General features: G+C 53.5%; 2 protein-coding genes across 4 annotated transcripts; one reads left to right on the forward strand and one right to left on the reverse strand.

The window, feature by feature from the left end:
- Positions 1-21843: 21843 nt before the first annotated feature.
- SFXN1 (sideroflexin 1) lies at positions 21844-39945 on the reverse strand. Of its 2 annotated transcripts, none has more exons than XM_037127893.2 (11): positions 39809-39945; positions 33474-33641; positions 32474-32644; positions 31682-31780; positions 30682-30757; positions 30056-30141; positions 28997-29124; positions 28350-28399; positions 25723-25772; positions 25287-25334; positions 21844-24378 (listed from the first exon to the last, which is right to left on the reverse strand). In XM_037127893.2, exons 2-11 carry the CDS (start codon positions 33635-33637, stop codon positions 24282-24284), a joined length of 969 nt encoding a protein of 322 aa, XP_036983788.2. In that variant the 5' UTR covers positions 33638-33641; positions 39809-39945; the 3' UTR covers positions 21844-24281. The 2 variants fall into 2 exon arrangements, with proteins under 2 accessions (XP_036983788.2, XP_053512959.1); XM_053656984.1 differs by lacking the exon at positions 39809-39945 and adding an exon at positions 36201-36451.
- A 7554-nt stretch (positions 39946-47499) lies between these two features.
- DRD1 (dopamine receptor D1) lies at positions 47500-52126 on the forward strand. 2 transcript variants are annotated; one of them, XM_037127936.2, is made up of 2 exons: positions 47500-47595; positions 48576-52126. In XM_037127936.2, exon 2 carries the CDS (start codon positions 49053-49055, stop codon positions 50391-50393), a length of 1341 nt encoding a protein of 446 aa, XP_036983831.2. In that variant the 5' UTR covers positions 47500-47595; positions 48576-49052; the 3' UTR covers positions 50394-52126. The 2 variants fall into 2 exon arrangements, with proteins under 2 accessions (XP_036983831.2, XP_036983830.2); XM_037127935.2 differs by lacking the exon at positions 47500-47595 and adding an exon at positions 47931-48491.
- Positions 52127-69477: the final 17351 nt, after the last annotated feature.

The following is a 69477-nucleotide window of genomic DNA, read 5'->3' on the forward strand; positions in this document are numbered from 1 at the left end:
TGGAGCTGAGAATCACACCGTCTGGGCATGGGGCCGAGGACTCTGCATTCAGCAGACCGCCCCGGGGGTTTGACGCTGCGGCTTGGGAGTGATGGCCTCTGGTCAGGCCCGCAGTCAGAAACAGGGACCCGGGATCTGGCCCCGCAGCTGTGCAGGGGAGGCAGGCAGGTCTCCACAGAAGTACAAGCTCTTCATTCAGGGCCAGCCAGGGGCACCTTCTGCCCACGGGACTGACCCTGGGCTGTGGGGAGGGTTCCTCCTTAACTTTTCTGTAGGTGGGAGAGGCAGGCATGTTACAGAACAGACCCGGTGGGCAGGGGGGCAGACAGTATACTATTACCAAAAGGACCCCCCTTTTTCTCTTGGGGTCCCCCCATACTAGGATTGTTTTGCCTGCTGCCAGAGGAAAGACATCTCTCAATGCCAGAGATTGGTGAAAAGGAAAGGAATTATTTATGTAAAAGTTATATAGGCTTGGGGTAATGACTTAATGTCTTCACTAAAATACTAGAGTCCTTTAGAATACCCGCAGATGCACACAGTCCTTCCTTCTCCCTCGGCCCAGTCTGGGCACCGTATCTCAGGAAAAGAAGTGGAAGTCCGTGATTCGGGCTCCTGGCACCATCAGCTGTGTCGCCGCCATGATCTCCAGTTAATCCAGAGCCATGTGGCACCTTCTCACGGCCCAGCAGCAAGAGTCCTTTCACCCCTTTTCTTCCAGGAAAAGTCTCTCCTGCTGCCAAAGCCATGTGGCAAAAGGGAGCACCCCAAAGCCGCCTTGTCCTTACTCTCGCCAAAGCCTCGTGGTCCCAACCTGGCATGGCTACCATGCCTGGGTTTAAATCCCAGCACCAGTCTTCCTCTGCCACACCATTTCCGACTCCTCCCACAGTTGGCCACAGCTGCCAGCTTTCCCACATTCTTCCAGCTTTACTGGGCTGCCATAGTAAGTCTGGGCAGGTGTGGCCCCATGGCGTGGAGCCAATCATCTCCAAGCTCTCACGCAGGCACTGTAACCAGGGGGAGCTGCCTCCCAGTTACATCTTGGGCGGAAGTCACTTCTGTTCCCCTGGCTCAAAGCATGGCCACAGCTATTTAACCTATCCATGAAACCAGTTAAAGGCTGAAGATACGTTAAATGACCATGCCAGAGGTTAGCTGCAAAGCTATTACTGTACAAAATAGCTCTCAGTGGCCCTGCTCCATGTGTCCCTTCCCCCAGCTCAGCCTTGTGGGGGTGAGGACATCTTATATATATACATATATGATGCGTGTATATATACATATATATGAGTTATTTATTTATTTATTTATTTATTTCTACTATTTCCTGAACACCCTGAGTTCTGGACCCTATTTGGGGCCCCCCTATTGGGCCCCAAATCCCTATAGTTACAAATTCCTATTTGGGGCCCCCCTACTGGCTGCGCCCTGTGACAGGCAGGGAGAGGAGGAGGCACTGTGCCGGCCGCCACCCCTCACTCCAGCCGGGCCCAGCTGCTTTAGTCCTTGAGGCTCCGCTTCCTCCCCTATGCAGTGATGGACGTGGCTGTTTTAATGTTATCTACATGCTATCAGCTTCTGTTTCCCCCTTTGCTCTCATCACTTCCCCTTTCTGGGGGCGCCAGGCAGAGGGGGCTTCCCCAGTGCAGCACTCGTGACGGTGTGGGCCCCCCCAGCCTCAGCACCAGTACAGGCCAGTGAGGACCAGAACCAGGATCTCAGCTGAACCGCTGGGAAGAAACGCTTACTCCTTCTTTCCTGGGAGCTGCGGGCATGTAGGCTGGTGGCCAGCTCGTCCCCACCAAGGGCCGTTCTGCCTGGAAAGGAGGCCAGTGCAGGGGAAAGCAGGGCTGACTGAAGGGAGGCCAAGAAAACATCAGATGAGGTCCTGGACGTCCCTGGATCCAGTGGGGCCTCAAAGCCACACCCACTCCTGTGGTCACTGCCAGCGGGTTCCCTTTCTTTGCTGAGTTAACCTGTGCTGGTTTCTTACCACTGAAGGAGCGACAGAGGCCCGATTCAGTGGGCAGCTGCCACCTCTGCAGCCGGGATTCGCTGCTGAGCCCTGCATCCTCTGCTCCTCCATCAGTGGCCGAGAAGCCACCGTGGTGACTCTTTGGCTCCTTGTCATCTGTGCTGGACGGCTGCTCTTTCCCCTTTATCATTTCACCCCTCACCCCTTGACCCACGGCGACGGCTGGCAGCCGATGCACGTTGAGGAAAGGACACGCCTCTTCTCTGATCGGCTGCCAGGAGTGCGGGGAGAAGGCATCAGGGGAGACAATGCAGGGCTTGATTGGCGATGTCTGCCGCATGAGCCAGATGTGGGGCTGGACGTGACCGAGGCGCCTGTGCTGAAGGGGACTTTTCACAAAGGACAAGGGGTGTGTGGCCAGAGGACACACATTTGGCCTCTGCCACTTGCAGGGTGATTCTGAGAAAATCACTTCCCCTTCCCAGGTAGCAGTGACTGAATCTGAAACAAAGGGGGGTTGAACTTGGAGGACGCGAGAGCCAGAGCCTATGCTGTTCTCTCCTGCACTGAAGGCTCTGGTGACAGCAACCTGCTTGTCATGCCTGAAACACATGGCTTTGCCTCTGTGCCTTCGAGGATATTTGGCCCCCCGTGAGTCCCCTCCCTGATGCACTCCTCGTCATTCCTCAGTGGCCTGCTCAGATGTCCTCTCCTCCTCCTCAGACAGAGGGCTCAGAGCTCAGCCTGTGACCTGCTACAGAGCACGCGTTCGGTCAAGGTTTGTTGAGTGAATTAGTAAATGACCCCTTTTCAGAGGCACGAGGCTGCTGAAAAATTGAGGGAAAGAGCAAAATCTCAAGCAGTGTCCTCTTAACTCCTCACTCTCTCCCCTCCTCCTCCCCTCCCTTCTCTCTTATGGGCACTGCCTTAGGAGGTAAAACCTGGGCTGGCTGGGTGGGTGTGGGGGTTAGGGGTAGGCCCCCAGGGCTCCCGATCTGCCCTCCCCTCCCAGGAATCCCCAGAGGCAATCAGAGGCCCCGTTTGCATGCTGAAGCCTGTTTTCCTCCGAACTTCCTGCAAATTGGACTGAATGTGCTAAATGCATAATGAATCTGCTGCTTGCAGTACTTATTGATTTCCTCTTTGATTACATGTAATTTGCTGAACTGATTGGGCTCTGTGAGTTGGAAGGCACTGGGGAGAGATCTCTAATTTGTCACTCAAGTCACTCTGGACTTTAAGCGAATGCAGAATGATGCATTAAAAAAAGTTCCAGGGTCATGGTCCAGATTATCTTCGGCTGATGGCTCCACATTTGATGCAGCTGGGTTTTTTACTGCGTTCCAATCAACAAGCTAGGCCTTCTGTGAGCCACTGGGGTTTCACTGATGAATAGGAGTGCATTCCTGACCATGTATGCTCAGTGTAATGGGGGGGGAGGCAGACACACAGGCCCCCAGTGCTTACAATTCAGGGAGTGGGAGCATGGAGAGGAGTGTGTAATTCATTCTGAAGGTCAAAGGAATCTTCAGAGGGAATTTGGCCTTTGAGCTGATTATGAAAGATGAGTGGGAGCATCCGGGCTGGCCGGGTCCCTGGTGTCTGCTGCTTGTCTGCCCAGTTCGCTGCTCCCTTCTTTGATAGCGATACCTGGATTTTCTTTGAGAACACCCCTCCCCACTCATCTCACAAGAACATTCTGGTGGAACCAGGTATGCCTCCACCCCCACCCCACAGCCAAGATGTGGGTCCTCCAGATGGTCCTTGAACTTCGTCTGTTGAGAGCCAAGCCCTCCCTGGGTTCTCTCTTTCTCAAACCTCAGCCTCTGAGCCGCTCTGCTTTCTGTGCCCAGAATTGAAAGTCCCAGAGTGGGAATGGCCTTTCTCTCCTCTGCCCCTTCCTCCCTGGGAAGACCAGGATCCCGTGACCAGTCCTCTGTCGGGGCCACATGCCCGTGATTCCGCATCTATCTCTCTATTCCTGAGTTCTCCACTCAGCTCGGAACTTGCAATCCAACTGCCTCACTAACACAGTCACTCAGATGCATAAAACACTCCAAAACATGTACCTCGAGTCCCACACCCCTGCCCTGCCCCAACATCAACCACTTCCTCCCGATCCCGGTCAGCAGCAGCACCAGGCACCCCCGGGCTCAAGTGTGTTGTTGTCTGTCTACTCGGTTCTCCCTCTATCCGTCCAACCCCGTCCACCTGCCAGTCCAGTTGGTCCTCCTTCCTCTGGCCCCAGTTCCATTTTGAACCCGTCCTTTCCATATTGACTTCATCAACTTAGATCAAGGCATCTCTCACCAGGACCCTATAGTGGCTTCTTAAATCCAGCCTTAGACCCCACAGCCCAATGTGCCCATCTGCTTGAAACCCTTCCAAGACCCCTACTGCACTGAGATGCAATTCAAGTTCCCATTGTGGTCTGCTCCATTAGGCCCCGCCCTGCTCCATTAGGCCCCACCCCACTCCATTAGGCCCCACCCACGCCATTAGGCCCCGCCCCACTTCCTTGTCCTTACCTCCTGCTCTGCTTCCCTCTGGTCCAGCCCTCAGCTGGACTGACCTTCCTGGTTTTGGAGCCCACGGAGCCCCTCAGGGCCTTTGCACAGGCGGGTCCTTCTGCCTCAGGTGTGCTCCCCCCCACCTTTACCTGGCTGCTCCTTCTCAGCATTCTGGATCAGGGTGTCAGCGCAAAGGTCATCTCCAGGTGAAGCCCATCTGGATCACGCCAGGTACCTCTCTCCCCTCATCCAGGCAGCTCTCTCACATTATCCAGTTTTTTTCTCATGACGTATATTGCTGTCAGATATCATCAGCTTCGTTTCTTCACTGGCTTGGCATCTGACTTCCCCAGTAGAATCGGGGCTCCAGCAGCACAAGCTCTTGTCTGTTTCTCCAACGCCGCATCGCTGCCACCGGCACACGGTGTGTGCTCGAATATTTCTGTCATGCACACGAGTAAGGGAGTGAACAGACAAATTGATAGCATGTACCTAAGCGTTTTGCATTTGCCAGATTATTTTATGCAACCCTCTGTCCTACGGACTGCGCTCCTGCAAGACACGTACTGGGTCCGTTTTCAGTCACGGTGTCCCCAGCACCCAGCCGGTAGCTGGCACACAGTAGGTGTTCAGTGCGTATGTGTTAAAAAGAACGCAGAAGGAAATGGCATTCGTGGCAGGGGGAATGTGGAGGCTTGGTCTGTGTTAAGCAGTCACACACCCATCGCTGCACACAGGTACAGTATTTCTGGGAATGGGTGGGGCTACAGAGCTCCATCCAATGACATCTTGGCAGCGCATTCTCCCTTCTCACCCAAAGCAGCACAACAGCAATGGTTTCCAAGGATCCGTCTATAGGAGAACAGGACGAAAGTCCGGAATTTCCACGCAGGAAGAAGTGGTGGGAGGGGAAGCAGGGGCTTTAATACACATCCAGGCTTCGTCAGACTGCAGGGCTGAAGGGACCTGGCATTCTTCTGGGCCACAGGTCCTCAAACAGCAGTGAGGTTGAACATCATCTGGAGATTGCAATAAAGCGGGAGGGTCCAGGGGCCTGCTCCCAGGGACCCTGATTCTGTAGGTCTGGGCTGACGTTTAGATCTGTGAATCCATGTTTTGAAAATGAGCCCCCGGTGATTCTGACACAGGTGGTCACACTCGCCCCCAGTTCAGAGAGACCCTGAGCTGAACCAAAGCTGATTGGACGCCTTGGGTTCTCTCTGTCACATCCCCTCTGAAGGCCTGTTGTTCTGCCACTCATATCTCCTGTGATGGGAACTCACTTTGGACATCTAAGACTGCGAGAAAGTTTTATTACTGTTGCGTGGGGGAGAGAAAGCCTTTTGAGGCAGAAAGGACACGTTCATAAGAGCTTCTAAAGGGAAAATTGCTGGTTTGCTACTGAAGGGAGAGTGATGGCAAGCAGATGGAACATTGGATTATAGGAGGATGTGCAGAGTCTGGAAGCCAGATCAGGGAGGCCTTCGATGCCAAAAGGTGAAGTCTGTACGTTATTACCAGACACCGGGGTCTTGCTGAAGATTCTTCATTGGAGAACATCTTACCTACACCAGCACTGGTGTGGTATGATTACCATTTGGCCCAGGTTCATCTGGGACCCAGTTTCTTTCTCTCCCCTTCTCTTGGCTCTGCTTCTCCAGTGTCGACTCCATTACCAGTCCTCAGGTGACAAGATGGCTGCAGCAGCGCGGGTTCTTCCACCTTCACTCTCATTTTTCTCCAGCTGTAAAGAGCCATAGTATATTTCTTAAATTTATGGAAAGGGTATAAAGGCATCTCATTGGCTCTAATTGGATCAGGTGCCCATATCTGACCCAATCACCCTCACCAAGGGACTGTGACATTTTGATTGGCCAGGCTGAAGTCATGTGTCTGTGGAAGGAGTAGAATCAACTCTACTAGAAATAAAGGGGCTGCTGTAGAGGAAGGAGGTTTGATGAGTCAGTTTAGAACGATCTACTCAGTATGTACAGAGAACTGCTCTGCTCTTTGCTGTGTGTGTTGGGAAGAGGCAGAAGCCCCCTCTGTGCCAGGGGAACAAGGAGCTGATGGGGAGGGTGCAGATTTAGACAGCGGAGTGGCAGAGGAGGACAGCGTCGGAGGAGACAGATCCAAGCACCTGATGCTTAGAGGGCCAAGCCCTGGCTCTGCCATTCACTTCCTGAGTGGCTTTGGGCAGCTCACGCCCTTCTCGGAGCCTCACACTTCATCACGGAAGTAGTACATGACAATTCTCCTTTAGAGGCTGCACAGGAAGTTGATGACCTCAGGTACAGCCCCTGGCACGTAGTAACTGCTTAATAAAAAGCAGCAGCTGCAACATTTCCTTGATTCTGTGACAGCATTGATTGTAGGCGGATCATTGATTTAATCAGCTACTGGAAAGGAAAAATATGAACATATCAATTGTACTTAGATTTCAGAAATGGTAGAACATGGGAGGAGAAGGTGTCTCCGAACTGAGCAAATGAACATTGATAATAAAGATGCTGGTGATGCTTTGATATGGTGATACCTGGGGGCAGGTGGTGGGTCAGTGGCTGAGGGCACAGACTGCAGTCCACAGGCCTGCGCGTATGCCCTGGCGGGGGCTCCCACCGGCTGCCCAGCGTTGAGACGCACGAACCGTGCAGGACACAACAGCTTGTGGCTTCCTCTTATTGCCTTCCCTGTACCTCAGTTTCCCTTTGGACCCTTCTGTCCTATGAAGCCAACTTCATGATTTTTGACTTCCTTAGATATATGTATATTCACCCACTTTTAACTGTTCGGACAACTTGAGAAAATTCCGAGGACCGCATCATCCCTGTCCTCTTCCCCTCCTCGGATTCTTCCCCTCGCCCACATTCTTGGTGGGCGAGGTTTCGTGGTTGCCGCAGTTGGGACCGTCCTGTAATCTCACTTCCGTGCCCCGTTTTCCTCCTGATTATTACTGCCTCTCCCTAAATAGAGTTCTAATGACTGTAACGTATTTCATTATGTGTCGGGAATTGGCTTCCTCATTAATTTTCTATTTCCGAACACTGAGTAGTTCCCCACATTTCACTGGTGTGGAGCACACGGGAGCGTTTTCTGCGTAAATTTATTTCAGGTTTCTGATAACGTCACGAGGACACGATGTTGGATGTAGAACTATTGGGGTAAGACTTGGGGCATGTTTTTAGTTCTCGGTTGCCAGTTTGTTTTTTAAAATAGTGTAAACACTGTGATCTTGTAGATACCGGACAGGCCTGTTTGAGATGTTTGGTGTGTACACAGATGTGTGCGCACAAACACACATGTGTCTGCACACTTGGCGTTGGCCGTGAGTCTCCCCCAGGACCAGGGAGACTGGGTCTGTGTGACCAGGGACACGGATCTTCGAAACCCCGTCTTCCCCAGCTGAGTGTTCAAAGAACCCAAAGAGGCTGACATAGGAGTGTATCGGCAAGAGGTGCCACCTCTCTTTCCGACACTGGCCCAGACACTAAATCCTGGCTTTCACTTTGGGACTGCCTCCTTAGGTAAGATGTGGCCCCCAAGCCTCAGGCCCGATGTCCTCTCTCCCCGAAGTGCAGAGTCCCCTGAGCAATTTCCATAGGCTCTACATGACTGTGTCCCTCCAGGGGACTCTCCACGGGGTCCTCGCCGGGTCCCCCACCAGGGAAATTTGCTCCTGAAATATCTCTCACAGTCTGCAGGAAAACCCACTGGGATGTGAGAATAAACATTAGACGTTCTCATATTTTAAAAAGCTCTTCTTCGTAAAAAAATATACATGGAGGAAAATATACGCAGTATAAATGTACAGCCCTATAACATCTCGGCAAGTTCCCACAGCTGGTCCTAGAGGTCCCATTCAACAGGCCAGGAAACAGAGGCTCAGGGCAGGGAGGCTGCTTTCCGACAAGGGCGCCCCGGTGAGTGGCAGGTGCCCGGTGAGTGGCAGCTGCCCGGTGACGTGTTGATAGCACATGCTACAGAGACCCTGCTGCAGGCCGAGCTCCACGCTGGATTCCCCAGGAGCTTAGATTCTACAGGTGGAGAGAGGTGCGTAGCCAGCACGCAAGCAGGTGAGCAGGTGACAGTGCCAGGAAGGAGGTGGACAGCGCCAGGAAGTCCGCTCCGGACAGGCTGGGCAGGGTGGGGGTCTCTAAGGAGGTGACTGGGAGCTGAAGCTTGAGTGAGGAGGGGTCAGCTGCAAGGAGCTCCATGGCACCAGGAATCTTGGCAGAGAGACCAACAAGAAAAGGCCCCTGGGAACAAGCTGGGGCGCTAAAGGGAGAGAGAAGACCAGCACGGCTGGTCCACAGTCAGGGTGGGAGTGGAATGCAGGTGAGGTCAGGTGAGGTCAAGGCAGGCACAAACCACACAGGGCCAAGTGCAAAGGGAAGCCCCTTGAACGGGTGCTTTATCTAGGGGAGGGACATGAGGTGAGGTGATTTGCATTTTTTAAAAGTTATTTATTAGAGATAAGGAGAGAGGGAGAGAAACATTAATGTGTGAGAGACACATCAGTTGATTGCCTCTCAAGCACCCCCTACTGGGGACCTGGCCTGCAACCCAGCATGTGCCCTGTCTGGGAATTGAACCAGCAGGCCTTTGGTTCACAGGCCTGTGCTCAGTCCACTGAGCTACACCAGCCAGGACTGATTTACATTTTAAAAGGAGCACTCTTAGTGCTCTGTGGGGCCCAGAGAGTAGCCAGGGCTGCCCATGGCCATGGCCTCAGTTGGACTGCAGGGGGGCAGTGAAAGTGGAGGCGGGCTCGGCAGAGAGCGCATTCCTGCACCAAAGTTCTTTTCTCCCTGAGCTTTAGTAGAGTCATAGGATGCGCAACCGTCATCACAGATTCCAGCAAGTTCCCATTCTTCCCGAAAGAGACATCAGACCCACTGGCAGTCACTTCCTGTTCCCTCCTTCCCCTCTTCCTGGTAGTCAGTGATCTCCAGGGACCCATCTATTCTGGACATTTCGTATAAAGGAAGTCAGATAATGTACGGCCTTTTGTGTCTGGCTTCTTTCACGGAGCATGTTTTCAGTCCATCCATGTTGCGGCATAACCAAGAACTTGGCCTTGTCTCACTGCCGGGGGGTATTCCAGCAGGGGATGGGCCACACTGGGCCAACCTCTCTGCCAGCCGGTGGACTTCTGGATCACCTCCACTTCTTGACACTTACAAATAAGACCGCTACGAACTATCAAGTTCACATTGTTCACATGTGGCCATGTGTTTTCAGTCCTCCGGCGGGTATTCATGGGAGGGGGATTGCTGCTTTGTGTGGGGACTATATTTAACTTTTGGGGAAATGGCCAGAGTGTTTCCCGCCAATGGCAGCTGTACCATTTCACACTCCCGCCCATGCTGCCTGAGGGTTCCAAGTTCCCACGCCCTCACAGCCAACACTCATTGTTCGTCTTCCTCACTCAGGTCGCCCTGGCAGGCGGGAAGCGGCATTTTGCTGTGGTTTGAGTTTGGGGTTGGGTTGCTCTGATGACTAATGATGTCGAAGGCCCTTCCATGGGTTCACAGGCCAGTGTGCATGTTCCCAGCAGAAGTGTCTACTCGAGTCCTTTGCCCATTTTAAAAATAAGGTTATTCGTATTTTTATTATTGAGTTGTAAGAGGCCTGTATCTTTTCCAGATACAAGTCCCTTATGAACTGAAAGGACTTGCAAGTATTTTTCTCCCAGTCTGTGCATTGTCTTTCTACTTACGTGATAGTATCCTTTGAAGAAGCACAAATATTTATTATTCCGATGAAATCCTGTTTACCTATTTTCGTTCTTGTTGCCTGTGGTGTTGATGTCAAGGCCAAGAAATCGCTGCCTAATCCAAGATCACTGAGATTGACCCCTACGTTCTCTCCTAAGAATTTTATTGTTTTAGCTCTTATATTTAGGTCATCGGTACATTTTGAGTTAATTTTCATATATGGCACGAGGTAGGGGTCCCACTGTATTCCTTCCCGTATGGATGTCTAGTGGTCCCAGCCCGATTTGTTGAGATGACAGTTTTGCCCCTGCATCCCCGGGTCCTTGAGAGAACCCCATGAAAAATCAGAGGAAGGTGGTGCACAGTTGGAGGTTTCTCCGGGACAGTCCCTCTCACAAAGCTCCCCCTCGTCCCGGGACCCTCACGGCTCTCTCTGTCTCTGGCGAAAGCACAGTCGGGTAAAGAAATGGACTCCGTTCCTTGGGAAGTTGTGTGACTGCCTCGGGATTGCAAAATGATGTCCCCAAAGATGGGCACACATAGCAGGGTGTGCCGAGGCAGAGAGCCTTGCTTCACCAGGGAATCACACAGGCTCAGAGAGGGGTGAGCTGCCCAAGGTCACAGCCATGTAGCTGTGCAGCTGGGTCCAGAGCAACCTGAGTGAGGAGCCCCACACCTCCCCTGCAGACCCCTCACATCCCCAGGACGCGGGCTACCCCTGAGGACGCTGCAAGAATGAGCTGCCTCTTCGACATATGCTCAGCGGGAAGCAGAGTGATTGGAACTGATTGCAACATGACAAATAATAGTTTTACAATTTGTTTTGTTTTTAAAAACAGATGTGTGTTCAGAACATGGTTTCAATTCCTCTTTGATGCAATACCCCCTGTTGGGGGGCGGATGGGAAGAAGGAAAAGGAAAAGGAAACCCGGAACTCAGGGCTCCCCCCTTTGCCCCTGTTCGTCAGGGCTCCCCCTCTGGGTCAGAGCCCCTCACAGGGAAAGAAAAAGCAAAATAGAAAAGCTTTCAGCCCACAATTCAAATTAACCCCTTTTAGCACCATTTTTCCCTTCTGCATTGATATCTCCCTGTGCCAGATTTTTTAGCCTTTTTAAGGACTGCCAGAAACGATTAGAAAGGAGAACAAAAGGATTGCAGGCTCTGAAAGGTACAATCACCCCTTTTATTATGTAAATGTGCCCCTGTGATTCTGCCTTCCCTGTGTGATTAAAGGGAGCCTCTGCGCAGCACAGAGGCGGAGGGAGAGGTCCCACTTTTCTCAAGGCCCCTTTCCTGTGAGGCCAAATAGCTCTCCTCTCCGAAGCCCCAGTTTTTGCCTTTAGAGCATGACCCGTGTTCCCCAGGGGGGAAATAAATCTTCAATTATTGTTCCAGGCTAAGAGCTAAAAACAAGCACCAAACCCCGGTCCTCTGGTTTCTTAGAGGGGCCTCTGCCAGCCAGGCTCCGGCCTGGGTGTTGTTTCCTGCCTGACCCCGGAAGGAAGGGCCCCCATTGCTCCCGAGCGCCTCCCGCGTGCGGGGCAGGGTGCCCGCACGCTCACCACCCCTGTCTCCTCTCATCCTCCCAGCAGCTGCATCCTTTGGGCGCTCACTCTGACAATCTTACTTTGCACACAAAGAGGCCGGGATTTACCCAGGTGGAGTCACTCAGCTAGCACCCCCCGGACAGCCCAGACCTGGACTGAAAGCCGGAGGCAGGGTCAGCCTGTGGTGTGCCACCACCCAACCGACACACTGCAGGCTCCAGGCAGGGACCCACACCTGTGCCTGGGACTTGTCCCTTTCCGGACCCTGGGCTCCGGGAGGCAGAGCCACACAGGACTGGCGTCCTGCACGCAGAAGAAACGAAGAATGAGTAAATGAATGAATGAGTGAGTGAATAAATATCAAGCCAGGAAGAACGCAGGATGGGAAAGCGGAAAGAACAGGGCTTTGCACTCAGGCGTCTGGGTCCCAGCGTCAGCCCTGCCGGGGCCCTGCGGTCAACGTGGCCTGTGCCAGTTAGCTCCCTTTCCCGGGTCTCTCCTCGCTGCTCCCTCCAGGGGCGCCGGAAACAGCCCCCTCTCGAGGTTGTGGGAAAGATAAAACAAGATAATCCACACAGAAGCTCTTGGTTCACTGAAAACATTTTGTAGAGGGAAGCGCAGGTTCTCAAACGGGGGCGGATGAGAGCAGAAGGGGGCATTGGGAACAATGACACCCAGGCGGCCCATTCTCCTGAGTGTGAGTTGTGACCTGGGCTTCCGGGAAGCGCAGAAGTCCTTCACAGGGAGGGCGGTCGGGAGGTGTGTGGGGCCATCACCCCCGCCTTCCAGGAGCCCCACTCTGAGGGCTTGGCTCAGTCCTGCCGGCTCACATGTCTCTGGGATGAGTCACGGAGTGTCCAGTTGTAAGTGTCGTTCTGCAGAGGTTGACTGGTGCTGAAGCCTTACTGCCTGTGTCTGTGTTTGTGCCTCTCCGGGGATGTCTGATCTTAGGCGAGACGCAGCCTCTCTGCGCCTTAGTTTCGTTCCCTGCAGAGCGGGGCTGATTGTCCCCAAGTTTGTGAGTCGTGTGGGGGCCGGGGGCCGGGCTCAGCCCCCGGCACACGGAAGCCCCCAATCACTGGTCCTTTTCCTTGTTTCTGTTGCATGAACCCCGGAGCCTGTTCGAGTATTTATTGAAATTCAAGCATCACAGTGAAAGTTAGATTGAGTTGGTGCTGTTTTCTGTTACATTTCAGTGGTGAGTGCAAGGAAAACTAGCCCATGGCGTGTCCTTGTTATTAGTAACGTCACTGGGGCAGAAGCGATGGATGCCCCCCCCCCCCGCACATCCCCTGGGCCTCTGGAGGCGGCCAGAAAGCTGGCCACTTCCCTCCTGAAGCAGGCTCCGCTCCCAGCGCCCGTGTGCCCGGACGCGTGGCGGGCTGGTCCCGGACTCCCAGGGCAGCCCTCACACGATGGGGCGAGTCCAGATGAGAGCCCGGCCTCCCGTCCTTTGGGGGATGGTTCTGTTCCGATGCCGCATGTCTCTCAGAGGGTCCCATGAGGTGCTCACGGCCGGAACACCCTCAGGACCACACCCTGAACTGGCTTTCTCCTTTCACTCACCCCGGTTCCCCACAGGGCGTCCTGGGGTCACCTCCCAACTCAACCATAAATTGGAGTCCTGCTCCCTGAGGACCCAAAGTGAGGTGGTAGCTGCTATGGCCTGGGTGTTCGTATATGTTCCCCTAAATTCCTATGTTAACCCCCCCAATTTGATGATATTAGGAGGCAGGGTCTTTGGGGATGATTAGGTCACATGGGCAGAGCCCCAGTGAATGGGATTAGAGGCCTTTTAATCCCACCCCAGAGAGCCCTGATGGGTGTGGCTCAGTGGGTTGGGCATTGCCTCTCAAAGCAAAAGGTCTGGGGTTCGATTCCCAGTCAGAGCACATGCCTGGGTTGCAGGTTCGGTACCTGGTCGGGGTGTGTACGGAAAGCAACTGACTGATGTTCCTCTCTGGCCTTGGTATTTCTCTTTCCCTCTTTCTCCCTCCCTTCCCTTCTCTCTAAAAATAAATAAATAAATAAATAAGATCTTTAAAAGAGACCCCCCCCCCAGAGCTCCCCTCCTGCCAACAGTCAGTGAGGAGGGGGGTCCTCACCAGACACCGAAGCCGCCAGCGCCTGGACCTTGGGCCCCCCACCCCAGGACTGCCGGAGTGCGTCTCTGTTGTTTACTCCGCTTCCTCTACAGCATCTCTGTCTGGGCGGCCCCCGTGCGTACGCCAGTGCGACACTCGCTGGCCACGTGCCTGATGCTCTGCCGACCACCCCACCAGCCCGAGGCAGGTACTCCTATCATTCCCACTTCACAGACGAGAAAGCTGATACGCCCCGGTTCTCACGGTGACTTAGTTTCACGGGGACCGTGGGCCCCCGGCCAGCCACTCAGCCTCTGTGCTCCCCAGCTTCCTCCTCTATGAACAGGGGGTGCCCCTGCTCCCGAAGCACAGCCGCAGCCCCCAGCCACATTGCTGGGGGGGGGGGAGGGCCCTTAAAGGTGCATTTCTACCGGACAGGCCCGAGGTTGCTCCTCGCAGGGACACCTCAGACTCGGGTGTCTCTGCAAAGGACACTGTTAAAAAAGGGGGAGGGGGCGATATTAGTCCCTGCCTCCTAGGATCTCGGTGGAGATAAATGTCAATGCATGTAGGCCACTAAGCACAGTGCCCGACACTTAATAATTAGTAAGTATTAGCAGAGAAAGGGGTCCTGGGGCCTAAGGCCCAGACAGATACAGGGGGGAAGAGGTAAGGAACCCTCCGGGCCACGGTGCAGATCTGGCATTTGGCCAATGCAGCACGAGGTTGCAGAGCACAGAGAGTTTTTAGAAGAATGTGCCCTGGGCCGAAATGGAGGCCAGCAGCCAGCCACACTGCTGGTGACTGGAAGGCAAGCTTTCTGAGGGAGACGGGGTACGGGCTGCCCCCCAGGGACCTCCTGGTCCGCACAGCCAGTTGCTAACCTGGCTCCGGTCTGCAGCCTCCTGAGAGAGTGGCCATTCTTCTGGCCTGTGTCCAGCTTTTGGAAAACCCTGCGCCACCCATGGGGACTGGCTCCCCCGGGACCCACCTCCCCTCCTCCAGCACGGCATTTCCTGGAGTTCTGTGCTGTCTAGAGAGGAATCTCTGTGAGCCACCGGGCTGGCGGGACAGCCAGGGGTGACCTCGGGGCCCCAGCCCCCCAGCGTGGACCCGGGTGAGAGGCAAACCAAGAAAGATTTAGCTTTCGTTGTATCCACCACCATCGTCATGATCATCATCAACATTTTAGATGCTCACACCCCGTGGCCTAACTGATCTCACTTCTAGAAACCTCTCTTTAAATATAACCACACAAGAACTTAAGGCTGCACAAAAGGATATTCGTGACAGCATTGTTCTTGTAACAGCAAAAATGGGTTCGTAAATGAAATGCCCAACCACAGAGGAATGATAAATAAATTATGGGAATTAATATTTCAGAGTTCAGTGAAGCTCTTAACAGGAATGAGGAAGATGTACATGTCGCCTTGAAAAAGATCTGATTTATTTCTCAAGGGGAGCATGAGAGTGTAGTAGAGCGTGTGCAATAGGGTTTCATTTTTAACAGACAAAGCCGAACCCAGTGGGTCTGCCAGTGAGCACGTGTGCGCGCACACATGGGCGCACACAAGGTCTGGATGAGCGGTGACCCCCAGGACGGGGTGGGTGGAGTGGGGGCTGGGAAAGGGGAAGGGAGGAGCGACCCCGTTTCCTGTCGCTGTGTGGCCTTAGTTTGTTCCTATGAGCAGGCATTGCGTTTGTAGTCAAAATGAAGAGTGTCCAGGTCAGAGGGGGAGGCAGGGGAGCGGGCAGGGTGAGTGGGCAGGGGGGCACAGCCCAGCCAGGAGCAGACGGGACAGAACACGTGGGCCCAGAACACAGTGAGCTGCAGGGCTCCGGCGGCGACCGCTGTCACACCGCGAACTCCGCTCAGTCACGTTCTCCGGAACTGGCGAGGCTGCTCTTGGGGACTTCTGGGGTTTGCCTTCAGTGTCAGTCCAGGTCCTTCTCCCAGGTTCCTCTGAATGAAATCCGGGTCGCGGCCTCCTCCCTCAGATGAAAGGCAGGCTGATCGGGGAGGTCCCAGCAGGACAAGGGGGCAGCTGGCGCACTGGCCGGGAGGTGCCCTGGCCAGGTGCCTGGGCTCAGCCCGCCTCTGCCGTGAATGAGCTGGCTGATCTTGGGCACGGTCCTAAAATGCCACAACGTCCTCTGTGAAGTGGGGACAGCAGAGTGGAGTCTCGCAGGGTGTTGTGAGATTAAAGGGGGTGGTGGAGAAAATAACTCCCCAGTGAGCGTTAGCCGTCAGTCTGCCACTGGGGCTCCCCCGTGGAGTGGACTTAAGTGAGATAATACGCATCCGCCCGCCCAGCTCAGTGCCAGCCGGTCACATCGCTGCGGCGGGTTAAACCCCACCCGGCACCCCCAGAGTCGTCCAGTCACTCCCTCCTCTGTGTCTAGTACCCCAGTTCTCAGCCCTGGCTGCACCTCGGTTCAGCCTGGGGAGCTCAAAATGCCGGTTTCCAGGTCCCCCCAAGGTCATCGGAGTGCAACCGGAATGGGCGGGGCCTGAGCAGTAGGAATTGTGGAAAACTCCGTGGGTGACCATGGGGTGAAGCTGGACGTGGGGGGCCCTGCGCTAGGCCACGCGGGGTGCCCTGTAATCTCACTTCACTTTGAAGGGTGGCGTCTCCCCCCGACTGGCCCCCCTGTGGCCCCTCCTCTCAGCTCTGCTCTCCACACCATCCAGGCAGTTTTCCGTCCACCTCCTCCTCTTCCTCACCCCATGCTTTTTTAGTTAGTTAATTAATTAATTTTTCCTTTTATTTTTTGTTCCCCATGCACTCTCCATTGTCAGTGTCTACTTAGCAGCGTGGGGCTCCCCTGCTGTTTTCTCCAGTGTCCAGATTTCGTCTTGCCAGAGCTGGAAGTCCCCAGCTTCTCCCTGGGTGACGGCGTCCTCTTCCTCCTCATGGGACCGTCTTCACTAGACTTTGCGATGTGACTTACCTGCTGGTCTGGGGGAGGCTGTGCTCCCTCCCGTGCGTCCTGCCTGGTCAGCACCTGCACCACGACCCAGGCCCAGCGGGACTGCCGCCTGCACTGGGTCCCTGTGCCCGGCGTCACCGGCACCCTCACCCCTACATTCTGCACAGAAATTATTATTCAGAATTTACATCACAAGGTTGCATTCTTTCCTATTTCCCCGGAGTTGACATTTTTTGTCTCTATTTTTAGCTTTGTTAAAAAACTGTTCTCTCAGGCTGTGTAACCATCTTTCCTGGAGATTGCACACGATTAAAATACATTTCCGTTCTCAGCGGCCAGCCATAAGAGGGCTGACCCTGGTCTTGCTGTCAGTTACACAGAATGAACCAACGTCCTGTGCCCTGGGAACTAGCAGGGGTGAATTGATGGGCGCCCAGCCCGGGCTCAGGCTGCACTGGACGTGGCCGGCTTGTCTGCTTTCCCTTCGCATGTCCTTGCAGAGAAATGGAAGGATAAGCAAAGGCAAGTCATGACCCAGGGCGCACAGGTCAGCGTTCAGCATCTTCACAGCAAGATCATAAGCTGGGTTTCACTCTCTCCATTTTATAGATGAGAAAACTGAGGCTCAGAGAAGACAACTGGCTGGCCCTGTGGCCTGAAAACAGTGAGTGGCAGAGCTGGACTGGGCTTCTGCTTCTCCCTACACAAAGCCCTTGAGAATGAGCCCCACTTCCAGGGGTGATGGCTTTTGGGGGGCCCTGATGGGCCCTCACCACTTGGCCGAGGACCTGGTGGGTTCTTTTTTGCAGAAGCCCCCTCCCTTGCACACAACAGCCAGCCGCACTTTCCCGGGTCTCCAGGTCTCTGAATGGACTGTGCCCTCCACCCAGGAGCCCCAGCTTCCTTCCTGCCCCTTCCCTCCGGCAGTGAGTAGTGCTCATCTTCCAGGCATCAGCTGAGGTGCCAGTCCCGAAAGCCCTCCCCTGGGCAGGGCTCGGGCTCCCAGCACCGATGGCCCTGGGGGGAGGGCCCAGTCTGGTCTCCCATGATTCTGAGTTCCACCCCTGCCTGTGCCCACTGGGACTCAGAGACCTGCTACAATGAGCCCCAGTGGATGAACCCATATCTGCCTGCCAGACACCAAAGCAGGCCATCTTTCCAGTTTGCCACAACTGAAGAGATCATGTCTCTCTTGTAGCTTCCTCTATCCTCTTCCTGACTTGGCTTCTAACATCTGAAGATCCCGTTGGTCTTGAGCCACCTGCGGTCAGCTCTGCCCAGCGTCTTGTCCAGCAGCACGATATTGCAGGCAATGCTGCCCCCTGGTGGCGCCTCTCTGCTCTGTGGCTCTCTCCCCGCCTACGGGTCTCAAACCAGAGCAGGAGGCAGGCCTGCTACGACCCAATGAGGCCCCAAAGCTGTGACTTTCCCGAATGGCCTGAATTTAACATTTTTCTAATTATAAAATTCCAGAAAATCCAAGACCCAGAACGCTGAAAAGAAAATAAAGTTTACTTGTAAATCCAGAGATACCAACTGTTTGGGGTCAACCACTTTGGTATATATCCTGCTAACATGCCTTATACATGTATCAGTGCATCTATTATTGGAAAATTAGATTACCACCCGCAGAGGTTTTGAAAAGTAGCACTTGTTGTCCTATGTCCTGAGTTCAGGAGCAGAAGGAAATCTGGAAATTCAGAAAAGCATTATGGAGAAAATTAAAAAATCAACTTACAAACCTACCATCCAGTGATAGTCTTTCTCTTTTTCCTCCATGGAGTTTCTATTTGTGAGAAATCAACTGTGATTTGTCCATCTCCCTGTCCATCTATCTTGAAAGAAGGGCCTCGCGATTAGGTGCGCTTGCACCGTTTTCCTGCCGGGGGCCCTCTCTGGACACATCCTCCAACCTCCCCTTTGTCTGCCTTCCCCAGGGGGCTCCTCGGGAGCAGCGGGCCCTCCGAGAGCCTGGGTGTATTCACATCCGTGGGACGGACTCTTAGACGTGGGAATGCTGAACGGAGGGCATGTGCTTTTGTAAGTTTTGAGAGATGCTGCCAAACTGTCTCGTCCAGGCAGCTTCCACACCCACCCACCTGCGGTCCCCAGAGGGACTGTTCCGGGGAGGGTCGCCGACCGTGTGGGCGAACTCCTGGCCCCGGGCCACTCACGGCTGAGTGTGCACTGTGCTGAGCCCCAGGGGAAGTGCTGCCTCTTTATGGCTGCGCACCAGACTCTCACCATTACTCAGAAGGAAGTCATGTTTTCTTCGTTTTACAGATGAAGAAGCTGAGGCTCAGAGAGTGTGGCCTGACTCAGTTCGTCCTCACACCCACCCACTGGTTCTCGATCCTGAGCAGTTTCAGAACCACTCAGGGGCTTCGAGAGGTTGGCTGGGCCCTGTAGAGTTTCCGATTCAGTAGGTGTGGAGGGGACCTGCGACCCTCCATCTCCACGTCCCTGGGGTGCGGCAGCTGCTGGTCTGGGGACCACTCTTTGAAAAACAGTGCTCCTGACGCTTACTGTACCCGGGACCCGATCTGGGCGTGGCCTCACAGACCTAACTTGAACCTTGGCTGGGGAGTCTTTTGAACTCTGTGCGGCATAGAAACCTTTCCTCTGTGTGTGTTGGGGGTGGGGCACGGGACTCCATCTCACACAGTCTCTCGATGGCCCCCAAGTTAGGTTTGTGGCGAGTGATTTTATTCCTCTGTGGCTTTCCCCTCCCTTTTAAGTGGAGATGAAGTGCACAGGAACCCTTGGGGGTGTTGCAAAGAGTAATGTATGAAACAACAGCAACAACAACCCAGCTTTGGAGACCAAAGCTAGTTGTAGTCACTCCTGTTGCTGGAGAGGCTGGGGCTGGACAGGCTTGGGCCCAGGTGGTGGCCGGGCCACCGCATGGCAGCGATCAGTCCACTTCTCTGATCCTCAAGTTCCTTCTCTTAAAAAACGGGACTGCTGTGGACTCCTCGAGGTTAAACAAGCACCTGTGTGTGTCATCCCCGCCGCCCTTTCTGCTCCAGAAGCTCTGTGGGCAGTGGCGTCGTGTCCTCGGTGACGAAAGGGCTGGACCACGGTCAGGCCCTGGCTGCTAACAGCCCTTTTCCCTGGGGTTCCCGGGGTTGTGTTCATTTCCAGCTCTGTCTCCAGAAAAAAAGAGAATCTCACACCCCGTGTCCCCTCCACAGCCTGGCAGTGACCTTTCCGCAGCACAGAATGGACTGGTTTCCCCAACTGGAAACTGGGAGTGTGAGAACACTTGTTCAGGTTCCTGGGAAGAGCCCAGGTTGGACCTGGTGACCGCGGGGCCCCTCAGCTGGCGGTGACAGTTGTCTGAGGTGCTGGAGATGTGCCCCTGGGTGAAAGGGGGGTCCCCGCCTTCGTAAGCCCGTCGATCCTGCGTCCCTAAGTGTGGCAGGGTGGAACCTGGGTGCTCCTGGAATCCAGTGAGGGGTAGATACATAAACTCACAGAAAACAACAAGTCGGTCTGCAGTCATTGGCCCGGGGAAGCCCAGACCTCTGGGGAGGACAGACGCATGGCTCCGCAGCCTGAACTCAGGCTGTGATGTGTCTGGGGCTCCTGGAATCCTGCAGCTTCTGGCTCTGCGCTGGGGCTGGGGCCCACGGACGTGTGTTTCTAACAAGCGGGGACGCAGCTGGTCTGGGTCCACACTTTGAATATCGGGGGTTTAAGTGATACCTTCAATCAGGCGTATCAAACTCACTTTCACCAGGGGCCACATCAGCCTCACAGTTGCCTTCAAAAGGCCTAATGTAAGTTTAGGACTGTGTAAATGTAACTACTCCTTAATAGTTAAGCGAGAGCTCGGCACTGCCACCGGGTAGAAACAAGGCGGAGGGTCGGATTCGGCCTCGGGCCTTGTGTTTGTCACCTGTGCCTTAGGTCAGTCAGCACCCAGAGGCAACCTGGTAGTCCCTCCGTTTTCAGTGAGATTCTGAACACAAAGGCAAGACTGCTTTCGTGAGCGGGCTCTGGCCGCTGGCAGTTCTGGACGGGCTGTCCACATTTTCCGTGTGGGTGTCGGCTCTCGGCTTCCGCTCCGGGTTTCCAGGCACCTGCAGCAGGTGTGGGCAGCCCCAGCTTTCTGGTCGTGAGCAAGCTGCCCCCTCGTCTGTCTCGTTTGGGCAAAACCTTGTTTGGCAATTTAAAAAGACGGATGCGGGCAACTTGTGTAACCATTTTCATCTGGTATCTTTAGTGATTTGTGGGTTATCTCTCGGGAAGATGCCCAGGCTCTGAAATCTTACCACTGACATTGACGCAGCAGCATTCCGAGTCCCGTCCAGGGCCTCTAGGACAAACATGTGTCTGACCCGCATTCACTGATTGGGCGTTGGCTGTATGCCAGGCAATACGCACACAGCTGCTCAGGGATTCTCCCATCTTATCTTTACAACAATTCTATGGAGCCCAGGCCAAGATTTTCTCTAAAACCCGAAAGGAGCAAAGCTGAAGGTCACAAAGAAAGGTCAGCAGCCCAGGTGCATAGAATAAGGGACTGAACCCAAGATTACACTGGCACTGACCCCTAGCCCCAAGCTCTTGGGTATTTTAAGTGACTTAAGTGACGAATGGTGTGATGGTAGCCAAATATGCAGAGATGTGACCGAGAAGATCAAGACGCTTCACTATCGTTTCACTAAGTCTGTTCACAAGGCCCTCCCCGGTCGGGGGGGTGTGCCATCTCCCCGGGAAGGATGGCAAGTGTTAGTCCCATATCAGCATCTGACAAACAACATAGCAAAGGGTCCTGCCCGCCATGTGTGTGGTGTCCATCACCAGGGCGTAGAGCAGGACCACACCCCTGTGCCCGTAATTCACGTTCCGTGTGTGTGTGTGTGGGAAGGGTGTGCTCTGTGTGTCCGGTGCTGAAGGAGGGGGAAGGCTGGTGGCCATGAGAGACGTATTCCCTGCTAAAAGCATCATACAGAGTCTCTCTGCACCGCGAGGTAGGGATGGTACCCCTGAGAGTGTGTTTCAGTGGAAGGCGCCATCCACAGTAACATAAAAACTGCGTCACCCTTTCCGTACACACACAAGAGACAGTTTATTTTCATTCTGAGTTTATTGAGCGCTCATCCAGGGGCACTGAAACGATACTCGGGTTCCAGCCCAGGCAAGACATCGTGCTGACCCTGCAGTAACACCTGCGGGTCGGCAGGCACCACAGCCGCGCTCCCCCGGCCCCTGTGACGGCGCCGCGAGTGACCGTGGGTCCTTCCAAGCTCACCGAACTTCACATGAACTTTTCTCCAGAACAGGCATTTCTCAGAGCTCAGCAAAGATCACCAGTTCTGGTTCCTTTGTTCCTTTTTCTAAAGCCACGATTAAACGAGACAGTAAACATCTCTATGTAAAAGCATCAAGAGCTGGAAACTTCCCCAAGTAATGTTTAGAAAGACCCAGCTCCAGGTTTGTTATTCCTTTGATAACAATGCTTTGGCCACACGGTCCCCAGGGTGTCAGCCTTTCAGTTCGTCGGCCAGAGAGAAGACCCTGGAATGGAGCCACCAGTGACCCTGGGGAGAGAATTCAATCCACTGGGGCGAAGGGGCTGGGCCTCCGGTGCTCTGGCTTCTTGGGAAAAGCACCCCTGAAGCACCTCATGGAGACCTGCCTGGAGTTTCAGGCTTTCCCCCCTTTTTGAAGAGAAGCGCCCAAGGCCAGAGTGTGGAACTGCTCCTGGTTGGCAAGGGGAGCGTTCTGGGGGCACGAAGGAAGGCTGGGAGCAGCCCAGGCTTCAGACCCTTCCCTCCCTTCAGAGAAGAAGCACAGACACAAGGCACGCCATCTTCTCTTCACGGGGAAATTCGGTCCGGTCCTGCTGTCGGGGGGAGTCCGCCAAGACAGGTGCCCACGCTGTTTTTCAGTCCCCATCTCTGAATTGTGGTAGGATTGAATGGTAGTCCACGCGCAGTGATACCTCTGGCCTACGCCTTTGAACACCCTCACACCTGAAGCATAACCTCTGTTACCTAAAGTATATTAAATATGCAACTACCCAGATGATGTAAGCAGTGGTCCACGGACTCTTTATTTCTAAACAGGGTGGGACGCAAGACACATCATTCAAGTAGAATTCGCTTAGTCACTGATTTACAGACATATTATTTCTGTACTGTTCTGAAGGCCAGAGAGATCCAGAAGGATGGCAAAAAAGGACTTTTGGGACTGGAACTGTGCTGTCACTTCTAAAAATGATCAGAGGAAGGAGCATCAGCCCAGTCACGTGGCACTGAGTATCCTCCCACCAATCACTGAGTACACTTCCACCAATCACTGAGTAAGCTTCCACCAATCACTGAGTACACTTCCACCAATCATTGAGTATGCTTCCACCAATCACTGAGTACACTTCCACCAATCACTGAGTAAGCTTCCACCAATCACTGAGTACACTTCCACCAATCATTGAGTATGCTTCCACCAATCACTGAGTATGCTTCCACCAACCACCGAATGAGCTTCCACCAATCACTGAGTATCCTTCCACCAATCAGAGTACACTTCCACCAATCACTGAGTATCCTTCCACCAATCACTGAGTGTACTTCCATCAACCACGGAGTAAGCTTCCACCAATCACTGAGTATCCTTCCACCAATCAGAGTACACTTCCACCAATCACTGAGTATCCTGCCACCAATCATTGAGTGTACTTCCATCAATCACTGAGTATGCTTCCACCAACCACTGAGTAAGCTTCCACCAATCACTGAGTATACTTCCTAAACTTTATGTTTGTACATTTCAGTTATTCCCGTTTGTTGTAGTAATTAAATATCAAGTCAACAAGTATAACATTTTGATAAGAATGTAAAACAGGATAAATTTAAAATCAAAGAAATCCATCAGCAATGGCCATATACAATCGATGACAGCAGGGACAGCTCGTCACACATGTCTGCTCCCAGGACTTTCAGGAGGTATGTGGAGGGGGTTTTATCCTTCAAACCCCCAGAACTCACCATGGACTTTGGGTTGCCCGCTGGCCAAGCCAGAGGAAAATTGTCCTTACGAGTCATTTTTTATTGTTTAGCATCAGAGCTTTTGTATTTTTCCAAAATGACTACCCGAATGACCTTGATTTAAAACAGAAGGACGGTAAAAATTCAATGTATTACCTGGACTTCCTTTTCACTGACCAATAATCCATTTCTTGAGCATATTCTGAACATCTACTCTATGCACAGCAGTACTTTTAAAAAATCTAGGTGAGGGCTGGGACATCGTCTTTGAGGAAGCAGTGGCCATAAAAGCCCCAAGAAGGCCCTTCCTCTCAATCATCCCGTGGTTCAGGGGCCAGCAGGTGCGGGGCGCCTGGCCAGCCCAGGTGCTGTGCTGTCGGGCCTGACTCTAGAGGCTTCCGCGGGTCTTCAGGAGGCACGTGTGGCTGGGAGGACCGAGGCGGCACAAGACTTCCTCACCAAGGCCACGCGAGGTCTGAGGCTGGCGGGGCTGTGGTGGGGGTGTCGCTCCCCACTTCACAGTCCCTTGTTGAAGTACACGCGTCGTAACTCAGGGCGAGTCTCCCGGATCTGGGCCTGCAGCTCAGCCTCCAAGCTTGTCACAGACATGGAACTATGGTGAGGGAGGAAGGACAGCTGTCACACAGGTAAGGGTGGGGGTGGAGAGGTCCTGCTGTCCCCAAGGGGGTCTTGGCCCGCAGCACAAAGGTGCTGAATAGGAGGTAACCCCGGGGTCACCGAGAGGATGCGCAGGTGAAAGGTGGCGATCTCTGTCAGGTGGAGGGACCTGATCGAGTTTGTTCTAGAACAGAGTGCCTCGTCCAACACCTGCTCTGAAAGCCCAGAGCGGCACAGGCCCCGTGCTCGGGGTCCGTTGGCCCAGGGCGGGCAGCAGGAGGGTGGCCTGGCAACACACACACAAACCAGAACAGTAAAGAGCCGCTGCTCTGTGCCTGGAAGAGAGATCGGGAGGCGGCTGAAGACCTACATTTATGCGAAACTGATTTAATGCCCATCGATGTCCGGTTGTCACATCAAAAGGATGCAAGGGCAGCTTGGCATGAAAGTGCACAGTAGGGCCTTTAAGGCCAAACACCAAGTAGGAAAAAGGGGAGCAAATATACCAACCACTGGAGCTAGGTGTGTGTCATTGCTGTCCCGGGGGTGGAACACAAGTCCCAAGAGATCTGAATGACAGATCCACATGCCAAGGGGTTGGCCAGCGGCAGACCACATTTAAATGTTTATAAAGGCAAATTTGCACCAGAGTTAACCTGAGTCTCACAAAGTAAAAAGTACTTTCAAATGGAGCAGGAGCAGGTAGACAGAGTCAAGAGAGTTGTGAAATTAAACGTATGTGCATTTGATTTCTGCCTCCGGCTGTTCACGTAGAGACCTCAGCCTCCCTCAACTGCACAGACCTTGACTTTGCCGCCAATGAAATGGAATAGCAGCCCCTGTGTCTTCAACTGGTTTTTCGGATTAAAACTCGCGATGGTTCCCAAGAATAAAAATACGTACCTTTTTTGAGGAAAGAGAGCACAGCACAGAGGCGTAGCAAATACCAAACTAAAAAAAAAAAAAAAAATTCAGAACACTCAGTTTCCAGTTTACTTTTCCAACAACCCCCTTTCTCTCTTTTGAGCCCTATATTACCACACAAAAATGTTTTGTTCGTATCATTTTATTATACCAAGAACTGCCAAAATAATAATAATAAAAAAACCCCCAGAGATAAGGAGTTTAAAAAAGAAGCATGCAAACAGCCCACACATTGTAGGTTTCCTTAAAGACAGTTTACATCTAGCTAATTATTGGGACCCGAAGTCCAGGTGTTCTCAGATGGTCTCATTTCCAAAACCAGGTCCTGTGTCACCTCCCTGCCCCCTCCCCTTTCATACGCTGCACATTTATCTTTAAAAAACAAAACGGATGATATCGAAGGAATTCCACTCACCAGAAGCCAACCAGCCCAACCTGAATGGGCGCACTCATCCATGGGAACCTCTGTGTTGAGAAATAAATTGTGTTGAATACTTTTCGTACAGGCTCTTAGGGACCGTTTCTTCTGCCGAGTAACTGGAAGGAAGCCCTCCACATTACCAGATGCGAATGGGATGCGGTTAGTAGAACCAGGGGAGACACTGCCACAAGCGTGCTAGCCCTGACTTCCCGAGCTCCCCCCGCCCCGATCTGTCAGCAAACACATGTGCGAAGGCCAAGGGGCTTCTCATTTGTTTGCCTCACACACGTAATCCGAATGATGCTTGGCTGCCTATGGGAGGCGGAGAAATTGCTACTGTTTAGTTACAGTTTAGTTTCTGGCAGGGAGGCGGTCCAGCCTGGTCCCAGATGTCCACCCTGACAGTTTGTTCCCGTCTGTGGGGAGAGAGGGGGCGGAGCCCAACCCTCCAAGCTCTGGTGTCCTGTCTGCAGCACCAAGGGTCACGACAGCTTCCTAAAAGCATGTGGGTGCAAGTGCATGAGATCAGGTTCATGCAGCACCTAGGACAACGCCTGGGGTGGAGCAGGAGCCCACAAACACCCGCCCCCTGCAGCTTTCCTTTCTTGGTTTCAGCTGCTGTCGGTATGGTTAAGGCTACAGCCGGCATACACCATTTCTGCCTGCCACTTTTTAAAAATGGAAGTGAATGAGTTGGTCGGTCTTTTGGAGAACAAGGACTATTAGAGTTTTAGTTTTCAAAAGGAGTGGTACCCAAACACACACTGTAAAGAGCGATGCAGAGTATGGTCCCATGACGAAGGCCACAGGGGTAGCTTCAAGGAAGTTGTGAAATGGTTGTTAGGACATCGGCCAACTTAGTTAAGGGTCAACGCAGGCTGTTAGAAAATCACCATCCCAGGATGGTCGTGTGCAACGCGTACCCTGGTCCCCGAAGACTCCTCCGGTGACAGAGGGCGTCACACAGGTTAACTTGAGGGGAGAGAGGCGTGGACTAGAGAGGAAGGGAGAAATGTCATCAAGAGGAGACAGATCCCAGGAGTCCACCCCACAAAAGACAGCAAGAAAAGGAAATGCTGGATCTTGGGCAACTGGCACCGTCTGATGAAGGATTTTCATAAGGAAATGTTAAATCCTCGTCCCCACACTACCCAGACGTGTGACATCTAGGATGGTCACAAACTCGGTGATGGGAAGGCAAGCTAAGTATAGAAGGAGATGTCGTGAAAGGATATACTGGGGCCCACAGGAGCCTGGGACAGCAGCCTGCTCCTTTCCAGGGGACTCTTGTCTGCAGCCCCCAGGGCTGACCCGGCGGCTCAGGGAGCAGCTGCCTGTGACCTCGCAGGACTTGCGCATGAGCCTATGAAAGGCTCTCGGTGATGACAAGGGTCCCGGAAGATTCTGAGCCCATGAAACTCAACCTGGATGTCACCTCTGCTCTGATGCCTTCTGCAGCGCCCCATCCTGCACATGCACCCCTACTTCTAACACAGGACATTGGAGGGCTTTCGAGGGTGCAGCATCCTTCGGCTGGCACCAGGGGGCTGTGGATTTCTCTGACCGGTGGCTTCAAGGAGCAAAGGGATGCCAGAGAACCACTTGGATACTTTGTCGCGCATCTCACATCAGAACCACTTGGATACTTTGTCGCGCATCTCACATCAGAACCACTTGGATACTTTGTCGCGCATGTCACATCAGAGCCACTTGGATACTTTGTTGCCCATCTCACATCAACACATCAGACTGGATACATCAGTCCAATGTGGCACTCACCAGCACTGTTTTCTTCATTTTGTAACTTCTTGCATATTTTTCTAAGAATGTCTAAAGTGTGAACGAAGTGTTCCAAAGTGTCTGCTTTCATTCCCCATCTGAGGCCCGTCGGGAGCACACAGGCCAATGGACATGCCTGGTGGGCAGGCATTCAGAACTGTCTCCAGGACCCCATCACAGTTCTGTCTCCAGGACCCCAAACAGCTCACCCCAGCACACCTGCTCCCCCCCCGAGGGGCCCACCCACTCCTCCAGGCAGGTCTGACGGCACGAGCCAAACGGTCACCCTGTCCCCGAGTCTCCCTACTTGTAGGAACCGGGGAACCAAGGTTGAGCCTAAACCACTGTGTTGAATTATGGAAGCTGCGTAAAGAAGAACGCGCCCAGGTTCCTTGGTTACAGTTTCATCCTGTGATGCTTTCAGGCCGTGAGGAGAGGCCATTGGTAGAATAACAAATTATTAGATATGGCCTCCGGAGAAAAATGAACCAGGGCACTAAATTCACCCCCAAACCATTTCTTTCATTTCGGAGAGTATGGACAGCGACTCGTGGACACCAAACTCATACCCTCTCGTCATTACCACCTAGCTAAGGTGAGGTGTGTGACGGAGCCCTAAACTCACGAGAGGTGTGGGCAGCAGTTCTCATTCACCAGAGCTTTCTCCAGTACCCGAGACTAGGGGTAAAATGTTCCCGGAAGCAGCTTTTCATTTACGGACTCGCCAAGTGCCGCTGGCCTTCCAGTTCTTTGCCCGGGATTTAGGAGGGGAGCGCTGTGGGCGTGATGCGAGAGAAGGGAAGGAAAAGACCGAGACAGTGGCACATGCAGCGGGGGCTTACCTTCAGGAAGGCTTTCTTCTCCAGGGTGTTCATGATGAACGGCGGGATGGCTGCAAGTCAAGACGGACCCGCTGAGACCTCAGTTTCACGTCCACTCCCAGCTTGCCGTTCCCTCCACCCCCAACAATTTGACAAAAGGCTTATATCACTCTTAGGCTGTTTTTCACACTGGCCGAGTAATTATTTAAAATACTTCAGCATTTTTTGGGGAAAAAACCTACTGTTCTCATTCTCTAGGTTTGTGAAAAAGAGTGTAATGCTCTCTTCCAGCCAGAAAGTTCTATAAATCTTACGAATTTTGCGTTTAACTTTAATTAGGAACAGCACCGGTATCAGGGACATTTTGCCCCCTGTACTAATAAAACAAACGCAGTTCCCAGCAGGCAGGGGGAGGGTCAGGGCCAACCATGCGGTGACGAGAATAAAGACCTGGCCTTGAGTCCCGAAGGCCTCTTGCTAGCTGGGTGACCCTGGAAAAGTCACCTCACCTCTCTGAGCCTCGGTTTCTGTTCGATTTGTTTTTTCGTTTTAAATTGGCAAAGGAGCCCACCCACGGGGAGGGGGGGCGATTTCTTCGGTGCACCGACGCATGCACGCTCGCTCAGTCCGTATTTCTGAATGAGTGAGGGGACGGCAGCTGTACTAACCCATGCCGGGGGCCGCCATCAGGATCCTGGAGATGACCACCTGAGTGATGGCTTGTTTTGCTGCGTGCGCCGACTCACCCAGGCGGGTCCCCTGTTCGTCTGTGATGGGAATGCCGACCTTGAGTTCCCTAGAGAGCAAAGCACAGGCCAACATGTCCACAGACACCTCCCTGGAAGGGCTGGAAAGGTCGGGTCCCCATGTACCCTGGTCACCCACTTGAGTGTCACTTTGGGCATGAACCAGTCTCTTTTCACATCCCATGGACAGGTTTTGTCCTCACGGGACAGGCACGGAGGTAAAGTAACACAGTAACTTTGTTAAAAAAGAAAAGGGGGGGTAGCAATTTTACTTAAAATACGACTCAAGGGTGACTATGCTAACTTAAGAGTAAGGGTGATTTTTATGCTTGTAACCAAATTTGAGCAAGTTTCCAAAAGAGAGGAAGACCTAAGTGAGCTGACAGTGACCGAGGAATTGTCACCAGCAGGTGGAGCCATGGGGCACTTGTGACGAGTCAGAAACACATCACCAGTCACTCAGGCTTTCACTGCAGCTCCTGTCGTTACCCTGTTTCTTGTTATCCATTCCAAAATGATTTTCCTCATCCTCCTCTTTTAATTTTGACAGTTCTAAAAAAATACTTCCAAAGGTGTTAATTTTTGGAGTTTAAAAGGTATTTTAAAGTCCAAAGGAAAATTCTGGGGATGGTGGGGAGGAGGACCTATTTTAGAGAAAAAACTTTCTGTGTAAAAATCTTCCTGGCCCGGGCCCGACACAGCTAGACCTGGGTGTGAGAGAGACTCTTTCAATCTCGTTACCACACGGAACTAGGCGGCGTGTTCCAGCCTCCTGCACGCGACCTGCCGCAGCCCTTTGGCAACTCAATGGCTAAGCGTGTTTCATCGGTGAGTCCATCCTCACCCCCAGCTGATTTAGACACACGTCTCCACCCTCACAGTTTTATCTGTAGATGTGAAGGTCATTTTTGAAGCTTTCAGCAGAGCCAGTCCTTACAGGAGCCCCACTGCCACTGCCAGGCGGAGACGCGAGTCACCCACCTTTGCCTCATGAGCGGGATGTTGATGCAGTTCGCGGCGGCTACCGCAGCGAAGGGCACGAACCGTCCGATGAGCGGCGACACGTGCTGCGGAAGAGAGCGTCCCAAACGCATTACCCGATTGTCCCCACGTTCCCGAACGGCCGCACCGATCGCTTCTCTGCAGCAGCGGAAGATGCAGAGCCTGACTGTGTAGAAACTCAGGCCTGGGGGGACTTTCATGGCTGATTTCCCAGCGGTTTTTCTGTCTCCCCAGCTGAGCCATCTAAGGCACTTGCCAGAGCGGGGCTTTGAGTCCAAACGTCCTGAGGTCAGGGGCAGGCCTGTCCCCATCCCAGAGGTGCGGCCGGAGGCCCACCTCCTGCACACAGCCTCTGGTGGGCTGTTGGGCCGGGTGAGCGTTGAGTGCCTGACTTAGGCTGGACCACAGCGTCCCGCCCAGCAGCAGGGTCTTGGCTGCGAGTGACACCCTCCCCAAGCTTCCTGGAAGACATGACTAGTCAAAGGGAATGACAGTGAGGAAGTCCTCGCTCAGACTTGCACTGGTCTGAGAAACTGCAGAGGGACTCGGAGCGAGGCAGGGAGAGCCAACCGGGAAGCTTCCCCGGGGAAGGGGACCCCCAGCACCTTGGTCAGCGCGTTGAGTCCTAGCGCGGTCACCACGGCGCCCGTTGTCGCAGACACGTAGGCCGTCCCCAGTTCGCTGAAAAGAAGAAGGACGGCCCATAGGTAAACAAATAACGGGCACTCGGCAGGAACCTTTTTTTAGACTGATGGGGAAAGGAGAAAGGGCGCGATCAAGAATGGAGAGTCCACAGAACCAGGTCGCCATCGCTCTGCCGGTGGAGGGTCCGGAGGAAAGGCAAGCAGCGGGGTCCTTCACACGGCGTCGATGTAGCCCCAGACCTGGGCACAGGCAGAACAGGCCGTGTCGGCAGGGACGGGAGAGGCCAAGTGTGTGCAGGAGGCCACATGTGTGGGGACACGCATCACGGCCTACATGTCTGCGGCACATTCGTATAAATTAACAACATTCGTATAAACTTGTCACAACGATGACAGCAGGAGGATACAGCCTGCGAAAAGCAACTTAAAGTGACAGAACAGAACGCGGATGTGTTGGACAAGCCAAGCTAAAAGTTTTGGCTAACCGGTCACTTCCGCCCATCTGCAAATTTGTTTCAGGGAGGCAACCGTTTAAACGCGTTTACTTTGGCCCCAAAAGTGACTGATGTGGAAGACACATCAGGCATAAATGCAGGTGCCCTTGACCTTTGCAGAGAGCACACTGTGGCTGCCCATCACGTCTGACGCTGGCCGCTGTCCACACGCACAGGGCAGGTGGGGGTGGGACGTGTCCACTGCAATGGCCCCTCCCCCCGGAGCTGCGGCCGTGTGTTCTGTGGGGAGATGAGCCCCGGTGGGTGAAGACCCACCTACCAGCACCATTAATAGCACGAGGAACGTCCTCGAAGCCAGTATGGATGAAAGTCATCTCAACAGAGAGGGAGCGAGAAGGCCACAGCCGAGAAGCGCGCTCCATACACTGCTGGTTCAGACCGGAGCGCCATGCCACCCCGTCAAAGGGACAGCGGAGGGACAGCGGGCGGGCGCACCGGAGCCTTACTTGACAGTGAGCGGCGCGTCCCCGCTCCTGTTGGTGTAATTGACCACGGCGTTGAAGGACTGGTTCACCCACTGCCAGAACAGCACCGCCGGCGTGGTCCTGAAACAGAGCGAGCCGTCACACTGCCGCCACCGCCACGGGCCCCGCTGCTGTGCCGGGCGGACAACGCGAGCCCTGGTGACCACAGAGGAGGGCACCAGAGATGGGAGAACGCTGGGTCAGCGGCTTCGGGCCTGGTGGCCGGGCAGATGTTCACCATCCCCGGTTCATCACTCGTTAGAGGCGGGTGACTCGGAGCTGCGAGGGTCACCCTGAGGAGAAAGTGCCTTACTTCTACTGGGTCTTACATGTGCAGAGAGCCCAGAACAGAGCAGGCCCCCAGTGAATGTCAGGCCCTTTTCACTGGGAGGGAAGGAAGCCATCGGTGGGCGCAGCCATCCTGAGCCCTCCTACTGCACATGCAGCCCGAACGTCCCCGTCTGCACCCACACACTGCTCCTGTATCGCGGGAATGGGCGAGGACCGGAATTTGCGTAGACGCTCTTTTATCTCCTTTGTCCATCTCATTTCCTTTGGGTCTAAGCTTTAGGGGGAAAAGATCAAGCCCCTTTTGAACAACAAAGAGAAAACTTCAGCTGGGGGAGAAGGTACAACAGACCCCTACAGGTGCATCCATGCAGATTGGACCTCAGCCTGAAACCTTACTGACCTCAAGGACATCCTTTACATACGAAACTCTGCTCGAAGCTTCTGTGGCCCAGCGTGAGCTGTTGCCACCTCTCCACAACTCACCTATAAAACGTCATCATACAGCCTGTGATGGTCATGTTCATGGGGACCTGAGCCGACATTCGTCCTATCAAGACCATCTTTTCTCCAGTGTCGGGATGAAAAGCTGAGTCGTAGATGTACTTTGCTCTCCACAGTTCGTTTTCTGTGAGGCCTGGAGGAATGATCCCTCGTCTAGAGAAACAACAGCAAACAACAGTGTTGCCGGTGTCCGGCCCCTCGCCCTCGGCCAGGAGGCAGGCCGCTGGGCGGCCGTCATGCCCGCACTGGCTACAAACAGCAGCCGTGCGGGGGGAGGGACAGCCACATTGCCCAGAGTCAGTGAGGTTTCAATGACACAAAGGGTGATAAACCCTTAAAACAAACATTTCAAACCCACACATCTCCAATTATCTACCATTTGGAAACACTAAAACACACCTTGTAGAATTAGGGACGTAGTAAACTTAGAAATAGGGTTTTAAATGACACGTTGAAAGATGTATTTTGAACTTCGCAATCACTAAAATGTTTTTAACCCATTTGACAAAAGCTGTGGTGATCAAGAATATGAATTCAGTTTTGTGTGGATAGTTTGAAAACCTAGATCGGAAAAAAGCTCATTATTTGTCTCTGAAGCAATCAGCCCACCCTGACTCTGGCCAGTTTGCCCTTTGTGTGGTGCTGTCTCCACCGGGACCTAGAAAGGTGCTTGGGGTGGCTGCAGATGCAGGTGGCAGATGGGAAGGGGCAGGGTGCTGTGATGGGGGGGGGCATCACAGCAGGGTGCCGATGAGTTGGGGGGGTTGCTGTCTTATTTTCAGGGCACCGCGACCCCCGGACATCTGTGTCAAGGGCCAGCAATGGGGGATAAAACACACCTTCCTGTTTTTGTGTGTGCGCGCAAAAAGGATTCCATTGTGAAAAACAAAACTGTGAGCTTACGAAGTGAAGGTTTAGAGACAACAGGATAACATGATGCTCAGCTAGTACATTCAGCCGAAAGCGTGATCCCTGACGTTACCTGTAATCGTGCACGATTTTTCGGGCATTCTCTAGTTGTTCGTTGGTGAGCAGGATATTCCTGGGGTCCGTCACGGTGAAGAAATGGCTGGCTCGTCCCGCAAAAGTGCTCTGGTCCCATCGAGGCTCTTTGATGTTGATGTTTGGTGGGGGTTCCCCAGACATGGTCCTGGGCGGGGGAGGCCAGAGAGACACGTCCCGGTAAGACGTACGGTGTCCCACTGACCTTCAAGTAGAGGCGCATGGATATTCCTACTCCCCAAATAATTTTACGATGAGCGGCAGAAAGACTATCTAAACCCGCTTTGTCCATAAATCTCAACCAAATTTTAATCATTTCTGACATATGTCTCTTTATAAGCCCCTGGTTTTATATCCTTCATTACTTTTGGAAACCTAAAACCACTCCAGGGAAACTAGAAATAGAAAAAGTTAAAGAAAATAATATCCACAGTAACGCGGTCTGGTGTTTGAAACCCTTTTTCTGGGTGAAATATTCAACATCAAGCTACTGCTGCATTCCTTATTTCTACCAGTAGGTGGGGCTGTCACGGACCTGGGAGGGAGTGAAGTCCCTGGCACGTGGGAGGGGGAGCTGCGGATAAGGCTTCCCTGAAGGCTGCTGGTTCGTTTACTGGGAAGCGGCCAGCCCAGGCCTATGGTGCCAAACTTGCCCCCGACCTGCTGCCTCCCCTCCCCTAACAAAGGTTGAATGGATCGAAGATCGCACCTCTTTTCAGAGAGCAATGCCACACCGCCCAGGGACAGGCTGCACAGGACACCAGAGAATGTGTTCAAGAACGTGCACAAGAGTTCACCGGCTTTATAACACCTAAAGCAAGTGAAGGGTACCACCGAGCGAGCCAGGAGACACCCGTGGGGAGTGCAGCCTCTGCACCCCGTCCACCTGAGGCCCTGGTGGAGATGCGGAACCACTGAGACAGCGTCAGACATTCAGAGAGGCCGGGAAAGACAGACAGGAGGCGGACCGCACAGCCTCGGGGGACTAAGTGGCCAGCCTCCGCAGGGGGAATTTACTGACCAGTTACCGCTGGTTTAGTAACTGCAGGGGGTCAACAGCAAATGCTGTGCTTTACACACCGACTGGGCAGAATTCTGATTTTCAGCAGGTTCGGTTTCCGAGGTCTGAAGAAATGGTGGAATGGGGATGTAGCAGAGCAGAAGAGGCCGTCAAACTCCAGGAGAGAGACAGAGGGAAGTGCCGTGGCTCGGAGGCCTCTCGGGTATTGAAACACTAATGTACCTCGTTTTATTGTGCCTTGAAGACTGTGAGTTTGTACAACTCGAACGTCAGTGGCAACCCTGCCTGGAGCAGGTCTACGGGCCCTGTTTTCCCGATAGCGTTCGCTCAGCCTCTGTGTCCCAGTTCGGTGATTCTCGAGACAGCTCAGACTCTCATACTATTATATTTGTTACGACACTGTGCGATCAGTGATCTTGGGTGCTGTTATTGTCACTGGGGCTCCTTGAAGCCCAAGGGTGGTGAACTTAGTGGATAACTGTTGTGTGTGCCCCACGAAGCATTTATCCCTGGTCTCTCCCTCTCCTCTCCGGCCTCCCTGTCCCCGGAGACACAACCATAGTGAGATTAGGGAGCAACGGCCTCCACGGGTCCAAGTGAAAGGAAGAGAAAAAGGCCTCTCACTCTAAGCTGGAAGCGTCACTGAACCGTTGAGTTGTCCGTGGAGCTGGGACTTGTTGCGAGGAACTTTTAAACTTGTATCCCAGTCTTCAGGAGCCGTTCTGGGAGGCCCGCCTGCCTTCCTGCCGGGGTAGGGATCACACGGGCATTGCACAGCCAGGCAAGGGCCGGGCCTCTCCCCCAACACACCAGCCTTCAGGGCTGGTGAGCAGGCCGCTCCAGTGAGTGGGTGGTGATCTGTTCAGTCCCTAAATGGGTCTGCTGAGTCAGCCGGTCAGCTGAACAGGGTTCCTGGCTCCGAGTGGCAAGGCCCTCACTGTCCTCTCACTTGGAACCCCTGGGCAGACGTGACGAGGGAGGGAAGGGGTATAGGGTGTGGAGGAGGTTTATCTGGGTTCCGATCCCAGCTCCACCGTGACTGTCTCCCCGGAGACATCATCCGGGGCTCCGGGTCTGTGTCTCTTCATCAGCCTGGTTAGGGGATCGCCTAACGAGATCCACTGGCATCAGGTAATCACCGAGTCTAAGGGCTTGTCTTACAGTTTCTCATCCAGCCCTCCCAGCAGTGTCAGTACCAGGGTGGTTAGCGGACGCGCTCTGGTCAGTGTTGGTGCCAACTCGCTGACCTCAGTTGTCCAGCTCCAGAGTCCCTGCTTCCCGGAGAGGCAGTTGTGACAGACAAGCGTCTCCCTGGAAACCCTGATTCAAGAGTGTGGTGGGGCCTGGGACCTGACGTTTAAGAAGCATTCCATTGGTATCCCATGATTACACTTAAGTTTGGGAAACACTATGTTTGAGAGTGTAAAAATTATAAATAAATAATAACCAGAAGCTCTACCAGTGAAGGGAAGATTCTTACCCTCTGGTGGGGGCAACATACTTTTAGGGGGCTCCAGGGCCACTCGTGGGGCCTGCTGGGCCTGTCCTTCCGGGCTGGCTCCTGCCGAGGAGGGACCAGCCTGACAACCCGCGGGATCGCAGCTGGACTTTAAGCGCAGCATTCCAGACCCAAGTCCCGCTCTGTCCCTTCCTGCCTAGGCACGTCACCGGTGAGTCACTACCCACCTCTGAGTATCAGTCTTCTCATCTGCGGGGGCAGAGGTCGGCACTGGCTCCCAGAGCTGGTAGGACCCCCACGCTGAGACGCACAACAGAGCTTGGTGGGCCCCGACTGACTGCACCTTGCAGGCAAAGGTGAGGTTATGTCCAATAGGTCAGGCCTGCAGGAGCGAAGCAGTCGTCCACAGTGGCTGGAGTCCAGCCCTGACGTGCAGTGGCTGGGGGTGGGGGGGTGGGGGCAGGAATGGAACGGAGCTTCCCCGAGCACATCGAGGAGACAACCAGAAACACGTAAGCAAAAGAACTGTTCCCTGAGATGAACTTTACTCCAGAGGTTTGGCCACATGCCAGGAAGCCGCTTCACTGTTGGAAAAAAAGAATTTTCCAGAATTTCACAGAAAATAAGCGGAGAATGGGCTTCATCAGGGACTTTGCAACAAAGCCCTTTAACTCTGGCTAAAGATCAAGGAGGACAATGAAGGCGTTAAATGGGAAACGTGGCTAGAACAGGACAGCTGCCGGGACAGCTAAGGAAGGTCTGGCTGCCGGGGCTGCCCGCTCAGGGCCCGGCAGGAGTGGGGCCCTGGCTCGGTTGCTGTGGGGGGACGGGACTCCGCGCCCCTTGAGTGCCGGGCCCCCGGCCTGCCCTGCGCTATCAGACCATCAATTTCCTGCTTCAGCCCTTTGAGAAAATCACCCCCCCCTTCATGTAGTTCCTCCGAGACACCAAGTCCCAAGCCCCAGATGGCAAGCCTGGCAGTGGCGGCTCTGTCTGACCTCATGCCGCGCCCCCGCCCCTCCGAGGGCTGGGGGCCGTGCGGCTGCCAGGACAGTCAGGCCCACCCAAGGAGTAGCAAATGTCCTTCTCTGTCCGGCTTTCAGCCGGTCACCCCCACACAGCACCCCTTTCTCGTGGGCACGGCCACACAGGAGGTCGAATCAGAGAGCAGAAGGTGGACCCCTATGCAGAAGCCGTGTCCCTTCCAAGGGCATTTCCACTCAGCGCGGCCTTCGGCAGAGCAGGCTCCTCTAGTCCAGGGATGGGCCTGTCAGGCGAGGGGGGCGCTGCCTCAGATCGGATGGGGAGATGCGCGCAATTGCTGCCTTCCGCCCGGCTCCCCGCACGGTCCTCCTGCCCCCACTCCCGCCCCGCCACGCGGAGACTCCTCTTTTGTTAACTGTAAGACACCCAGCTGACAACACAATCCCTGTGCGTCTTCCAGTCCTTAAGATCAGTTTTGGGGTTGGGTTTCTTCATCAGTATCTTAGCATGGGTGAGGTTCTTCTTCATTAAAAAAAATTCTATTGCCCTGGCTGGTGTGGCTCAGTGGATCAAGCACAGGCCTGCGAAGCAAAGGGTCGCCAGTTCGATTCCCAGTCAGGGCACATGCCTGGGTTGTGGGCCAGGTCGCCAGTAGGGGGCGCATGAAAAGCAACCACACATTGACGTTTCTCTCCCTCCCTTCCCTCTATAAACAAATAAATAAACAAACGCTATTGGTTTCTGCTTCAGGTGGTGGCTCGAGGCTGAAAGTGATAAAATCCTGGCAGTCTGCAATATCTCGACATGTGTGGTTTTGTGTTTTGTCCACATCGAAGAGTCGACTCACAGATGATATGCTGTCTATGAAAATATTTTACAATAGTAATGAACTAAACATTGACTAGCTTTGAACTTCTGGGAGTTCAGTGTGGATTTGCTACATAGTCTAACTGCATTTTTCACTTTCTAGGCTAACTTGCACAGTCAGTTTTTTTTTTTTAATGACTTAACTGCTAAGGATTCTTTTCACCTTTAACCTCAAGCGAAAGGCTGCACCCGTGGCCGCACCCCGACCGACTGGGTGCGTGTGAGCACTGCCCGCAAGGGAGGGCTCAAGGCCACCAGAGAGCGGAGGAGGTGGGTCTGCCCTGAATCCACCGCTGCCCTGGTCGTCCTCCCAGCCTCCTCGGCCGAAGTCCAGGCGCGGAAGGGACGTTCCCTCCCTGTTGGCACCTTTCTACACCCATCCGCATGGGGGTTCAGAGAACTTGAACAGAGTGTCGAGGGCATTTTAACAGTCGGCCGAGGGGGAATTATAGGCAGCCCCGCTGGGGAGGACCCTGTCCCGAAGGCCCAGGGGCCTGCGAGCTGCACACTCCCCGGGACCCTGGACGGCACACTTGGAGCAGTGACCACACAGGTCAGCGCGGCCATTTGGACCCCTGCCGCCCCAGGGCAGGGAGGCCCTGCCTGAGGCCCCAGCCCTTCTCGGCGGAGCCCCCACTCGCCCTCCCACGGAGCTGGGGTCTTCTCCATCTTCTGAGTCAAGTCTGAGCCCAGCTCCGTGGTAACAGCTGCAAAGCTCCCTCTGGACCCAGGTGCCCCCTTCCACCTATGACGAAGCCTGGGACTCAGAGAAGCTCAGCGAACTGGGGGTAGGCGAAGGAAGAGAGAGTAGAGGGACCCGAGTCAAACTTGTAGGAGGTGAGGCAGCAGAGGGATTAGGACTTCGGAGGAAATTCCCGACCGAATGCCCTGCGGGCTCAGAGGCAGCTGCGCGCAGAGCACGGGGGAGGGAGCGCAGTGGAGCTCGGCGTTCTCATTGGGGCACGCACGATCACTCGCCCCGGGGGTCCGTGGGGCAGGCCACTGCCGGGTGCAGAGGGCAGGGAGGGGGCAAGCACCCCCTGGTCACAAGGAGAGAACAAAGCGGTCCAGGAAGCACAGTTCGCTTCAACTGTGCACACAGGTGCTAAAGGAAGGACTTGGGCCCGTCCAGCAAGGACGGGCCGAGGGGGGATTCCAGACGGCTCGGCCAAGGGGAAGCATCTCTGGAGAAGTGACATGTCCGCTGACACGCAGATGGCCAGCTGTGTGACCTTGGGAAGGTTGCTCAACCTCTCTGAGCCCAGTTTTCTCAGCTGGATGAGGAAGGCAATGCAAGTACCTCACCGGGATGGAAGAATATAAAACCGAAGGGGCCTAAATCACCCGCACACACTTAGTAGGTGACGTGGTTGTTGTCACTCTGATGAGGTTACAGACCTGTGACAGAGGGAAGGATCAAGGGCAGAGGCAGCCAAGGTCTGCCCCAGACCTGACTGGTGCCCCTCTCCTCCCTCCCGGCTGGCAAGTTCTAGGGCAGGCCCGGAGGTCCCCTCTGACCCCAGAGCCCAGAGCTGAGCCGGGGGGCAGCCAAGAACCAGAAGCATGAGGGGCGTGGGGGTCGGTGCCACCTGGTCGCCTGGCAATCGTGTGCGCGGTGCCTGTCCCCGCAGCAGCCATCTTGGGCGTCCTCCCCGCAGGGAGTGTCGTCACGCTGTCGCCAGAGACAGCGTGGCAGGGGGCGTGCGGGGCGTGCGTGGGTGAGCTCCCTCCCATCGGGAGAGCTCGTGGGGAGTGGGGAGCTGTCAGGCAGCTGATGGGAGGGGGTCCCCCAGATGCAGGGACCTCTGGCCCTGTCCGTCCCCGGCATGGCGAGGGGACTGGTAATCTCTCAGCCCGGGAATGTCCCTGCAGCCGGCACGCGGGCGCACGTCCCTGCCCGAGCCCCAGCCCCAGTGCGCGTCTCTCCGACATTCTCCCTGTGCTTTTCCCACCCACGGTTGCCACGCCACCACTCGCAACTCACCACTACCCTCAGGCTGCAGCCGGCAACACTTGCGGGACGCGGTCGGCGCAGCCTCACTCACCGCCGGAAGCGCTTCTCCCGCCACCGAGGCAGCGCGCGCCGGGCGCGTCCCAGTCCCCGCCCAGAGCCCGGAGGTCCGACTGGGCACCGCGCGCCGGCACTTCGGAAACCCCAGCCCCGCCTCCTGAGTCACCAAGCTGTCTCTAGGCCAACTCCCCTTCTGCCCCGCCAGATCCCCGGGCCAGGGCTTTGGGTTTTGGCTCCTTGCCGCCTCCCCCCCCCCCCCATCGCGATCCCCCAAGTTCATCCTCGCGGTGGTGTGGGGCTCTGCTCCTGCTAAAGTCGTGTTTTCTGTTTTAGTTTCCCGAGGGACTAGCCCTTCCTTAAATTTCTTTATTCCCAGGGTCTTTGCATAGAGTCAACATCCATTCAGTCCCTCACCCACTCACTTATTCAAACCAGTCTGTAGAAGTGAAACTAAGCTGAAAAATGCAAGTGACATAGAATTCAGGTGACGTAATTTTGGGCCCTGGGCCCAGCCAATCCTGAAGTTAGATTTGCTTCCTGGGCTTCCAGTTACGGGATCCAAAAAGTCTACCCACAGACACTTAAAAAAAATTGTAAGCCCTTGGGAGTTGGATTTATATCCCTGATTGCGGGGAAGAGGCGGGGGGGGGGGGGAGTGACAGAGGTGGTCACATTTGTACTGAATGCTACTACCTTTGAAAAAGTAGGAAAAAGAGGCAGACAAAAGCAGAAGAAATGAGCTGAGGTTTTTGGAAGGAAAAAAACCCCACAAGTGTTTGCATGTGTTTCTACCACTGTTTTAAATAAACAACGGTCAGAAACAGCTTCCACGGAAGCTGAAATAGTATTTTTCAGCCTTATTAATAAGGAAGCTGAGTGCTGGGGAACTCTTGCTAGGCTTGCATGGGCAAAGGTTGCAAAGCCCTTGTATTTTAATGCGGAGTTTGAACCGTTCAGGGCACGGCAAAAATAAAACAGAGCGCACGTCAGCAAAGATGGGGACATTTCTGAGCATCGTAAAAGTCAGTGAGATGAGGAAAGAGCTTGCTGACTGTATCCCAAGGTGAAGGTTTCCTCTGGGTAGGACAGGGAATTCAGTGATCATTAATGTTTCCCTTTAAAATTAATGGTGAAGTGAAAAATTTTAAACTCCAGGTTACATTAGCAAAGTTATGTGTGATGGTAAGAGAAACACATAATCACACAAATTTGAAAAGTACGAAAAAGTTCAGGAATATACTCTGTTTTCCCTGGCATTCTCTCTCTTCGATTTTTCATGATTTTCTTCCAGTAATTTCTTTTCTTTTCTGTCCCACCAAACTTCTGTTCATCTGATGCTTCAGGATCAGCCCTCAGTGTCTATGACCCAGACGCATGAGGCCACGGGGTTAGGGACACACCCCCTAAACAGGGGGGAGGAAGGAGCGTGGTCAGGGCGGACCTCTGGGAAGGGGTCCTTTCTCGTCTGCACGACTACACGGAGCCCCACTCACTGCCGTGTGGTCCTCCATTCAACCTGCCCAGGGGCCTCCGGCCTCTCGGGCGTATTTGATTCTGTGCGTGTTTTCTCAGCAACTTCGCAGAGCCCTGCAGAAGGGACACAGGGCAGCGCCTGTCACGGAGGGCCCACTGCGAGCTGGGCACAGAGTCACCTCCACGGACGTCTTCTCTAGTCCTTGCAGAACTGTTGAGGGGTTAACGACTTGTATGAGGGTTCAGTAGGGAAACAGAACCAATAGCATCTTTCTATCTATGTACCTCCCTCCCTCCCTCCCTCCCTACCTACCTACCTAGGGATTTCTGGTGGGGAGTTGAAGACAAAAAGGAGATTGTGTATCAGGCCAGCCCAGCGAAGAGACCAGAGACAAAGCAGTCTCCCAGTCAGAGGCCTGGGGGCAGTTTTAAGAGGTGAGCAGAGGTTATTCACAGTTCTTCATTCTAGTGCTGGGGGTCCGACTGAGTTATCCTGGAACTAAGCCGGCTAAGGTCTGGAATGTGGTAGGGTCCACGGAGAACAGAGAAAGAATGGGGCAGAATTTGACTTATCAGCGAGTCCACCTTACGTCCCTGTTCTGGGTCTTCCTTGCTGGTAAAAATAGCCTCTCTGGGACTGGAGTTCCCAAAGTCTTTGTTCCGCTGTGTTTTGCAGGTCAGCTTAGGGCTGTTTAAGTAGCTTGGTGTGCCCGCTCGATCCTCTGAGACCAGGCCGACCCGGCGCGGTCTGGCGGCCTCCTGTGCACCGGGTGGAGAGCTGGTGGCTGTTACCTCCTGAAAGACGCTTAAAGCTAGAAAAATGATTAGGGTCTGGTCTCAACGGCAGGGTTGACCAGCCATCTGCCCATTTGTGAGGCTGGACAGTGGTCAGGAGGTAGACAGGCCTTAGACTTCATTCCTCAGATATGCAGCCCGTAATCCTGGTTTGGGTTAAACCAAAGGATTCTGCTTTGGGAGTGAAAATGCCATGTGGGTCCATGACAGAGCATGTGTAAACCACATGAATCGGCTCTTTGTTTAAAAATAAAGCGGCGCTCACTGTCGCGTGGGAGCCGGTTCTGGCTTAAATAGGTCCTGGAGGCTAAATACCACCTCGGCTCTCCTGAGAAAGCCGAGTCACAACATCGTGGGTTTAAGGAACTGGTTCATTAGTCCAATTACTCTTAACAGAAGAGGGCAGAAACAAGGGAGAAAGAATGCTTCGCATTTCCGCGGGCTCTGGTTTCTTCACCTCTTCTAGAAGAACACAGTACCTGCTTCCTCTTTGGGTCTCGTTCTTTCCTTCCATCCCAACATCCATTTCCTGGGCATCTGCCTGGGCAGCTCCCACCGGCAAGGTGAGCGGCCCTGAGTCCCTCCCTCCCCCAGGGTTGGTGACAGTAGACCAATGAACATGGGAGTTTCGGGAATGAAAAGTGGAGTGGAGGGAGCTGGGTATGGGGACAGAGCAAGGCAGGCCTGGGGCACCAGGAGGCAGTTTAGAAGGGGTGTTCAAGGCAGGCTTCCCTGGGGAGGTGGCGCTGGGGCAGAGGCCTGGACGGTGCTTCGTTCCAATGCCTGCTGTACAATCCCTTTGATCAAGTCCTCCCTGTTAAACTAACTTCTGTTTTCCTGATTGAGACCCTGACTGATGGAACGTGAGCATTTCTTGACCGCCTTTCAGGACTCAGCGCCCCGTTCTGCTGCGAACTCCCTGACTTGGAGTGGCCACTTCCACCCCGTTTTGTGGCACCCATGCGGTTTAGGTGGGGTTGAGCCAGATTTCAGCTCCAAGGTGGTTGGCTTAATTTTATCTGCCCCTTATTAGCACGTGAGCTTGGGCAAATTCACAGGGGGCACTGGGCTTTGCTTTCTTCAGTTAAGGTTTAAGGTTCCTGACGCTCTCACCAGAGTCGGCCCATAGAGGGCGCTAAAGACATTAGTTTCATCCCCCCTCTTGGTTTTAGTAACTGATTCAGTGTGTTTCATTTTAGCACACAGGAGCATGACCACGGCGGTTACTGTGTTGCAGCAAATACAAACCACCACTTTTATACTGGCTTTGACTCAGGAACCCCAGCTCATTGGCGTGGGCTGTATTTTACGATGATTTCACTCCAGTGGGTGGGCTTCGGCGATCTCTGGCTCTGCCACTGCGTCCCATATTCTCTAATTAATCTGCTAAATCTGGCTTTTAAAAGATGACATCTGTTGGTATGCAGACTGCTTTGTTCCAGTTTATGAGTGTGTTTTCCATGACTTCTAGTCGTTGGAGAAATCTGTAATGATAGATTCCTCGCCCCACATCAGTCAATGTGATGGGAACAGCCACCCTAGACTCTCTGTGCTTGAGGTAATAATTGTTTCTAACACACAGCTCATCAGCTGTCCTCTACCCGACGTAAGAGACGCGGCTGTGGAGTCAGGCCTTGACTGACTCCCGTTCTACCCTCTCATTCTTCATGTGGCTCGGGACAGCTTCCCCTCAGAGAGACACAGACCACGTCCCCTCCATTTAAGGGAGCCTCCGTTTATCTATTTCTTATTTCGTTACCTGTGTTTCTGGTGTCGTCCCTGAGGAATTATTGCTGTTTGCCCACTATAGTGTCTTCTGAGAGTCTTATCGTTTTAGGTCTCAATCCACTTTGAATTAATTGTTTAAAATATACTGTATTGATTCTGCTATTACAATTGTCCCAATTTCCCCCTCCTTTGCCCCCACCTCCACATTTCCTCTAGCAATTTCCCCCCTTAGTTCGTGTCCATGGGTCATGCACATGAGTTCTTTGGCTTCATATCTTCTATACTACTTTTGACCTCCCCCTGTCTATTTTGTACCTACCAATTTGCACTTCTTAATCTCGGCGCCTTTTTCCCCTGTTCTCCCCCTTCCCCTTCCCAGCTGATAACATTCCAAGTGATCTCCATACCTATGATTTTGTTCCTGTTCTGGGTGTTTGCTTGGTTTGTTTTTTTAGATTCAGTTGTTGGTAATTGTGAATTTGTTGCCATTTTAATATTTATAGTATTGTTCTTCTTTTTCATCAATAAGTCCCTTTAACATTTCATATAATAATGGCTTGGTGCTGATGAACTGCTTTAACTTTACCTTGTCTGGGAAGCACTTTATCTGCCCTTCCATTCTAAATGATAACTTTGCCGGATAGAGTCATCTAGGTTGTAGGTTCTTGCTTTTCATCACTTTGAATACTTCTTGTCAATCCCTTCTTGCCTGCAAAGTTTCTTTTGAGAAGTCCACTGACAGTCTATGGGAACTCCTTTGTAGGTAACTGTCTCCTTTTCCTTGAAGGAGAGAGAGAGAGCCAAGCTTTCTCTCTTTTCATGGATGCTTTCAGCAATTGTTTTTTGGTGTAAAATCATCAGCGTTGATAGTGCCAAGGCCTCCCAAACATAGACCATTGTTACACTTGGCAGTTCGGTTGTTTTATTTATTGCGAGACCGAACTCCTCCACCACCGCCCATCCCCGTGGCAGCCTGCCTTCTGCATTCATTTATTTTTTACAAGCTCCAAGTAAAAATTTGTTGAAAAGCATCCTTTTAACTCCCCCCTCCCTGCGGTGCATAAATCACCCCGAGCTTAAAAGACGTGCTAATTTGGGAGACAAAGGTGCTTTTGTGTGTGGATTTCCATTCCCAGTGATATCTCATGCTAATATCTGCTTGCATTTATGTTCACATTTTTTTTCATGTTTGGGGGACATTTTTATAGCACAAAACCGAAGCCTTCATTTCACCTTTGGCTTCAAGAGAGAGAGGAAAAAAAAAAAAACCCAAAAAACAAAACAGGAAAAAAATACCCAAACCTGTAGCCAAACTGTAAGTTCCTCTGAAATTCATTCTGTGCCAAGTGGAAAAAGCCCCGAGATTTAAGTGGCATTTTTACTCTTCCCTGTTCCCTCAGCAACGATGTTCAAACATCAGTGGCCGAAGAATGGATCTCGGGTGTCTGTCTCAGAATCACGAGAAACCGTGCAACTTCCTTGTTTTCCCAGTGACAGGAAGCAGAACTCTCCCTAGACCAGTCCTCAGGCTCTTCCCTCCTGGGTTCCTGAGCCTTTTCCGAGTTACAAGAGGAGATTTGAGGTTCTGCCAGTGCGAAGGGCAGAAATGCGCCTGTGAGCAAGACCTGCCTCTTGAGCGCTGTAAAAATGCATCACTGATTCCGTCACCTAGACCCATCAGGGGGATGAGCCGTGAGAAAAAAACGCATGTCAGGGAGGGTCCGTGTGGAAAGAATTTAGGAGCGTTTTCCAGCAAAGGCAAAGAGGTTCCTTTGGAGCAGCTGCGGAGCTTGAGAGGAAGGAAGACATGAGAGAGTCTGCTACGACCATCCTTTGGTCCCAACAAGGCTTTGGTTAATATTGACATTTCACATCGAAGGTTTTTCTGGCTGCTGAACTGCTGTTGCATTGAGTGTGATGACATCCTAGGCCCCACTGGTTGCTGCTGGGCGTTATCTAGACAGGCTGTGCCGGCGGGCATTCTGGCTGTGGCCAGGGTCCTCGTTTTAGTTGAAAGAGCAGCGGGCATTGCCAGGGTTACGGGCCCTGGGGCACTGGTCATTGCAGTCACTGGACAGACATTCTGCCCCTCGGCCTGGCCTCGTCCTGAGCTCCAGCCCCTGTTGCCTCCATCTGGACAGTGTGTCTTTGGGGGTTTCTTTCCAGCGGAAGACCCCAGGGGCGTCCTCACACCGCAGGCCGGTCCCACCCACCCTTTCTGGGGCTCGAAACCTGAGGCGCACCCGACCCTCCCCGGCCACCTGCAGGGCCTTTCATTTGTGTCGTTTGTCAATGTGAAAGGAAGAGAAAGTCAAGTCCAGGAGCCCAGGGAGTGGCTGCCTTCAGGAAAAGGGTCTGGGAGCATCCTGTTAAGGACGGCTTAAGACTCCACAAGAATGTGGTTTTCTGGGGATGTGTGTGCGCAAATACCATGTCTGTGACCACAGCTGGCGACTTGCAGTGTCTCTGTGGGTGACGGCAAGTCCGAGAGTGGGAGGCCAGGGCTGGGAGCGGGGCCCGGGAGGGTCGGCCACGCAGCCCTCTCATTTCAAACCAAGGTGCCCGTTGCCAGTGGGTAATGGACTAGGATTATTCGGTTTTATGCAGAAAACTGGAGCTTCCAGTGTGGTGCAGGGTTCTCATGGAGATAAAGGGCTTTTAATGAGCCCCCCAGTCTGTGCCCGTGCAGGGCTGACTCGGCCCTTCTTGGAGTCAGCCCCCTGCACACAGGGTCTCATTTTGTGCCTACAGCAATCCTGTTACATCGTCCCCCTTTCACAGAAGAGGACGCCCAGCTTGGGGAGCAGGGGCAGAGTAGGGTGGGGACGGGAGCCAGGCGGTCCGAGGTGGAAAAACCCCTTGCTTCTCCGTCCCACCCCAGGAAGGCATGGCGACCTGCAAAGCTGGGGCGGGGCCAAGGAGCCCCCTCCTCCACCTCCCACTCGCTTCCCTCTGTTCCTCCCTGTGTCTCAGCCCTGTGGGCAATTACTCAGTGCGCCGGCTCTCGGGCTAGACCTGGTGCTCCGGGTAGGCAGTCGGGTGGGAGTGAAAAGAACAGGCAGGCAGGGGTGGGGCACCGGCCCCTCATCAGCCCTGTTGTGATTCGGAACCTGGATGTCTGCCTGGGCCAGGTGGAAATGAGCCAGGTGGAGATGAGCCGGCCTCTGACGAGGGGCTGTTTGAAGGGTAAATGACCTAAGGCGTGTGCCTGGGACACAGAGGCTGCTCAGTAACTGCCACAGCTCTCTGAGCTTTGAGGCTAAAGCAAGCTTCTTGCACACCCTGTCTGCCTCTGCTCTCGGAACACCCTGAGCCTTTAGGAAAATATATTGGGTCGATGCGTTCCATGCCAGTGAAAGGAATTTCTCATCCTTGTCAACATTAAAAGGTATGTTAGGCGGAGGAGTCCCCTTTCCCAGGTTCGGGCAGGCATGGACCTGGGAGAGCGGGTCCAAGTGCAGGTCCCCTGTGGATGCCGGAGCCAGTGCCAGTGAGGTCTGTCTGCACCTGCTGGGGAAAGTGGGGATTCGAAACCGCGGCCACCCGCAGAGGGCGCCCCGGGCTCGCTGAGCGAGCGGCGCTGGGGTTGGGACGCTCCGGGTTGGGGCGGGGTGGCGGGGGGCGCGCGGCGCAGGGCGCAGGCTGCAGTCCGGCGTTGACCGGACGCGCCAGGGCCCCGGGCCGAGAGCGATGCGAGCGCACTCGGGCGCCGCGGAGCGCACGGGGGCCAGTCGCGCCTCTGCGCTAAATCCTGACAGCGTGCGGTGAGTAGAGAGCGGGAGGGGACTTCTCACCCTAGTCGGGGGCACCTGGAGGGAACGCAGGTCTGACGCGTGCGGGCTGGTCTTGTGGTTGGTGTGACTGGGAAAGTGAGCAGGGTCCCTGCTCCCGTCGGTCTTTGAAAAGGGCTTGTGGTCAAGCCCAGGAGGCGCTGGTGGCGGCTGGGCTTTGGTTTCAGGCCACTCGGACTCACTCGCGTTTCGAACACCGGGATTTGCCTCCGGGTCCTGCTGCGTGCTGTCGGAGGGTCTGGGGTTCCTGGGGTTGGGGGGAGGGGTAACCCAGAGCGGGGGGTAACCCAGAGGGGTCACCCGCGGCACAATCCATCCAGGCAAACTAGGTGCGTCTGTCTGTTGCCGGTAACTCTGCCAGTCAAGTGAAGCCCGCCCCCCAGGGCAGGGGAGGGGAGGGGGCGGGGAGGGCTGTGCCCCGCAGGAATCAGCCGGCCTGAGCTCCCTCGGCGCCAGCTCCGCTCTGTCTGCCTCATGTTCCCACAGGCTCCTGGGAGGTAGTGGGCAGTGTCGCGGGAGGTGCAGGTCCCTGCCCCGTGGCGCCAGAAGCCGCTGGAGGGGCACGTGGTGTTCGGCTCACTGGGAGGGGAAGCAAAGGAAAGAAGCTGTCCTTTCCCAAGGCGCTGCGGAGCTTCAGGGAGCCTTCTTCCCAGGTCCTCTGGGCCTTGAATCACCTCTGGCTGTCAGAGGCAAAGGGGCAGCGCTGGCTCTCTGGGGGCCTGGCCGGGGACCCTTTTTCTAAACCCTCTGGAAGATCTTTGCGCATTGGGAGCTGAATCCAGAGTGTGCGTGCAGGGCAGGACTCAGGCGCCTCTCCTGGGCATCTCGAGGAGCTCCGTGGGCTTTGAGAGAGACTGCTCCAAGGCGAGGTAGGTGGCCTGGGAGCGGTTGGGTGGGGCTCGACAGGAGTAGAGATGCGATCTGCTCAAGTCTTGGCGATCTTTACTTTCTAGGGCTTTTGGGAAGCTGCTGCGGAGCCCGGGTTTTGGAGGAGCCAGGCATGTATTTTCAGCTGCGCCTCAGCCCTGAAATGTGACTGCGATTGGCTAGCTTGGCAGAGGCCTCCAGTCTCTGGACCGATAGCTTAGAATATGCTAAAAAGCCAATGCTTCCCACGGGGCATTGAAGGGCCAGCTGGTCTCAGTGACAGTGACCTGAAGCAAGGGAGTCAGAAGACAGATGTAGAGAGCAAGAGGGACTTGCTCTCTCTCGAGGGGATGACCTGGTTCGCCGAGGGCAGGCTCCTGCCACACCATGGTCCCGGCCCTCTGATGGAATTCCGGTGAGGTCCTCCCCCCAGGGGAGCAAGTGGGACTGTGCAAGGGGCTTCCCGGTGACGGAGGACCCCCAGGGCCTGGCTGCCCCCACCCCAGTCCCTGCTAGGGAGCTGGAGGGACATCACAGCCCCCGGGGCACGCTCCCTCGGCAACATGAGGACTCTGAACACTTCCACCATGGACGGGCCCGGGCTGGGGGCGAAGAGGGACTTCTCCTTCCGAGTCCTCACAGCCTGTTTCCTGTCGCTGCTCATCCTGTCCACGCTCCTGGGGAACACACTAGTCTGTGCGGCCGTCATCAGGTTCCGGCACCTGCGGTCCAAGGTGACCAACTTCTTCGTCATCTCCTTGGCCGTCTCGGACCTCTTGGTGGCTGTCCTGGTCATGCCCTGGAAAGCGGTGGCCGAGATCGCCGGCTTCTGGCCCTTTGGGTCCTTCTGTAACATCTGGGTGGCCTTTGACATCATGTGCTCCACCGCGTCCATCCTCAACCTCTGTGTGATCAGCGTGGACCGGTACTGGGCCATCTCCAGCCCCTTCCGGTATGAGAGGAAGATGACCCCCAAGGCGGCCTTCATCCTGATCAGTGTGGCGTGGACTCTGTCCGTGCTCATCTCCTTCATCCCCGTGCAGCTCGGCTGGCACAAGGCGAAGCCCACGGGCCCCTCTGAGGGCAACGCCACGTCCCCGGGCGAGGCCGCGGACAACTGCGATTCCAGCTTGAACAGGACCTATGCCATTTCGTCCTCCCTCATCAGCTTCTACATCCCCGTGGCCATCATGATCGTCACCTACACCAGGATCTACAGGATCGCCCAGAAGCAGATCCGGCGCATCTCGGCCCTGGAGAGGGCGGCGGTGCACGCCAAGAACTGCCAGGCCACCCCGGGGAACGGAAGGCCCGCGGAGTGCTCGCAGCCGGAAAGCTCCTTCAAGATGTCCTTCAAGAGAGAGACCAAGGTCCTGAAGACGCTGTCCGTGATCATGGGGGTGTTCGTGTGCTGCTGGCTCCCGTTCTTCGTCTTGAACTGCATGGTGCCCTTCTGCGGGTCTGGGGAGACCCAGTCCTTCTGCATCGACTCCATTGCCTTCGATGTCTTTGTGTGGTTCGGGTGGGCTAATTCCTCCCTGAACCCCATCATTTATGCCTTTAATGCTGACTTCCGGAAGGCGTTCTCAACTCTCTTGGGGTGCCACAGACTGTGCCCGACGACGAACAATGCCATAGAGACCGTCAGCATCAACAACAACGGGGCCGTGGTCATCTCCAGCCATCACGAGCCACGTGGCTCCATCTCCAAGGACGGCAACCTGGTGTACCTGATCCCACACACCGTGGACTCCTCCGGGGGCCTGAAGAAGGAGGAGGCAGGTGGAAGAGCCAAACCCTGGGAGAGGCCGTCCCCGGCCCTGTCCGTCATTTTGGACTATGACACTGATGTCTCCCTGGGAAAGATCCAGCCCGTCACCCAAAACGGACAGCACTCAACCTGAAGTCTGGGATGAGTCCCCCCAGCCACGCTCATCCCCGAAGCCAGAGGAGGTCTCTCTGGGGCTCGCTGTTAAGACACTGAGGTGAGACTCAGAGACGCCGGGTGAGCCCTCCTCTGCTGGTTTTCCTTCAGCACACGGCTGGCTGTGTTTCAGAACACACCCCGGTGTGTGTTTGGTGTTCTTCCTAGTGAGTCAAAGGGCACACGTGTGAAGCGAGTGGCCCCAGGGGACGTGTCCTGGGCTCCAGAGTTATTTCTAGAAACTGATTGTCATCTTAGGACTTAAAATAGGGCAAAGAATCAACAATGATCAGCGTCACTGAAAAGCTAGTCCTTTCCGGGCAGGGAAGGAGAAGGGCTGGGTTTGCTGTGTACAAACAGGTGCTAACTCCGGCCCCGGCGCAGGTTTCAAGTTGTGAAGGCAGGTGCATGCCTTCATCAGTGCTTTCTAAGAGAAAACCGAGCCTTATCGTGCGAATGGGATTTTTTTTTTTCAGAATCAGGAGATGTTTTGTGGATATTGGCTTTATTTATTGTATCATATGGATATTTTAAACTGACTAGAATAAATCTATATTTATCATATTTAAAAGTAGAAAATAACGAGTTATCTGAGACTTTGCCGTCACATTTTTGCCCATTTAACGAGCACTTTATGAGCTGGTGAGACAGACCCACAGATTCCCTGAGATTCTGAACGCTCACGGGTCACTGCCAGAAGCACAGTGAAGACTGCTAGGAGTTGGAGTTGCGATGACTCCTTTACTTTCTTCTTCACAATAAAAGATGAGGTGAGAGCTGACAAATGCTGTGAATGTTTTTTTTCCTAAACAAGTTGAAAGATTTTTTAAAAATAAAGCATAGTTCCTATTGGATTCAGAATTTTTTAAATGATCAAGCCATTCCTAGGAGAGTAATTTATAGTTCTGTAAATACCTTTTTAAAAAGCCAGCTTACGCAGAACCCAACTCGAAATGTATCATCTTAGCTGGGAATCAAAGGTGAGTACCACTTTGTATTTATGTAAAATAACAGGCCCTCAAATCTTTTCTTATTCCACGGGTCAGATAGCTTCTCCGGGTCAAAGGCTGGCTGTCCTGGTTCGATCGGGGCGGTGAAGACAGTGGGTCTCCTTAACCACAGTCACCACAGTCTCACCAGGGACAGAGGTCGAATCCTGTACCTGCACCTCACCAGGTCAAGCCCAGCCCAGGCTACTTTTTGTAGGACTTTCATCTGAATTTAGAGCTCTTTTTCTTTTTCTTTTTCAAGTCTAAATGTGAAAGGTGTACTGACAGGTAGTGCCTCGTGGTCACCCTCTAGGAAGATGCTGCTGTTGGAACAAACAGGGAGCCCCTCCCCTTCGGGTGAGTGAAGCATCCCAGAACCATCAGCATCTCTTTTGACAAACGCCAGTCCTTTCTCTGTGCTTTGGCATCACATTCCTCTGTCGTCCTCAGGCCTGTAAAAATTATCCCCATCACCCTTGAGAGCTACGAATCCAGGTGGGGGCATTCCAAGGGAACTTCTTTGACAAGCTGACAGAGTTTTCTTGGGGGGAAGCAGTTCTCTTAACCGGGTAGATGGAAAGGGTAGCAGGAAAGCGAGCTGCCGAGAATGACCTCCGGCATCAGGTCTCTGTGATGTAACGCATCGTGAATGTTTTCTTAATGCTGCTGCCTGTATGCTTTCTTACACACAATAAAATTATTTTGTGAACGCAAATCCACCCTGGATGAGCCGTGTCGCATTTATTAAGTGTGTTTTGCACGCAGAAACTTTTCAGACCTACAAGTAAGAAAACATGGGCATTGTCAAGCGTATACGCTACTTTCTTCTTGTGAATGTACGGCACACGTCCCCTTTGCATGTTTAAGCGGGAGGGGCTTTTGATTTGGGCTGTGGGCTCTTGTTGCCTTCGGTCTTAAAGACTTCTCCATTTTTTAAAAGAAACCTTCTCTCCTCGGAGAGAGGAACCCCTCTGGCTTTCACTGCACAGATCTGGAAGGTTGCTAAAAGTCTGTCTTTGCTCTCAGAGTGCCCAAGGACTTAAAGGGATGCAAAAATTACCAAAAAAAATTGTGTCTTGCTAGTGGGTTGTTTTAGACTCTTAGCTTATGGCCGCTGGGTGTGTGGTGTGTGTTTTGGGAGTAAATAGAACAGGATTTTTTTATTTCCTGGAACAAATATACAGGTTGCAATGCTGGGCTTATCAAAATGTCTTACGGAGCACGCCCGTTGATCCTGTTAAACCTGCTCAGTGGATATGCTAACCCCCCTCTTTTTTTTCACCCCGAGGAAGAAGAGTGCCCGAATAGCAGGTGACATGGATATCAAGGGTTAAGTTTATAATTTGGAACATCGCACAACAGATGGTGTGCTTTTAAATTCCATATTTGCCATCCCTGGGCTTCGGCATGTAAGGAACGTGTCTGGAAGGGGCACCCATAGAATGTGATGCCTTTTCTTTCTGCCTCATGACTTTATCCTTTGCAGGATGTCTTAATCCTATGCAACTGAATTTTGTTTTTTAACTCGAAGTCCAGCAATAATGTTCAGGGTTGTCATTGTCCAGCCGGTGGTGGCACGTGGCACAGCAACCTTCCCCATTTATTTTGTTGGCAAAGAGTGGAAAATAAAGATACATCTAGAAATTATGTTAAATACGTAGACAGTCCAGGGTACTGTGGACAAGGCGGTGTTTGGGTTCCTGGCCCCGGGGGATGGATAAAGGGCATCTTACGAAATGTTAATTTTGCTGAGAGACTCTGTCAGAGAGTTTCATTTACAGCCATAAAAGCAGAATGACGATATGACCTTTTCATTTTTAGCTATACTAATGAGCCTTCTTGATGCAACATATCGGGGCAAGACTTTAGCAGCACAGAGACTGTTTAAAGAGGCGTTCTTTGCCCTCTCTGTCTGGGGAGACTCCTTTCTTGGTGCAGAGCTCTTGCTGGCGAGAACAACAGGAAGCCTGTGGAAAGGGGGACTGAATCCCCCGGGCTTCAGTCCATGGATTCACAGTGTATTTAGGAGCATCACTGATTTCTCTTGGGATCTAAGCAAGTCACAGTGCCAGAGGCTCCGCTGTCCCAGTCCATCAAATGGGAGGAGCCACGCCTGTGCATGAACTGTCCAGTGAGGGAGTGCTCCAAAAAGGACACCAATACCTAGTCCAGCCTCGGTGACTTTCTGAATGCTCCCTCCCGGGGGTCTCCATGGCGATGCCACCCCGGGTCTGCACCAGCACCCTTTCAGCCTGTCCCCGGGCCCTAAGAGCCGGTCTGCAGGTGAGGGTCTGGAGCGCAGGAAGCCCCGGCATTGGCTCTGCTTCAGATACCACTCTCACGCCGTGTGAGCGTCCACGCACTTCTGTGCTTCTCTGAGCCTGTTTGCTCATTTCCGAAACGGAAATACACAGGCAGGTTCTCGTGAGGGTCTCAGAAGCTACTGTCCCAAAGGGCAATGGGCACCGGGCCTGGGGGCTCGTGGACCCTGCGTGGGATCTCTGCGGTGAAGGGGTCGATGATACAAGTGGCTGGTGTTAACGGAGCTGCTGGGCATCTGCCTCCTCATGCTTCTGCTTGAAGCACATGGAAATGACTTTGAGAGAACAGGCGGTCTGGGATTCTCCCAGACACCATCTTCCTCGGCTGCAGTTCATCCGCTATTCCAGACGCCAGCGGCTTTTGGCATCTACGTGGTTAAGGCAGTTTTCTTAATTTACCACTGGCCAGTGACTAAATAAGCCTCTCCTCAGTATTTTCATCCAGAATCTACCTGCCTGGCAGAAATTGTTTCAGGAATGATGAGCTGATGGCCGGTCAGCTCCGGGCTGTGGAAACTAGGACCGGTGGATGCTCAGTCAGGCAACTGTGGTCTTTTGAAGGTTGGTGGTACCCGGCGGGTCATGAGACTGCAGTCCGAGGCAGGTTAGATGCACTCTGTGGGGTTCTTTGGGATTTCCTGGAGGGGCCCACGGCAGGTCGGGCTGTCCACATTTTTACAGAGGACCAGGAGGAGGATGAGAGTGCAGAGAACCCCCACTAAGGTTTTGTTACCAGGCCGATCTCGTCCTGTTGCCTTCGGTCCTGGTCAGTAACTTCCGGACGATGTGTGGAGTTTGCAAAAAGCAGCATTTGGTCTTGAGTCTCTTACATCATTCAAGATCTGGGACTTGTAATTTAAACAGCATTAGAGGCTCAAGAGTAATCTCCGACTTAAAAGGGTTTAATGTTTCAATCACTATGAGAAAATGTATAAAACCAGTTAAATTTTTTGCTTGCGCCGAGAGAATAGATACTCTCCCAGCTCTCAAAATGGGCCCATGTTTTCAGCCACGGAAAAGGGGCTTCCCTGACTTGTGTCCACCGCCCAGGCTGTCGCCAGTGGGGATGCCGGCAAGGTGACAGGTGGTGGCAGCTCCGGTGGTGGGTCCTCCGGGGACTGGGTCGTAGGGCAGAGTTTTTTACTGTATTTAAAAAAAAGATGAATACCTTGGATAAACCACATTCCTTGAAAGTAAGGTTTTTCATCTCAGCAATAAGGGGGCCGGGAGAAATTATTTTAAAGACATTTCTGGCCTGGCAGTATTAGATTGGAGACCCATCAGGGACTAGATGAGAGTCCGATACATCTCCCCGACAGGTGTTCGAAGTCCCCCCATTCCCGTTGCCATAGGAAAGCGAAAAAAGAGTTACTTATAAAATGCAAATATGACTGTGTTATGCCCTCACTTAACGTTTTTTGCTGACTCCCAGTTACTTGCAGGAAAAAAATATCAAGCTTGTGCAAGGCCCTTCAGGGTCTTTCTCCCCAGGTTATGAGTATGTTGGGAGTGAAAGCCATCTCATCCTTCAGACCTTTGCTGGGTGAATGAAAGAGTGGGCAAGTGGAAACAGGGGACGCGGGAGCCCCGATTGTGGTGAAGCCTGGCTCTGGGTGGAGGGTGCGCGTGGGTAGGTCTGCCAGGCTCCCCCTGACGTCCAGGGGACCATCTCCACTTGGTCTCTGAGGCCTGCCATTCCCTGGGGCGCGACACGGTCCTGTGGAGGTCATCGTGCACCCGTGTGTGTTTACGGCACATCACGGATGCCAATCAGTGACCTGTCGTGAGCACATTCCCTGATTCAGGCCACGTGCTGGATGCTGGAAATGAACCAGGCAGTGTCCCCACGCCTGAGGACTTGAAAGTAGCGGCAGGTATGCAAACAGACCAGCACCCAAGAATGTTTTTAAAGTGAAAGGTGTGGAGAGTGGAAATGCGTTCTTCCAGGCGGTGCCTACAGCTGTGTCCGCTGGGGTCCCAGCAGCTGCCTCCTCAGCATCTGGCCGAGCACCGGCCATTCATCATCTCGTTCCATCTCCACAGCCACCCTGTGAGGGGGGCATTGCAACTATCATTCCCATTTCACAGACCAAAACAAGGAATACTCAGAAAGGGCGTGGAGTGAGTCCCAGGCCACAGAGCCGGTAAAACATGGGGCGGGTCTGAACATAGGCCTGCCTGCCTTCAAAGCTTATTTTGGGGGGTCATAAACCTGTTCCGTTTACCGGGAACTAGTCCAAACCCAGTGAGTAGCTTGGTAAGGGGGTTTCCATGTCGCCTCAAATATGGGTGGGTGAAAACTGCTTTTTTGTGATTGACACTGTAATTGTATGCAGACGCAGATAATTAAACCCTGTGTATCAATCCCTGTGTCTAGGCTCGGACATTAACAAGACTGTAGTGATGGTCTTTGAGCAGTTGCAGTAGGAGATCTGTGTCCTCGGACAGAGCCCAAGGTCAAAGCCAAGAAGACATTTATTTTTTCCCAAACACAACTCTGTGGGGTTCAGAGATAGAGAGAACGAGGAGATGGCTTAGTCCGGGGTGGAAGCGCTCCGTGTTTGGGGATCAGTTTGGTCAGGGCACACTCATTTTAATTCAGCAGACATCTGTCCACACTTGTGCTGCTTTGGGAGGGGGTCTGGGGAGGGGATGGGGGGTGCTTGGGGAGGGGTTGGTGCTGCTGCGGGTGTGGTGTGTGGAAACGGGGCCTGGGTGGGGGAGGCAGGCCGTGGAGGTGGGCTTGATGGACGGACAGGAGTTTGGCAGAAACAGACGGGGTGGGGGGGAGACCAGTCGAGGTAGGAAGTCCGGCGCCTGCAAACGAGGGGCTGGGGAACTTGCTGGATCAGTTTTTTGGGCACAGGACACGAAGCAGGGATTGAATTTGAACTTAGTAGAACGTTTGGTCCAAATGAGGTCCCACAGGCAATCAGATTAATTGCTTCGGGGCATCTCTGCCCTCTGCAGGGCCCCCGCTCAGTGCATCTGGGTAATTAATCATATGGCACGGTGATCATTGTTGGGCGTGAACAGGAGCCCCGCCCGGCCCCTCAGCCTCCCTGGGGTCAAGTGCGCCGGCTGGCTCACTGCCCTCCAAGAGACTGTGGTGGTGCCCTTTGCTCTTCTTCCCACTGGGACTCCTTCCTCTTCCTCCTTCACCTGTTTGAGCCCCATCTCAGACGTCAACCTCGCTGGGAACCCGTCCTGGCCTTGCCGTCCCCAGGCTGGTGGCCCACTCAAGCACGCGCATCCTGCACCCCTGAGGGACAGGGGTGCTCAGAGATGTCTGTTCCCAGGGCTCAGCATGGCTTGGCACACAGGCGGTGCCCGAGTTAATGCAGCTTGCACATGAATGGACGAATCAATAGCTCTGTGAAAGGTTTAGATTATAGACCTTAATTTTCACCGTGGGCTCTACTCAGCCGAGGTTGTCAGGGCTGGTTTTCTCTGCTAACTTGGGATGCTTTGTCACTGCCACAGTGGCAGGAAGGTTGGAAACACCACGCAGAGGCAGATGCTGGCTCCCTCTCATGTCACGTGCCAGGCTGGAGGGTGATCAGCCCTTTCACATGGGGCAAGAGGAAATGTCAACCAGATGTCACCAGCATGCTCTGAGATGATCCAGCCGCAAGCCTGCTGTTTCGAGACTGAGTTTTTAGGTCAGAGGTGTTTAGCATTATAGACATGTTGACTGTAATTAAGATCATGTGTGGCCCCATTGGTCAGATCCTGCTGTAACACACGCTGCTGTTGGCTGTTGAACTGGGGGTGGGGGGTGAGGGGAAAGGAGGGAGAGGGCACCACACTAATTCTTCCAAAACAGATGTGGGTTTTTCCTGGCTCAATGGTCCAGTTGCTGTAAAACCGTGTGCTCCCAACCCCCCCGTGTTACGAGGGGGATTAGAGAGGACAGGTTCTGGGAGGGGACCAGGGCCAATAAGGTGACATCGTGTTTAAAAAGCCTGGTCACACACAATACTTTCAAAGCAAACACGAATTTTCATGTCATTTCTAGAAAGCATGGATTGTACCCATATTGCAATCTGAGCTTATCTGCTCACTTTTGGGACCATGCAATTCAGAACTTGTGCACTTTGGTGAGGCCGTGCCGAGCAGAGTAGCAGAGCCTTTGGGTCCGGGGACAGGAGACAGACCCTCTGCTGCTCTCTCTGGGGACCATAACCTGATAGAGCTAATTGGGAGGGAAATTTGGTAGGGACAACCCAACTTCAAAACGTGCTCACAGTTTGACCCAGCAATTCCACTTCTGGGAACCTGGCTTCCTTCTCCCTCCCCCGAATGCTCAGTGATGCCTGTGCAAAGGGTGCGGCCAGGCTGGTAAAAGCCCGCCGGCAGCCGAGGAACCCAGTGACAGGGGCATGAAGAACTAACACACTGGATGTCCACGGTACATGCAAGGGAACAAGAAAGGTAGAGTCACGTGCACCGATAGGGAAGGATTTTCATGAAGTGAAAAAGCAAGTCATGAAACAATGTGGGCGATGGGGCCCCTTTCACCTGAAGTCCTGTAAGAAGTATGCATTTTCCATGCAAGGACATAGGAAAGGGTGCGGGGAAAGGTCCACCTCCCTGGAAACGGTGGCGTCTCTGGGCAGAGGAGGGAGCTTCGGGGAGAGCGAGGCGGACAGGTTTCCCTCCTGACGCGATGCAGTTCCAGATCTGCACAGGTAGCTTGTGTTTGGGTGCATCGCAGATGCGATGAGAATGGCGTTTCCGGAAGCGTTAGGAGACAGCCTAACTGTGGTTGCAGGGGGCCTTGGGCACAGCCTTGGAAGTGACGGGACACCTCATGTGCCCCCGTGGGCAGGCGTGAATGTCTCTGGCTGGGGCCAGGAGGGGTCGGGACGGGCTCGAAGATGCTCAGTGAGCAGGTGTCCAGCGGGGCCTCCTGACCGGCCTGCTCCGAAGCCCCTGGGGGAGACCCTCCTCCTCCACCACGTGGGAGTCTCGGTCCCCTCACGTGAGAGGTCCCGTTTTCCTGAGTTTCCACAGGGCCCGTCTTCGTCAGATGACTCACGTCAGTGAGAAAGTAACAGGGCATGTGGCTCTGGGATACGTGAAAGCATTTCGTCCGTTCAGCCTTCGGGAAATGATGAAAAGCACTCGCAGTGGGGTCCTCGGGGCCCCCAGGTTGGGGGTCCATAGTGAGGGCCCATCAGCAGTCCCCCGAGGGGACAACAAGCAACTCTTTGCAGGGCCCTGGACTGTTCTAAGGCCGTTTTAGACCCTACCCGCCTTCCCTGCTGGCTGCAGTGCACTCCCGGCTGACGTGTGGCAATGCTCTCACATCCCTCCTCAACGTAATTTTATTGATGCAAAAAGAATTTTTAAATGTTGTTTTGAAATTATTCATACTTTCAGTTTTGCACTTTTTTTTTTTGCCATGTTTTGGAACCCCTTCCGGTCTGAAATGTTTTTCAGGGCTTTTGTAAAATGCAGAGCTCCGGGGACCTCTGGCCCTTGGCCTTGAACAAACCCCAGCGAGCACTTTCTCCAGGACTGAGGGCAGAAACGCTGGGAGCCATTAGGCGTGGCAGGAGGGGCCACAGCCGCGGCCCCCGCCGAAGTCTCCCTCCCTCGCTCGGGCGAGGCGGTCACTGCTCACGAATGTCAGGTCTCCTCCAACACGCCGTCTACACGTGTTTCAAAGCTGAAGAGCACCCCCCCGCCCCCAGCGTGTGTTCTCCGCTTTCACTTTTTGGGAGGTTTTCAAAATCTATTTTTCTCATCACCGACATAGGCCTTACACGTTTCAGTGGTACTTTTACATGAAATGCCCCCAGAGGCTCGTGTCAGGGACTAGAGGAGCTTCGGGTGGTCATGTCAAGGGTGGTGGGTAAAAGCATGTAGGTCAGGATCGAAGGGGAAGAAGCCCCCTCCTCTGAGTTCCAGTCCCATGCAGAGAAGAAATTTAGTGTGAGGCCTGAGATTCTGGAACCTGGAAGAGACCTGAGCCGAGGGTCCCACGCGGAGGGGAGGCTGAGGCCACACGTGGGTCCGGAAGAGTGGCTGATGGTCACGTGGAGACGTGGGTTGTCAAATCCCGACGCTTCCTTCAGACACAAGCTTGTAGGAGACAGGTCTTCGGGGGCCTGTTCGGAGCACGGGTTCATGCCCACGGCCGAATGCCGGGGAGCTGGAGGCCACGTTCCAGTGGGTCTCTATTTCCCCAGCTCCACGGTGACGAGCGGGGAGGAGGGGGTCGGCTGTCTTTCTCTTGGCTTTCACCCCGACAGTCCTTCAAGCACAGAGGGGCCTGTGGCAGGTTCCAGGTTCGACAGAGAAGGAGGGAGATGGGGGGGGAGAGAGCAGAGCTGGCACCGCAGCTTGGGGCTTGTCGAGAAATAAGTACTGTTTATTTTAGAGTCGTTTCATTTATTTTACTCAAGTTTTTTTTACTCTTGTTTGTTCTGTGACAGTTGTCCCAGTTTCCCACCCCCACTCCCACAGTCAATTCCCACAGTGTCATCTCAGATTTACAGTGCAGTTGCCAAGACGGTGCAGGGAGGTCCCCTGCCCCCAGACCCAGCTTCTCCTGTCTGTGGTCACCCTCTTAGATTAGTGTGGTCACGGTTGGTGAACTGGCACGGAAATCCGCCGGTTCCTCGGGTTGCTTCCGAGTTTACCCAGTGCGCACCTCCTGCTCCGGGCTCCCAGCCAGGGCTCCCGGTCTGGCCCCCCCAGGCTCCGCTCGCCTGTGACACCGTCTCCCACGCCCCTTGCGTTCGGAGGCCGGGGAGTTTTGAGGAGGGCTGCTCTGGTGTTTTGCAGACTGTCCCTCAGCTGAGCGTTGCCTGGTTTTCCTCGCTCCCTTCCAAAGTTAGGACAGCCCTTTTGTCCTCCAACCCTTCCCCGAAATTCGATGGCACAGTTTGCATGCCGTCCTGGAGCATTCTGACCGCCCAAGTGATTTTTAAAAAAATTCTATTTCTTAAGGCACACACACTGTTTGTGCTGTAAAGCGTGTGGGATTCGAGACAGGCCTAATGTCTTATCTCCAACATCCCAACGCCACACAGAGTAGTGTCACTGCTCCGCAAATACCCCTGCGCCTCATCTGCCCTCCCTGTCCACGGCCGGCCTCCCGGCAATCACCGCTCGGTGCAAGTTCTCTCCAGTGCTGCCTCTTCTAGAATGTCACATCTGTGCAATCGTGCACTTGTAACCATCTCAGACTGGCTTCTTTTGCTTATTGAAAGAACTCTTGGCTGCAGCCAGTTTTTGCTGGTCAGGGAAAGAGCTGCTCCACTCACTTGCCTGCAGGGGTTCGTGCAGATGTCGGTTTTCTCGGCAGTCGGGCGGACACCCAGGAGGGCAACTGCCCGTAGACCTCGGGTGGGGGTCGTCCCCTGTGCTCTGTTTTCCGGACGAGACTGGACGGGACCGGACTTCTGTCTCCCTTCGATGTCTGCCTAGGCTTCACTAGTGAGCCCGCCGGGGCTTAGTGCTGTCCTTCTTGGAAGGTTATTAGTTACGGATTTGATTTTTAAAATAGATGGGAGGTTATTTCTTTTCCTTGTATGAGTTTGGTAGTTGTTGTCTTCCAAGAAACTGGCCCATTTTATCGGGATTATCTGATTTGGGGCCAAGGTTGTTTGTAGTATTTTTTTTAAAACCTTTTTAACATCCATGGAATCAGTAGTGATACCCTGTCTGTCGTTTGTGAGACTGCAATTTCTGTCTTCCGTCCTCTTTTTTCTCGGCTTATCAGCTTTTAAAAATCAATTTGATCGATTATTTCAAAGAATCAGCCTTTGGTTTTGTTGATTTTTTTCATGTTTTTCTGTTTTTGGTTTCACTGACATTGATTTCCACTCTTTAGTTTTTATTATTTCTTTCCTTTTGTTTGCTTTAGGCTTCAGTTAGTCTTGGTTCTATAGTTTCCTAAGGCGGAAGCTCAGGTTGATGGTAGGTCTTTCTTTTTTTTTTTAATAATCTATTTATTTATTTATTTTTATTTTTAGAAAGAGGGGAAAGGAAGGAGAAAGAGAGGGAGAGAAACATCAATGTATGGTTGCTTCTCACATGGCTCCCACTGGGGACCAGGCCTGCAACCCAGGCATGTGCCCTGACTAGGAATCGAACTGCGACCCTTTGGTTCACAGCCCACGTTCAATCCACTGAGCTACACCAGCCAGGGCCTGTTTTTCTAATATTTGCATTAATGTTAAAAAATTTTGCTGAACAACAGTTTTTGTTGCATCCCACACATTTTGGCAATTGTATTTCCACTTTCATTTCGTTCAAAATATTTTTAACTTAGCTTCAGACTCCTTTGACCCTTGTGCTATTTAGAAACATACTGTTCAATTTGGAAAAACTGGGGAGTCATCTTTTTGTTATCAATTTCTGGCTTAATTCCATTGTGGTCTGAGAACATACTTTGTATGTTTCTATACCTGAAAAACGTTTAAGGTGTGTTCTGTTCTGTGGCCCATAAAGTGGTCTCTCTTTGTAAATGTTCCACATGAGCCAGAGAAGAGCGTGTATTCTGCTCTCGTCTGTGAAGATTTCTGCACACTCTGTACATAGAAAGAGGCTCAGTGGCGTCGATGCACCCAGGAGCAGGTGCGCCTGTCTAGGTGAGTTAAGTTCACGTCACTTTGCACCTGTAGACCAGCTTTTCCCCTGGGGACTCCTCTCAGGCCATTTGCAAGATTCTCAACAACCTTGTGAGTGCCGGTCCTGCAGAAGAGCAAACTGAGGCTTACGGACGTAATTGCTTGCCTGACATCTGCCTGCCCTCAAGCTCCACACCCAGGACAGCTGGCAACCTTGCTGCTCTTCCCGGCAGGTCGCATCCTGGTTCTGGGATGATTGATTAATTGCAGGTTCAAGGAGGAAGAGCCAGTCCTGTTTTTCAGTGTAGCTGAATTAATCAGTGTGGAAGGCAGCGAGGCTTACATGGGGGGGAATCATCTTTAACATAACAAAAGGAATGTAGGCAGGAGTTGCTTAGTAATAGGGCATGGGGTACAGAATGCGACATTTGAAGTCAAGGGCATGTAGAAGTTAAGTTGCAATGAAAGTTAAGTAGTTGGAGGAATGGGGAAGGAGCTGAAGTTCATTGGTGCTTCTATGTGTCAAGCGCTGTGCTGGGCACTTTCACATCCAGTTCCTCCTGTAATGTCCCTAACAAGCCCATGAAGTGTCCCCGCAACCTCCCTCCCAACTCTGGCCCATTGCAGACTGATGCTTCCAGAGAAGAAAAAGAGGATTCCAGAAAATATGTGGTGGAAAACCTGGAAAGGAATGTGGGTATCGCAGACGCTGGGAGAGGCTCCGTCATCAGGCTTTGGGAAAACACGGGGCAAGAGTATTGGATGTTCCCACTGCCAGTCATCATGGGGCAGGATGTGAGTGGGTCCCAGGGCTGGGGGAGCAAGGGGCTTCCTCCAGACCAGGCAGGGGGGTGTGCAGAGACCAAGCCCTTGGCCTTGTGAGGAGCCATTGGACCCAGTGTCCTGACCCGCCCTCCTCTCTGCAGAACCCCCCAAGAATTTAGGGGAGGATAGATCTAGGCAGAGCACGTGACATGACACCCGAGTCCTTTCTGACACAGACGCCCTGGGTCATGGATGACGCATGGAAGAGTGCACGTGTGTGGCATGAAGGGGGAGATTTGAGTTGCTCTCCAAGGAAGGGGTTTGGTGCCACAACCACGGCTGAGAAAACGCTTGGGAAGTGGGAGTTTTTGATCCCCTGGTCCCTGTTAACACCCCCATTTGCATCAGGAAAAAGTGACAGAGGGCCAGTGACGGGGATGCCTGTCCTAGGCAGAGACGGCCCTGACATTATGAGCCGTCAGAGATACCGTAGTGAGGCCCCAACAGCCACAAAAACTACCCAGCCCACGTCACCTCGGCCAGCCCTTGATCTAAGACCTGCCAGATAATCCTTGAGTGTCCCTCCTGCACCCAGTGAGGAGTTCAGTCTGCCACTCAACGACGGGCTGCTATTTTAAAGATTTTGGCTTCAGGAAGAGGCAAAGAGAATGATCCCTGCAAACATTTGCTGGCAGTGGGCGAATGAATGAACAGGTAGATATATGGACGGGCAGGAAAGTGGGTGGGCATGTGGACGGGTGGATGAGTGAGTGGCTTAAGTGATGGATGTAACGGTCTCATTAACGTTTCTGAGACTCGGTGTCGGTAGCAGAGTTGAATGTGACTAGGCCACTGTGTGTCTGGTTGTCCACTGTCCTCCGGTGATGGCACTTCTGGATTTCTCCTTGTGGGGACACCATTCCACGGTCACTTCATCACTCCGAGCCTCAGTTTCCTCGTCTCCCAGAAGAAGGCGGGAACCCCTGTCTCTCAGGGGGCACAGGAGGGTGACCAAACACGGCAGTGATGTCACGGCTGATACTTACAGAGAGAGCTCTCACTCTGTGCCAGGAACTATGTTAGGTGCTCCCCACGAACCAACCCACAGCAGCCACCCGACGAGCTGGGTACTTGTACAGTCCTCACTTTACAGAAGGGCAGCTGAGGCGGAGAGGTTAAGGGGCTGGGCCCCGGCCTCCAGCTGGTCGGCCGCTCTGGCTTCAGACCCAGATGGGATGGTTCCAGAGAGAGTAGGTTCAGCCCTCTGCGTCCTCTCAAATGGAGAGTGGGCTTAGCACAGCCCCCGCACGCAGTGTGCCTTCAGCAAAGGAGTGGTCCCTTTCCTCTCGGTTCATTAGTTGCTCTCAAATGGCAGTGGTGGCCTGTCCCCCGTGGCCGGCGCTGACAGGAGACAGGGGAGACAGCTGGCGAGTTCAGCCTCGGCCAGCCATGCAAAGCCCCTTGACTCTGACTTTGCTTTTTACGCTTTTAGCTTGACTCTTAAAACATGAAAGACACGGATTTCAGGAGGCTTAAGAATAAAATGGATGTTCCTTACCTTGGTCCAGAGCTTATTAAGGAACAAGAAACACTTAACTCCCAAATGCATTTGAAGGCAGTTTTTTGAACTGCTTTGTGAGTTGGGGGCACAGGCACTTTAAAAGGAAGTAGTAAGAAAACCGCTCTTTAAAACCCCCCCACCCCGTGGGCGGTGCTCACTACTCTGGTTATATTCTCTGTGCGTGTGCGCATGGTGCATGGAGCAGTGGTCAAGTCTAGGCTCTTTCCTGCTGTAGTTCCAGTGGCTGTGTGATCATGGGAAGGTTGCTCAGCCACTGAGAATCGGAAGATGCGGTTCATGCAGGCAGGAGCCCCCACAAACAAAGCTGGTGTGTCTCTTGGTGGTCCTTAGGGCCATTGCCTTGGGAGGGCTGGACACAGACCCAGAGACCCTTCCTCTCGGCTGTGGCGACCTCATGCTAAGCCATCTCCTTTCTTGCCCTCACTGTGAGACAGCTGCCAAAATCTGGGATTTGAGGACCACGTCTGGGGAGAGAGGCGAGTTTGCTTGTAGAAACTCTCTCTGAAGAGCGAACTCGGGCTTCCCTGAAGCCACCGGCCAACCTCGGCAATGTCCCTGGTCCATAGCCGTCCACGAACCAGTCGACGGCGGTCAGGGAGTGAGCTGACTGGCTTGCCCTTGCCACCAGCCCTGTCTCCAGAACCGAGGCAGGAGGTCTGCAGGGGTGGGGTAAGAAAACCCAAGTCCTGAACGAGGACAGGGTGCTGGAAAGAAACTGTCCTCCGGGCATTTGAAAGGCGTGGCAGCTCCCATAGCTCCTGCACAAGTGTCAGAGAAAGAACCTTGGTGCGCTTGCTGCCTCCTCACCTGCACGCTTGCACGTGAACTGTCCCACCACCAGGAGGGTCCCCTTGCACCTGTCAGAACGGCTGTTATCGAAAAGACAGTAAACGCCCTGGCTGGAGAGCACGGGCCTGTGAAGCAAAGGGTCGCTGGTTCGATTCCCAGTCAGGGCACATGCCTGGGTGGCAGGCCAGGTCCCCAGTAGGGGGCGCACAAGAGGCAACCACGCATATCAATGTTTCTCTCCCACTCTTTCTCCTTCCCTTCCCCTCTCTCTAAAAATAAATAAATAAAATATTTTTAAAAAAGAAAAGACAAGAAAGGACAAGGGTCGGTGAAGATGTGGGGCGGGGGGCCCTTGTGCACTTTGTTATCCATTCATTTACTTGTTGTTTCCGGATGCTTTGTGCTCACTTAGCCAGGAGGAGGGGCTGCCACAGAAACCACGTGGCCTGCAAAGTCTAAGATGTGAACTCCCTGGCCCTTCGTGAGAACAGCTCATGGACTTGTGCAGTAGAATTTGCGCTCGTTGGGGCAAAGGCCGGGTCTTGTTTAACTCTGCCCCTGGTGCTCCGCCCCACCTGGGGGCCAGTCGTGCATGTCGGGAGATGAAGAACCGAATACAATACAAGTGCCTTTGGTAGAGGGTGCACTCACAGGGTGGGAGCATCAGCAAGCCACTGGGCGTTTCTCGGGGAGCTCAAGGTCAGGTCTTGCAGAGCTTCTGTCCCTCCCAGTGCCTGCCCTCATTTCTGCTCTGCTGTGTTTTGGTAGGATGGAACTTCCTCTTGTGCATCTCAGGTGATTAAAAATGAATAATCTAAGTACCGCTCCCCACTGGGAATCCTGAGTGGTGCTGGAGGAAAAAAGAAGAAAAAACAGGAAAAGAAAAGAAATCCCTGAGTTAATGTTGACTCTCAGAAAGTGGAAGCGTTTGCTTCTTAATGAAAGATCCCACATTGAGCAGACACACCTGGGCCTGTCCTGCTGGCTCCAGTTACAATCTTGTCACGAAGAGCGGGCCACCAGCCTTTTAGAACCGTAAAGCTTCACAGTGCTACGAATGGCAGTACCAGCAGCTCACGGGCGTTGAGCACTTGCTGTGTTCTGGGCCTTGGCTCGTGGCGGCCATGGGTTACAAAAATCCCAGGAGGTAGTTCTTGTTAACCAACTGAGGCGCCAGGAGGGAAGTGACTTGGGTCAAGTTCACACAGCGGCCAAGTGGCAGAGCAAGGGTTTGACGAGGTCCATTGGACTGAAGATCCCAAGTTCTTTCTGTCCCATCAGGAGGACAATAGTGGCAATGGGACCACAACATTGGCTTGCTGGTTGGAATCCAAATTCCAAAGACCGGGCTCCTTCTGAATGAACAAAGAAGGTAAGGAAGGTCTCCTACGTTAGGAACTGTGGTCCCAGGGTTTTCAGGAAGTTAAGTGGAAGAGAGTTGGCTTTCAGAGTGGTGCCCTGTGCCTGAGAGGCGCTCTGGAAGCCCTGGACTTCGAGTCTTGTCCCGTCCACAGGTCACTTGGCCATCCCCCTTGCCTCCCTCTCTGCTCCCCTCGTCACCCAGCCCAGCCTGACCATCTCCCCGCCTCTCCCAGGCTCTCTCCGGGGCATCTGTCCACTCCCTCCCTCCCTTCTGTTCCCACTGCCACCGCCTGAGCCTGGGATGGAGCTGACCCTGGTCTCTCTCCACCCAGCGCCTCCAGCCCTCTGGAAGGGCTGTCCTTGCAAAGCCATCGTTCCACTCCTGGTTCGGGCACCACTTTGCTTGGATCATATGTTCTTCTGCTACCCAGCAACCTCTCCCTCTTCCGGTGAAGGCACCGTCATGTCATCTTGGAGAGCCACAGCTTGCCTGCTCAGACACCACCCCAAACTCTGGGGCAGACCATGCCCAGGCCTGGCTGGCCATCACCTCGTCTACAGTGATTGGCTCAGAGATGGGCACGTGACCCAAGACAGACCAACGTGACTCAGTTCCAAGGCTTTTGTCAGAGCTGTCGGAAAATTGCTCTTCATTCATTGGAGCTTTTAGCATCATCGACCAGGTAAATCTGAATCTGAATAAAGCCAACCCAGAGGAAAAACAGAGCTGAGAGGTGGAAAGAGCCCCCAGATCCAGCCATTCCTGAAGCTAATACACTGCCTGGATTTTCAAATGCCAGGGCCAATAAATTCCCTGACTTCAGTTTGAATGGAGTTTCGGCTCACTCATTAGCTGTGACTAACAAGTAAATTCACTGGAATAACTTCCCTCTCTCTGTCTCAATTGCTTAAGCAAGAACAAAAAAAGTATGCTTCTTTGTCCATAGAACTGGGGTGCTGAAACTATAAAATTAAAACCAAACAATTTTGCAAAGTTGCTTTATGAAAATTTATATTCTCTATACTCCTGTAACGTACACAATGCCTGTTGTTTTACATACGGACCCAGTTATGTACGTATCTATGTGTTCATGAGTTTACGTATGGTTATGGGTTTTTGTGTCAATGCAGTTGGTGTTCTTTCTCTTTTGCTCCCTCTCTTCCTCTACCGGGCGTTTGCCACTCACTCTGTGAGGCCCTGGACTTAGCTAGATGAGTGAGCATGACTGTGTGTGCAAGGGACCCTTCAATTCGTGTGGACGTGCAGGCCACAGAATTGGCACGTGCTGTGGGGTGCGGTGGATGCAGGGTTGGAGCAGGACAGAGGCGGGTGTCTGAACTTGACCGGGGTGACGGTGCAGGTGGAAAAGAAAGCGAGGCTGTCGAGAAGAGAAACTCTTTTTTGAGGATGAGGAAGAGAAACCCAGGTGGTAGGAACAGCCTGTGCTCAGACAAAGCTTGGCTGAAACGCAAAGAAGACCCGCAATGTGGCTGGAGCCACCCCCTCCAGTACAGCCACTGGGCCCCCTGAAGACAGATCCCCTAGGCCCGCGTCCTGAGCTGCAAAGAGACAACGGATCTCCTTTAAACGGCTCACTGCTATCAAAATGCTGCAAACTGGGAGTGGTTGTTAAAATGGGGAGTCGAGAATCATACAAATATACCTTACGCATTGCATTCCACCTCTGCGTATATCCGATCCAGAGTCGATATGTGCCCTTCTTTGGACTTCTGTGCCATCTTCGGTACATAAGCATCACCCACAGAGCTCCCTCCGAAGCTTCCCCTTTAGGGTTCTGTGAACGGGAGCGAGAACTCAGAGATCTCGGGGAGCCAACTGAATGCATCCTTCTGGGTTTTTAACCTTCCCGCCCCCTCCGAATCTTCTACCGCCGGCTCGCCTACACCTCATTCGACATCCATAATTTTGCCTGTGTGATTTGTTCTATTTTTTTTAGCCTTTCCAACGCCTTCGATTTAGTTTTCATTGAAACAGCTACTCTCTTACTTATTCCACTTCTATTTAATTAGTTTTTATTATGTTTGTTTTCATTAAGTAATTAGAAGAACAGCTCAAGGGGACCCAGGAGGCTCGAGAACAAACACAAGCGCTCTTGGCAGGCAGCCGGCTCGGTTCACCCGGTGGGCGCGTGAGGACAAGGAGTGCCAGAGAGGGGCCGCAGTGGCGAGTGCTTGCGTCCCAGCATCGCCCCCCACCCCATGCCTATGCCCGTGCTTGCTGGGCAGAATGTGGAGCTGGCTGAGTGGGGTTGTTTGGGAGAGACTGTGCTTTGCCCGTTAGACTGAGCCTTCTCTGTCTTACACAGTAATGACCCCATGTCAACACCGTGAATTTCATTGATTGACTTTAGAGAGAGGAAGAGGGGGTGGAAACATTGATTGGCTGTTCCACTTATTTGTGTGTTCACTGGTTGCTTCCTGGACGTGCCCTGACTGGAGATCAAACCTACAACCTTGGCGTGTTGGGACGACACTCCAACCAACTGAGCTACCCAGCCAGGGCTCCACCACCATGAATTTGACCTTGGTACACTGTCATACGTGAACTTGTGTAACCACGACTGCCATCAGGATCCAGAGCTGTTCTGTTGCCCCAGGACCCTCGAGTGCTCCCCGTATGTACGCCCACCCACATACATCCCGTCCACTT

The sequence above is a fragment of the Artibeus jamaicensis genome, unplaced genomic scaffold, assembly GCF_021234435.1.
Source record: "Artibeus jamaicensis isolate MK-2021 breed Jamaican fruit bat unplaced genomic scaffold, CSHL_Jam_final scaffold_3151, whole genome shotgun sequence".
NCBI classification, from domain to species: Eukaryota; Metazoa; Chordata; class Mammalia; order Chiroptera; family Phyllostomidae; genus Artibeus; species Artibeus jamaicensis.

What these genes read in the sequence shown, in the direction of transcription:
- SFXN1 (XM_037127893.2), bottom strand. Translation starts at nt 33,637, where the DNA reads ATGTCTGGGGAACCCCCACCAAACATCAACATCAAAGAGCCTCGATGG. An exon ending in TGTATGATGACGTTTTATAG is followed by an intron (nt 31,781 to 32,473) that starts GTGAGTTGTGGA and finishes GCTCTGTTTCAG; the next exon opens with GACCACGCCGGCGGTGCTGT. An exon ending in GCTCTCTTTCCTCAAAAAAG is followed by an intron (nt 24,379 to 25,286) that starts GTACGTATTTTT and finishes CCCTCACCATAG; the next exon opens with TTCCATGTCTGTGACAAGCT.
- DRD1 (XM_037127936.2), top strand. Translation starts at nt 49,053, where the DNA reads ATGAGGACTCTGAACACTTCCACCATGGACGGGCCCGGGCTGGGGGCG.